Source organism: Balaenoptera musculus, chromosome 2 (assembly GCF_009873245.2).
Source record: "Balaenoptera musculus isolate JJ_BM4_2016_0621 chromosome 2, mBalMus1.pri.v3, whole genome shotgun sequence".
Classification (NCBI taxonomy): Eukaryota; Metazoa; Chordata; class Mammalia; order Artiodactyla; family Balaenopteridae; genus Balaenoptera; species Balaenoptera musculus.
Window position 1 is genome coordinate 165,804,407 of NC_045786.1, and position 70,984 is coordinate 165,875,390.

At 45.4% G+C, this 70,984-nt stretch overlaps 3 protein-coding genes across 4 annotated transcripts in view; all 3 read right to left on the bottom strand.

Moving 5' to 3' along the window:
- Positions 1–13,360: 13,360 nt before the first annotated feature.
- LOC118889231 (serpin A11-like) lies at positions 13,361–24,598 on the bottom strand. Of its 2 annotated transcripts, XM_036841041.1 has the most exons (6): positions 24,445–24,523; positions 20,527–21,172; positions 19,070–19,343; positions 16,146–16,293; positions 13,842–13,981; positions 13,618–13,705 (listed from the first exon to the last, which is right to left on the bottom strand). In XM_036841041.1, exons 2-5 carry the CDS (start codon positions 21,167–21,169, stop codon positions 13,844–13,846), a joined length of 1,203 nt encoding a protein of 400 aa, XP_036696936.1. In that variant the 5' UTR covers positions 21,170–21,172; positions 24,445–24,523; the 3' UTR covers positions 13,618–13,705; positions 13,842–13,843. The 2 variants fall into 2 exon arrangements, with proteins under 2 accessions (XP_036696927.1, XP_036696936.1); XM_036841032.1 differs by lacking the exon at positions 13,842–13,981 and having other exon boundaries at positions 13,361–13,705; positions 24,445–24,598.
- Positions 24,599–28,695: 4,097 nt separating this feature from the next.
- LOC118890788 (uteroferrin-associated basic protein 2-like) lies at positions 28,696–36,560 on the bottom strand. Its single transcript, XM_036844064.1, has 4 exons — positions 35,924–36,560; positions 32,846–33,113; positions 30,949–31,096; positions 28,696–28,902 (listed from the first exon to the last, which is right to left on the bottom strand). The coding sequence occupies exons 1-4, from the start codon at positions 36,558–36,560 to the stop codon at positions 28,696–28,698; spliced, it is 1,260 nt and encodes a 419-aa protein (XP_036699959.1).
- A 29,926-nt stretch (positions 36,561–66,486) lies between these two features.
- SERPINA12 (serpin family A member 12) overlaps positions 66,487–70,984 on the bottom strand; it is a 17,104-nt gene continuing 12,606 nt past the window's right edge. The window contains exons 4-5 of the mRNA XM_036844437.1: positions 68,191–68,338; positions 66,487–66,570 (exon numbers count right to left, since the gene is read on the bottom strand). Of these exons, the coding sequence (XP_036700332.1) occupies positions 66,487–66,570; positions 68,191–68,338 (232 nt within the window). The remainder of the gene's footprint in view (positions 66,571–68,190; positions 68,339–70,984) is intronic.

Consider the following 70,984-nt stretch of genomic DNA (forward strand, 5'->3'; position numbering starts at 1 on the left):
TTTGGAGCTAACGTGTAAGTTTTGATAGAAGTTTTGATTAGAATAAAAAGTTTGTGGAGGAAGTTGAGAGGGGCAGGTAGAAGGTTGTCTTGGAGGCTTATGGAAAATGTGTGACCATCAGCTTCAAAGAGGCAGAAAGGGGACCCAGGGAACAGATCTGTGCAAAGTCTTGTATGGGAATTGTATGAAAGAATGATAAAACACTGGAATTAAATAAAACACCCCAAGCAATTGTTTGGACTGCCATTCATAATGCAGAAAGGGAAAAGTCGAAACTATGTTCCTCCCAGAAGCTTTAATGGTTTTCAGAGTTATTTTTAACTACTGGCCAAATTCTTAGAACTGGAGGAAAAAGCTATTTGATGTTTGGCTCTTTACACAATTTGCACAATCCACAGGCGGTTTTATTTTTCCTTTTTCCACTCCGGGATAATGGAAATAGCAATTCTCTTTGTAAAGGATTCTCCTGAGCACCTCTGGTTGAGAGTAGAAGAAATATAAAATGAAAAGAAAAATGAATAGGAAGCCCTTGCTGTAGAATTGGGAACCAGCAGGAAACAGCAGGCAAAGAGACAACATTTAAAACATCGGTGTGTCAGTTGTCAACATCCACTCCTCTGGGCATTATTGTCCCCAAGACACTTCCTGTGGGCTGAGATCTCACTATTGGTTTGGGGCAGTGCAAGATCCAAGAGGGAATCTGTGAAAGCCTCCTGCTCTTTCACCTCTGCCTGCTCTGTCCTGGACCCCACAGACCACTTAAAGAAAGCAAACTTCACGTAGATGGAGCACGTGGGTGGAAACATCATTAGCTGCCCCAAGACACAGCCTAGAAACAGGAGAGGCTGGACAGTGCAATGGAGTGCAGATCGGCATCCTCCAGCTGGGAGAGAAGGACATTCTCTCAGGCTGAATCAGGGGGACTTAGAGACTACTAGAGTTCATGTGATAGGTAACAGAAAGGAACTTCTAAGCAGGAGCTGTCGTGTGTACCAAGTCACACTTGTCTACAGATGCAGGTGGATCATGGCCTCTACAGGTAAAGAATTAGAAGCTTTGGGCAGGGAGAGTAAAAATCCAGTTTTAGAGAACTTTCCACCCAAGGTCACCTTTGGCTAAGGATAAGTGCTAAACTGTCACCCCATCCTGCTTACAGATCCAAATTTCAAGATTCTCCCTTCCATCTCTGGCCCTGAGTGGAATAAATCATTTTGAGGAAACAGAATAATCATTTTATGCAAATGACCTGTGTTACAGTGCTAGAAAAGCCAAGAGAAAAAACCTGAAAATTATTAGACACGATTAACACATTCAAAATATTCATTAAGGTGGTCAGTTAAGACATGAGTCTGTAGTTTTCATATATATGGTAGAAAAGGCAGCCAGCAAATGGAAGGAAAAATCTTACGCACAAGAGTAACAAGATGTGTAATACACTCGTGAATGACAGTAACAAGAGATGTGCCGGATCTTTAGGAAAAAAGAAAAAAGAAAAAGGAAAACTTGGTAAGGGCCACATATAGATGAGTAAGAGAAGAGATTCATCTTGTTCTTTGATGGAAAGACTCTACAATTTATAAGACTCTACAATTTATAAGAGTCTTATAAAAGACTCTACAATTTATAAGACTCTGACAAAAGGATCCTAAAATTCATCTAGAAGACTCATTTTATTTAAAAAGTCCTGGAAAAATCTTAAAAAAAATAAGAATAATATGGAGAACTTGTTCCATACAATGATACTACAGTATTAACACACGAAGTACCAGGTACAAAAACGCAGACAGTTCACTCCAGCTGAGAGAGAATCAAGAAATAGATTCATGTGTATAGGAGAATTTGATTTACAAAAGATCACAATTCAGATCAACTCTGGCTACCCAGATACAACTATTTGGGGAAGATAATCTGAAAAAAAAGGCTTCAATATCCTATAATTTGTATCTCCTTTGAGTGAACAATTTTAATTGCACAGATATATTCCAAGGATATGCATCTTTTTGTTCTTAAAATTAAAAAAAAAATTTAAAACCTGTTAAAAGAGAATTTTAAACTAAAAACTTATGTATGGCACACCTAAAAATGCAATATTATGTAGTCATTAAAATAATATGTTGTTATGTCCAAATAAAATTTTAAAAGCAGTATGTATGGTAGGATCTCATTTTGGGGTGTGTGTGTGTGTGTGTGTGTGTGCCTATTTATTTTAGCAATGTATATATTATAAGAAAAGAATATGGCAAAGACTAATAGGACTCATTCTGGGTGGTGGGTGACTAAATTTTATTTTTCATACTACTTCTATGGATCTTATGAAGTGCACACAGTGATCATGTGTGGCTCAGGGAACTAAACATTAATAATAAAGGAAGCTCGTGCAGGGGAGACTCAAATCCCTCATTGCTAGAGTAGTTCTGTCTAGTTTGCTGAATCATGCAATTAATGACATCACCGTGTGTCCTACTTGTCCAGCCATGGGACGTATATCCTAAGGGGAAGCGCTCTCAGGGAGCAGCAGCGTCTTGGCAGACAGTGAAGAATCTGAACCCCCGTTTAATTTCCTATTTGTCTCACCTGAAAGCTGAGCTTCAACTTCAAAGCCCATTTGTTCAGATTGTCTTGTGCAGTTCAGCCAAGGCGGACATCGTGGCATCTTCTTGACCTTTCTTTCTGATTGCAGGCATCAGTCATTTGAACAATGCTTCTGTGCCTCTTAAAATCAGAGCAGGAAGAATTGCGCTAATACAAAGACCAACTGGAGCTGGATTCCAGGAAGAAAAAAAAAATAAGTGTTTTTATGCCCACAAACGTCTATGCTCTCCCTTGCCACTAAACGCTATGCAACTGATACATTTCCTTTTGCTTCAAAAGCCAAGAACTTATATCTAAATTCAGTGTACATGTATAGACAATATAAATGATAGACAACTTCTATTTCTGCATTTTTTCATACTTTTAAAATGGGCTTTTTTGCATCTTTTTAAAATCTTGAGTTATGTTCTTTCATATTATTTAGTTCCATAAATAGCTTGAAATCCTTTTGGAAGAAAGTTAGATTTGGGAGCCCTTCCCAGGGAGGCTGAGAACAGAAACTGACCTTCAGAGATTGTGTAGTCAGCCTGGCTTGTAAGGAGGCACAGTGACGGTTACAGAGCCAGTGCCGCAAGGTCGAAACTCAGTTCCACAGCAGTAGTAGGGGGTGTCCTCCTAGCGACAACACTGGCAGGTGCAGTGGGGTCTGTCTGACTGTCTCTCACTTGTAAGGCCATGAAAGGGAGCACTCTTAGCCCTGAATACTCAGGCCTCAGCCTCCAGGGGTGTTGAAGCCAGAGGACAGGGAGCCTGCAGTGGGTGCAGGCATCTGAGCCAAGGATGGTGTCTCTTCTAGCACATGGAGGGCTGCAGGCACGGACAGCGAGGACCAGTGGTGGTGGCTGTGGTTGCAGTGGGGATGTTCACTCCATCACTCAGTGACAGGGAGCCCTTTGTGTTATGAAGTTCCTAGTGCTCGCTGCTCAACAGGCCAATAAATTGAGCCACTACTTGTTGAGACAAGGAATAGCAACTTTATTTGGAAAGCCAGCAGACCGAGAAGATGGTGGACTCATGTCCCAAAGAACCATCTTCCTCAAGTTAGAATTCAGGCTTCTTTTATACTAAAAGGGGAGAGTGTGTGGCTGGTTGTTGCAATCTTCTTGGTGTAGGAATCCTTTGTGCTTGTAGCTGTGCATTTAGGTCTTGTCACAATGTTCCTATAAGCCTCCAGCAAGACAAATATTATTCTCTGTTCTGCAACTTTTTATCTCTATATGAATGGAAAAGGGTTATACCTTTAAGGATCAGAGCCTTGAGAATGGGGTATCATTGCCTATATTTCAGGCTGTAGGCAACATTCTTTTACAAAGATGCAGAGCCAGCATGACTAAGCACAGGCAACAAGAGTTAGAGCTAAGGAATAGATCCAGTATGGAGTCAGGTTTGTTCTTCTCTGTTACATTTGTTCTTCTCTGTTATATTTGTTCTTATCTGTTACAATCTCTGGCTCCAGGGCTTCTGATCCTTCATCAGTGCCCCAGACACTCATGGCCGATCTGCCAATTCATTCAGCCTACTCTGACTCGAGAGCCCCACACCCCTGTGGGCCAGCCTCTGCCAACCAGGTGCAGAGAGTTATCCAGGGGTGTATGCACAGGTGTCCAAGTGCAGAGATGAACAGCTGGGAACTCGTTGCTGAAACTTGGCCTCCATTCACCAGTGCCTAATAGAAACATGGAGACAGAGTTTTGGGTGAAGTAGAAAAGAGTAGCTCTTGTTATTTTGCCAGGCAAAGGGGACCACAGTGGGCTCATGCCCTCAAGACTGTGTCCTGCCCTGGAGGGGGTAGTGAGGAGTCACAGTGTTCAAGGAGCAGGGCATGATCAGCTTGTGGATGTTCTTCTGACTGTTTGGTGGTGAGGTAATGGGGAGTCAGCATCATCAACCTTCTGTTTCCAGCCAGTCTGGGGTCTATGTTCTTATGGTCAGCAGTTTTCATCTGGTGGGAATGTGTCTCAGGCCTTTATCTCTATCTTTCAGGGAACTGTGAGTTTGGTGATTCTATGTGGCGGACTTATAGTCTAAATTGTTACCAGTTCCCCAGCCCAACAGCTATTCTTCGTTTTTACATTTTCTCATTTCCCAGTCATTAACTCTTGAGTCAGCCTTTTACTTCAAAAGACAAGGACACAGGGACTTGTACACGGTTTCTAGTTCTCCTCCCAGGGAAGTCTCACTTTGGTCTTACCTGTCTTTCAGAGGGTTTATCTGTCGCCTGCCTCTCAACCCCCATAATATCTCACACCAGTGTCTGTCACTTAATGCCCAGTGGTGATAGTTGTTGTTCTTTTTTTTTTTTTTCTTTCTTTCTTGTATAAATAGTATAAATAATGTTGCCTAATAGTCTATGCTGGAAGGGCACCCTGGTCTTAGTCCAACTCTGCCCCTAAAAAACTGGGTGACCTTGGGCAGGACAACAACCTCTTTAGGCCTCAGGAGCTTCCTAAGAAAAGGAAAATAAAAAAGAAAGAAGAAAGAACAATAGATAACATAATGCAGACCACAGAGCACTTTTCCTTAAAGTGGGTCACACAGAACACCAAATCTGTGGGATGTTAGTAAGTGCTATGAGACAAAAATATTTCTGTGATCAAACGACCTTGATAAACACTGGATTAAATGAAGCAAGGTGATCTGGCATTGAGACAGAGCCCAAGCAGGAGAGAAGGTGAGAGAGAGGTTATCCTGTCTGATGACTCTGCAGTTTCCACTTTTCTGCAAATGCTTATATGGCTTGCAGAGGGTTCTTTGATGGCCCTATATCCTTACAATGGATACCTCTCTTCTCATACCAGCCTGAGTAGTTTTCTGCTCCCTAGGCCCAATCACCAGCAAATCCCTTCACCAGTGCTGAAAATGAGAAGAGCCATTCTCTCGCCTATCTCTCTGCCACTGTATCTCTCTGTGCATCTGCTCCCTTCACTTCTAAACAACATCCTCTGCTTCTCCATTTCACAAGTGGCCTTTAATGGCTGACCCACGACCTTTCAGCTCTGGCGTCACAGTACTTTCACAAATTGCCAGGAAAGGTCTTGATTGGCCCAGCTCATCTTTTTGAGCTCGGCCACAACTCATGGGCAGTCAACCAATGGATGGGTTACCCTTGAATCAAGTCCCATCCCTCACTCAGCTGGCCCTGTTCAAGGGTCTTCAGGGACGGCAGATTCCTTGAGATGGGGACATGAGCAGGTACCTCAAAACCTGCCACTTCAGCCCTTGGGGAGGGGGTGGGGAGGACCTAGAGAACTTGGGCACTCAAGCACCACAACCCATCATATTGTCTTCTTGGTCTGGAATTCCCAAGGTCCATCCCCACACTCATTCTCCCCTTTGTATCAGTTACCTATACTTCATAACAAACCAGTCCAGAAGTTAGCTCATAAATCTTTAGGTCAGCTGAGCAGTTCTGGCCTGGACCAGGCTTGGCTGATCTTGGCTGGGCTTGCTCAGCATCTGTGGTCAGCTGGCAGGTCAGCTGTGCCAATGGTTTAGGATGGCCTCACTCACAGTTTTGCAAGAGATTGGATGTCAGCCATGGTGATGGAGGATCCTGAGCCATGTGTCTCTTATCCTTCAGCAGGCCAGCCTGGATTTGCTCACATGCAAGGGTCTGGAGTTGGCTCTGCCTCACAGATGTCTCTTCTGAGTTCTCTTTTAACCCAATTCACTGCTCTTTCTACCCTGATGCCCAAGCCAGCCTGCCCTACAGCTTGATGGACTTTTCTTTTCTTCTGACCCCCCTCACAAATATTGACCATTTACACCCCTCCCTGGGTTGCCAGATTTAGCCAATAAAAATATGACAATATTAATTTGAATATTGTATAAACAACAACCACCTTTTTTTTTTTAAAGTATAAATATGTCACAAACATAGCATGGGATATACTTAAACTAAAAGGTTACTTGTTGAAATTTAAGTTTAATTGGGTGTTCTTATTTTGTCTGGCAACTCTTCCCTCCCACAAGTCCTCCTTGGCCCAGCCTCAAGGGAGAGGAGAGGGTGTTGGGCTGCTTCTAGGATGCATCAATGATCCTCTATAACCAGCAGGGGGCAGGGCTAGCCTTTGATAATAGGGCAGTGGGTATGGGATCAACATCTTTTCTTCTCATTCTCTCTCTCCTTGTAAATGGTGGGTGATAAAATGTAGGCTGAGGGTACCCATTATTTGAGAGATCCCAATTACTTTGAGAATCATTTCCCTCTCAAACATGAAGCTGATCAAGGCATCACCATAGATACACAAGATTCAGTGTTGCCTCATTAATCTTACTCTATTTGGTGCTGCAGTCCATGGACTTCTGGGCCCAGGCTATCCTGATATTGTTTAAACATTTAGCAACCTGGATGCTTTATAGGTATTTCAAACTGTTGGCCCACAAGCTGAATTCAGGATTTGGATTTGGGCCCATGGGTGCAGACTCAATCTTTCGTCCGGCGCTCTCTCCACATAGGAGAAGGCTCCGCTATGACACTCACTTTCTAACATCTCTTTATAACTACAGTAGTCAGTCTAGGCCAGAGCCCTTCAGGCAGGCTTTCAAGAGGGTCATCCTTTCCTCTAACTTCTGGGGGAGGGCTTTCTTTCTTGAATGGACCCCCTTCCCCATCACACTTGCAGCATGAGGCATTGGGGCAAACATATTCCCTCTCCGTCTGCTCTTTGAGTACATGCTCATCCCACACTCCCTCATCCTTCCATCTACCACAGGCTTTCTATCTTGAACCATCTTAATGTTAGGATTCCAGATTTGGGTTTGGGCTTTGGGGGAAACAGTTCTTGTGGGTCTGAGGCAGATGTCACTGGGTCCAGTTCAGCTGACCAGGGTTTTGTGGATGATATTGGTTCAAAGCCATTGCCAACAGTAAAACAAACCTTGGATTTCCATTTGACTTTTGCATCTTGTTCAAACATCACTATCAGGAAACTTTCGGAGAGGTGGGACTGTGAATTGGATTGGACCATGGGCGTTTCCAGATCCCTGCCCTTTTACAATTTTAATAGCACACTGGTTTCTAACACATTAGTGAACAAAATAAATACAAACCCTCTTCTACAATGTTGAGAGATCCAGAGAAGAGGTAACAAGATTTCTCATTACCAAGGGTCTTCTCACACAGTGGAGTTGCCATTGGATATTGCAGATGAGTGTGGGGTGGTGTGGTCAAGGTTCCCTAGAGACAAAAGAATTTGAAAAAGAATAGACACATGTATATGTATAACTGAATCACTTTGTTGTACACCTGAAATGAACACCATATTGTTAATAAACTATATGCCAATATAAAATAAAAAGTCAAAAAAATTTAAAACCAGTAAAAAAAAATGAAAAAAAAATGAAAAAAATGCCTAGATACAATTGGGTCTATTATATGTTTTATGTACTGGTTCATTGATCTGTCTCTTTTGGCATCAGCGCTATTTTGCTTTAATTAATAAAATAAGATCAAGTTAAAAATCAATCAGTCAATCAGTAAATAGTCTGTATATAACACTGCTACTGTGTTTTTGGCAAATACAAGTTTATTACTATTCTTTTCCATAAAGAATTGCATTTTATTCTTGTTTATTATTACACAATGGTTTTTTCTAAAAAAAAAAAAAATTTCCCTAGAGAGAACCAATAAGAGAGATTATCTCTATGTATGTATGTATGTATGTATGTATGTATCTATCTATCTATCTATCTATCTACCATCTTTATTTATTGGAATTGGCTCAAGTGACTATGGAGGCTGGCAAGTCCTAAATCTGCAGAGGTGATGTCCTAGTGTGAGGGCCATCAGGCAAGTGAATTCTCCCTTCCTCAGGGGAGGGTCAGTTTTTTGTTCTATTCAGGCCATCAATGAATTGAATGAGGCCCACTCACATTATGGAGGACAATCTGCTTTACTTAGTTTTTTGATTTAAATGTTAATCTCACCCAGAAAACACACAAACACTCAGAATAATGTCTGGACACCAAATGTCTGGGCACTCCACAGACAAGCCAAGTTGACACCTAATATGAGGTTAATGCAGTGGGCATGGAATCATAGCATGGGCTCCTCTTTGTAAGAATACATCTGGGGCTTCCCTGGTGGCTCAGTGGTTGAGAATCTGCCTGCCAATGCAGGGGACACGGGTTCGAGCCCTGGTCTGGGAAGATCCCACATGCCGCGGAGCAACTGGGCCCGTGAGCCACAATTACTGAGCCTGCGCGTCTGGAGCCTGTGCTCCGCAACAAGAGAGACCGCGATGGTGAGAGGCCCGCGCACCGCGATGAAGAGTGGTCCCCACTTGCCGCAACTAGAGAAAGCCCTCGCACAGAAACGAAGACCCAACACAGCCAAAAATAAATAAATAAATAAATTAATTAATTTTAAAAAAAATTAAGAATACATCTGGCTTCTGACTATGGGAGAGAGTCTAATGTCAGACTCATCCTTCCTCAAGAAAACTATAAATGCTGAATAAAATAAAAAATATAGATTGTTAAAGGTACTGGAGAACAATGGAGAAGGATGAGATAAGGATGGGGAGAAGATTCCAGAGAGAAAGGAAATGAGTTATAGTGAAGCTAACGTTTGCTGCTGCCTTTTCCTTCTGGGACTTTTGCTGATTTGCAATCTGGGGCACAGAGGTGGGCAGGACACAGTGGCCTAGAGTCACTAGGCTGGGGAAACAAAAATGGGAGTTCAGAAGCAACAAGAAGTTAGGACTCGAGGGACCAAGTTCCTAGAGAATAGAGAACCACAAGGAAGTGAATCCAATGTTCTGCATACAATTTCCCTTCAAAGAATTTTCTGACTCCTGAGTGGTGAATGTGTGGGATGAGATGCTGAATAATCATGAGAAAGTCACCAACTAAAATAACAGAGATTTTAATAGGCTCATAGTACTCAGGAAACAAAAATTGGTGTATGAACATGTGAAGGGGCCAGGACTCTGGAAAACAGCCCACACTTTCAGTGGATACCTCCTCACTGCTACATTATGAGGGAGGCCTAATAAACCAGACCTCAAAAGAGACTGAAACCCAGTCTGTACTCTATCTGCCTGAGAGAAGAAAATCAAATCTCCTCTTGAGGAAGAAAATAGTCACAGCTACATAATTTTTGATATACATTGTTTGGTATCTAATAAAAAATGACCAGGCATAACAAATAACAGAAAAAATAACCAAAAATGATAAGTAGAGAATAAATACTCACAGGTATCTAGATATTGGAGTCAAAACACAGACTTTAACCATGATTATTCTGTATAATAAAATAGATAGAAAATTTCACAGAGAAGTGGAATCCATAAAAAGAATCAAAATTCTAGTACTAAAAAATTAAAATATCTGCAATTAAGAATAAAATAGCAGAGGTATTTAATAGCAGATCAAACAGCAAAAGAGAGCAGAAGTGAGAGATGGGCAAGTAGAAAATATCCAGATTAAGCTCAGAGAGGAAAAAGAATAGAAAATGCAGAAAAGCACATAAGAGACATATGGGACATGACTGGAACATCTAATATATGCATAACTCTGGTCCCAGAAAAAGAAAAAAATTGGAATAGAAGCAATTTTTAAAGAGACAGTTTCTGAGAATTTTTCAAAACAGACATCAAATTGCATTTTCAAGAAGTTATATGAACCCCAAGCAGGATTAATACATGAAAAACTGTACCTAGGGACATCATTTTAAAACAGTTGAAAGACCAAAAAAAAAAATGAGAGGAGAGAGAGAATGTAAAGTAGCCAGAGGGGGAAAAATTCATTACCTTCAAAGGATTATAAAAATTATAGATAACTTTTCAACCAAAAATGTGAAAGTCAAATATAATGGAATGACATATTTCCAGCACTGAAAGAAAACATCTGCCTACTCAAAGTTCCATACCCAGTAAAATTATCCTTCAAGAATGAAGGCAAAACAAAGGTGTTTTTATCTGAATCCATCTGGTTCCTTGAACAGGAAAACAGAGGTACTGCAAGTAGTTTTTGTAATAAAGGGTTTTATTATAGGAACGGGGGATCCCATGAGTGTGGGTGGATTGGGGCAGGTATGAAGTTCTGGAAGGCTGCAGCTGGGGGGACAGAGAAAGTCACCAACTACTTTAGCCTGAACTACTGGAGTGGACAGGATGGCGAACAAACATTGAAAGCAAAACAAATTAAAACAAGCTAACAAGGACTTCTGAAAAACAAAGCTGGAGGGTTTGACTTAATATCAAGACTTACAGAGCTGCGATAATTAAGATGGTATAGTACTGACGCAAGAAAAGACAAATAGTTCAACAGAAGAGTAAATAGGAGTCTAGAAAACACCGTCTCATACTTGGACAACTGTAAAGCTCTCAGCTCTGTTCCTGGCTGGAAGGAAGGGAGAAGAACATTTATGCCCATTTTCGTGGACTCTGTGATACTCATGGAAACTTGAGGTAGGGTGACTGTGGCTTTAATGCTATTTTCCCCACAGGGTCCTGTGTATTCGTGTAGGTTGTACCTGGCCAGGGGCTTAGTTCCAACATTCAAAGCTTATTTACCTGCAACCCAGGGGCAAAATAAGTGTAGCTGGGACTCTATGGCATGGCACAAATGGTTCAAGACCCACCAAAGAGAACACCACAAGATGTTAAAAAATATACATTTTAGGTAGCTGTTGACTTACCTTGAAAATGATCAGGTTCTTCACGAACTTAGGTTACCAGGGAAGAAGTGTTGGTGGGGGGGATAGATTGGGAGTTTGGGATTGACATGTATATACTGCTATACCTAAAATAGATAACCAACAAGGACCTACTGTATAGCACAGGGAACTCTGCTCAATATTCTGTAATAACCAAAATGGGAAAAGAATTCGAAAAGGAATAGATACATGTATATGTATAACTGAATCACTTTGCTGTACACCTGAAACTAACACTACATTTTTAATCAATTATACTCCAATATAAAATGAAAATTAAAAAAAGAAAATGATCAGGTTCTTCTAGATGGTTAAAAGTTCAGTTCGAAGTATAAATACATATGGAATCTCCACTTGGGGAGAAATTTACTCAATTCACAGATGACTGAAAGCGACAGCTTAAGATGGGAAGGAAGAACCAACCCAGTGAATGATCACTAACAATAATGTTTCTAGAGAAAACCTGCAGGCTGTCATCCATGTGTGCCTCTGCAGTCTCAGCCCTGATCCCTGGGCCAGCGGCTCCCTCTGGGCGCCACAGTGATGTCACAGTGAATGTCCCTGTCACAGCAAATGTCCCTGCAGCAAGAGCAGTCTTGCCCTCCAGATGGAATCTTTCATGCCCGGGCAAAGTCCCTGAAGGCTCTCCATCTACACCTTTGGGTTCTGAGGATGTGCTACCTATATGGTTTCACTGGGAGGGTTCACATCTGGCACCTGGACCAGTGGCCACTTGGGGGATTTGGACATTCCCTAGAGCTGAGCTACGCTCCATGAGAATAAAGGACAGCCTTGAGGGCTGGGGCAGCCAAAAGAATAGGGGGAGATAAGCAAATGTTCATTGAACACCTACTGTTTACCAGGTGCTTAATGCTTCACACTCATGACCTCATTTGATTTTCACAATTCTGTAACTTAGGTTTTATGTTTTCCATTCTTCAGAAGAGACTGAGGCACAGAGGGATCAAGCGTCATGTCCAAGGTTGGCTGACCAGTGGGAGGTGGCAAGAATTCACTAGTGTCCGGAAGTCTGCCTCGACGCTGGCATCCAAAGCCTCCAACCCTTTACCTCCGAATCCCTCTCCAGCATGACCTTCCACTGTGACCCTACATGAACTTTCTGTTGCTGCAAAACTGGTTTTCTCTTCTTAGAACATACATTTTTCTTTCTTTTCCCCGGTGGCTTTTGCCCATAGTGTGTCTCTTCCACCCTCTCTGGGACTATCTTACCCTCTTTCCCTTTATTTAAGGCTTCCCTGGTTTTCAAGACCCAACTCGAGTCTTGCCTCCTTTGGGTGGGCGTGGGGGATTTCTACCACTTGCGACTTTTGGTACAGCTTCTTCCTAGACATGTACCACGCACAGTCACCCTCTAGGTCTCGACACTGACTTCATTGTGGGGACGTATTGTCACATGTATGGTACATACATGCAGCTAAGTTGGCATTTCTGAGTTTCCCCACCACTTCCAGATTGATGCCTTTTTAAGACTGGGGGACACACTTGTGGGAGTGGGACTTCTGACCTCTAAACAATGCATCATTGCCTCTGAATAGTGCCCCCGAATTCATCCCACTGACCAAGATTGTGCCTTAAGCCCACTGTCTCACCAGGCCATGTCAACCCTTCCACTTTCTTTGATCTTGGGGTTGTCCTTGGGCATTTGACCTCCGTTTCTGGATTGGCCCATTATTGTATTGGCTTATCCTCACATCCCCTTCTTTTCATAGAACATGTCTTAGAGCCCCTGCCCCGGCTTCAATCTCCCCTCAAGGTGAACTAACTCCTGACATCGAGGCAATGACGTTTCAGGACGACCTCACTTTGCTGCATAGCCAAGATCAGCCACCATGAAGTGAGAGACTCGCTTATTCCTCCTGATATCCTTTGTGCCTTTTCCTAGGACCCAAAAGACACTCAGGAAAGATCAGCAGTGGTGGCAGCAGTGGTGGAAGTCTCTGAGGAGGACATAATCGGAGGCTGTTCTCACCTCCAAATTTCTAACCACAGTTGACACTGGATTGGAGGAAGTTGTAGAGTGAATGACTGACCGCTGTTCTGCGTGCTCACCCCCCCCCCACCCCTTGTAAGCATTGCCCCTCACTGTTCACAAAACCCAAGGCCAACTTTATTAGCATCTTTGCACACTGATTAAATGGTCCTCAGAGCAGCCCTGAGATGCAGGCTGGTGCTGGCTTTCCTGTCTTTCAGGGAGGGGACAGGACACCCCCTGGCCTCCTACCACTGTCACCCCACAGCTGGGTTGACGACTTTTCCCAGGAAGAGTAGGCTTTGGGTGGTCACCTCCCAAAGGAGCACCAGGAAAGGTCGGTTGAAATGGGCGTGTGGGGCCAACGTTGCGTTCAGAGACTGGGGCTGGGAGAGGAGGCCGGAGGCCACACCTGCCTCTGTTCCTCTCTCACTCACGTCCACTGCCGCCTTGTGTGACACCTAGAAGGAGAGAAGAGGGGCAGAGACAGCACCGGGGCAGGGCGTTTCCAGGGGCCGATGCCACCTCGTGCGGCACGAGGGAGATGGAGGTGGAGTCACCCCGCTCAGGTCCCGCCTTCCCAGGCAGCACTCCAACCTTTATTTCATTTCCTGCCCTGTCCCAGTTTCTCCGCCTCCATCATTTCCTGGGGAGTCACCCTGACCGTGCTGTTTGTTCTTTGAAGGGGAGACAGATGGGCCTGAACAGGGCTGAGGGCTACCTGAGCATGCACCCGGCTGCAAAAACCCAACAGCGACTTTTAGGAGCACATCCCAAGCACCTGGGTGCACGTGGCACAGACCCAAGTGTCATTTTCTGCTACGAGCTGCATTTGCCCTCTCTCAGCCTCAGTTTTCTCATCTTTAAAATAGCTTGCTCATCTAATTGACTTTATTTATTTATTTATTTTTTATTGGAGTATAGTTGCTTTACAATATTGTGTTAGTTTATACCATACAGCAAAGTGAATCAGCCATATGTATACATATATCCCAATTAGATTAGAAGCTCCAAAACAAAAAGCACTCACATTTTAGAGACATGATGAAAGGTACTCCCATCTTAAAAAATATTTGCATTTTAGAATGATGAAATTGATGGATCAAGGTCCTGATTTGATAGGGCAAGTATGATTATAAATTAAAGAAACTTTTAAAAAATGGTTCTGAAGAGCCTAGGGGCAGGACAGGAATAAAGACACAGACGTAGAGAATGGACTTGAGGACACGGGGAGGGGGAAGGGTAAGCTGGGAAGAAGTAAGAGAGTGGCATGGACATATATACACTACCAAACGTGAAATAGATAGCTAGTGGGAAGCAGCTGCATAGCACAGGGAGATCAGCTCAGTGCCTTGTGACCATCTAGAGGGGTGGGATGGGGAGGGTGGGAGGGAGACACAAGAGGGAGGAGATATGGGGATGTATGTATATGTATAGCTGATTCACTTTGTTACACAGCAGAAACTAACACACCACTGTAAAGCAATTATACTCCAATAAAGATGTTAAAAAATAAAATTAAAAAAAAAAGGAACCTTTTTCTAAAAAACATGAAAAGAAAAATGGATTGCTCAGCCTGAGTCAACGGTTTTCAAGATGAGCTCAGTGAAACCAGGTTGTCTGATGTGCCGAGCCCTCCACTGGGCTCCGTGAAAAGAATTCTGTTTTTTTAAACCTCATTTTCACACCACTCCTTAGGAAGGATTCTGAGGCTTTAACTAAAAAAAGTTGAAAAACATTGGTGTTGACCATCTCTTTCATTTCCAAAAAAGTCTATGAAGAGATAAATCTGACATCTGAGGTCACAGTGGGAGAAATTCTGTAAAAAACTAAATTATTTCTTTTCCTTTTTGTTTACCTTCTCCACAGTGGGTGCACACGTGCACACACACACACACACACACACACACACACACACAAGACCACATCCCTGTTCCTTGGTTTCACATTTTAAATCTCAGCTGGTCTTTCCCAAATAAAAGAGAGTAGACTTTCCTTATGAAATTTCTAATAAAGACTCAACTGATAATGACTCTATCTTAGGAAGATGATGGAAGAACAGAGAAGGGTCTTTTTTTGCCTTCCCTCCTGTGGAAAATTGCATTTTTCTTCTCAAGTATGAACTCTCCCTTCCTGTAGGATGTCATCAGCCCTCGCCCATACCCTGTGGCTTACAGGACCTCCTGCAGGAGAACACTAGCCCACCCCATTGATGGTGGTCTTGACCGTGGGACTTGCTTTAGCCAATGACTTGTGAGTGGCCTTGACAGAGACCACACGTGAGGAGAAGTGTTAAGAGGCATAGCACATTATCTCTACTTTTTTCCCACTGCTATAAGAAGTGTATGTCCCAAATAGGAGCTTCTCCTTTGACCTACATTCTAGAAGGAAGAAAACATGAGAAGTAGATCTGTAGCCAGATGGTAGTGACACACCTCTGACACGTCATATGGCCAGGTAATAAATCTCTGTGATGATAAGGCACTGAGATTTGGGGATCATTTGTTATTGCAGCAAAACTGATGGATATACTTCCTGTTCATGCCCACTACTCTCTACAGCTAAAACAAAGGCAGATAGAGTCTCACCACCTGCCCTCGGAGGAAGTTTAAGGGATGAAAACAAGGCTAGTCCCACACCTGGGGAAACTCTGGCTCTGTGGATGACCCTGAATGTGTGTCTACTCTATTCAAGACTCTGTCCCTGCTTTGAAGAATATAAAGGTCTAGAAGAAGGGGGTGGGGATGGAAAGGGAGATGCTTGTGAAAAGAAGCCTTAAAGATTGTGATATTAAAAATCCAGAATAGAAAAAAGGGGGAAGTTGACTTTCAAATGCACCTCATGTCAGAGGAGAAAAGGCACCCCACCTCTGCCAACACACATCCACGCTCACCACCTTACCCTGGAGATAGTTCTGTTGAGCTGCCCAGCGATTCCTGAGAAATCAGCTTCTAAGTTGAATAAGCCGGTGAGACCAATATGGGGGAGTATCTCTTCCAGGTTATATGTTCCAGAAATGGAAAACCTTGGCAAATGCAAATCCAGCAAGCTGGGGAGAGAATCAGACGGAGAAGCGCTGCTGTCTCATTATCTGTGCTGCTTTTGCCCTGTCTGGGGGCAACCTGAGCTTTGGAAAGGAGATGTGCTTCTCAGAGTGTGGGAACCAGTCTTCTCATGACACTACCTGCTATGCCAGGACATTCCACAACCCAGAGCTTCCTTCTCTTCAGACCTCACAGAGAGTCTGTGTCTGGATCTGAGAAGACTCCTGGCATAGCCACAGGTCTTCATCTTTGTCATCTTTGGCTTTCTAGGTGCCAGACATTGGATTACAAGGCTTCACTGATTGAAGCCATGTAATAACCATGGAAGTTAAGTGCTGTTAACATTATCCCACCTCCATATCCAATTCACCAGCAAGCTCTGTTGGCTCAGATTCTGAACTGTATCCTAAATCCATCTACTGAAAACCCCCTAATAGAAGGTACACCATCTCTCACCTGTCTGAGCTTCATGGCCTTTTGAAGATCTGATGAGAGATCCTGCATGTACAGTGTGGGCACAAATCAATGGACTAACTCTCCCTCCTGTTATTGTCATGCCTTTGCCATCAGATTGCCATATTCCTTGTGTTACATTCACAAGTTTCTTGTGACCCATAGAAAAGCTGTCCCTTTCTTCCTGGGATTATTCTCCTCTGGAATTATTGTCTGACAGTTGCCATGACACCTGCAAGCTTGCTTAGTTAATAGCCAGCTTGGAAACTTCTGCCTCGAATGAATTCAGATTAGAGATGCTAATTCAGGTTGGAGTATCTTTACTGGTTTAACTCCTGGGCCAATATGAGGGTCCAGATGTCTAACTGAAGTGGGAGGTAGTTGGAAGTCAGGGGTTGAATGGTGAAAAAAAGGAAACAAATGTGGACAACAGAAAACAGGGCTTACTTGACATAATTTTTTCACAGGTAGAACTTGGAGAGTAGGCCCTACCATTGGGGGGCTTTTAGTACAGTCTAGCTGAGGGGTGTCTGTTAGAGAGCCCAACACAGCGTAGGTGTTCAATCAGTGTAAATGAAGAAATGGAGTTACCAAGAAGCATGATTCCTCTGAAAAAACTAACCCTTCTCACAGCTGAATGGAGGGAAACCTGGCAGCCTGAAGAAAGTCCATTCAAATGCTGCCATGATATTGTAACTCTCGGGCACAAGAAATGGTATCAGGGAGCATCTGAGGTTTAGAAAAATAACTTGGATTGGTTTTGATTTTTGAAGGTCTAAGTGGGAGGTCAAAAGAGACCCTTCCTAAGGGAAAACCTACTGGTCTAGAAGGTCCTATAGTATTTCCTCCTGTGATGGGGGAAGGGGCAGGTTCACTCCAAGGGAGCTTAGGAATATGGGGCTGGAATCAGAAACTGACCAGAGCTATGTAGATTCATAGACAACAGGAATAATACTTTAAATCCTGGCTTCTGCTCTTGACCTGTATCTCTTTCATTTGGTACTTGAATCTCTACCCCAAAACAAAACATCCTTTCTCTATCCTTGATACCTCAATGTCACTGGGGTGCTGAGAGAAGGCTCCCGTGGACATGCAGGCGACTGATGCCTACCAGTTGGTGATGGTGGATTAAAGATGGCCATCAAGATGTTTAGTCTATACGCCCCCCCATCCCTTGAATCTGGTGGGTTCTGTGAATGATCTGACCAATAGAATATGGCAGAAATGACACTGGCAAATTTCCGAGCCCAGGCCTTAAGAGAGCGGGAGCCTTCACTTCCTGCCTTTTAGAACGCTCCTCCTTGGAGCCCTGAGCTGTCATATAACAATATCAACTGTGCTGAGCTGCTGTGCAGAAGCCCAAGCTAGCCTCATGGACATGCTGCATGGAGAGAGAAAGAGGTGCCTGCTTGGCCCTTAGCTCAGCCAGCCGGCCAGCCCAGCCTCCCGACATCTGAGTGGAGGAGTCTTCAATGTTCCACCCCTGGCCACCATCTGACTCCATCCTTGAGAGCCCCGAGTTGAGAACCACCCAGCTGAGCCCAGTCCACCACAGAATTGAGAGAGATGCCAGATGGGTTTTTTTTCAAGCCATTCCATTTTGGGGTGGTTTGCTATCCAGCAAGAGGTAATTAGAACTTGAGGCCAGATTTCATCCCAGAGTGCCCCATAAAGGAAGATACACTTCAAGAATGGGTAGCTGGAGTATGGGGTCTAGGGAAACCAGAAAAGGCTAAAACCACTGTGAGAAAAACCACAGACCAAAAAGCAAGTGAGATGGAAGGGGGTAGGTAGAGACTCCCCCAAACTGGCAATCGGCATTCTGATTTTTACAATGTTCTTCTTGGTATTTAATTTTTTTAAGAAATGTTTTAATTAAAACAGAGGCACTCTTAAGAAATACCCACTGTTCTGTGGGGGTCATAATTATTCTTAATAATTGTCCTTGATCTGATTTGTTGCCTACACTTAACTACCTTCTGGTAGTAAATTATTATTTGGAGAAAAAGAGAAGAGCAAAGGCAGAAAGACGTCTGGGAGGGGATAAGAATGATTAATGCCGGGTGAGCACTTCTCCTGTACCAGGTACCACTTTCATATTCTATACATATTAACTCGATTAATCCTCCAACCAACCAATGTGGTGGTTATTATGGCCCCATTTTACATGTGAGGAAATTCAAGGCCCGAAGAGCAAGAATTGCCCAAGACCACACAGTTGGTTAACTGGTAGGGCAGTGAGCCAAGCCAGGGCTTAGGGTCTTGCAACTGGAGTTGATCAAGGCCTGCTCGAGTTCTTGAACAATGTCCTTGCACTCTGGCACTTACCTGGGGAGGAGCAGTTGATCCCATTTCCTCAGGGTCTCTGGCTGCAGGGCTTCCTCCACCTGAGCCATCTTTCCCGGGTCAGGGAGGATCAGCAGGGCCAGGGCGTTTCCGCTGTATTCCATCTGGAGGACGGTGCAGGCCACCTCCTGGTCGTAGAGGAACCTGTGCATTTCCTTTTGGTGCATCATGGGGATGCGGAGAGAGGTCCTCTCATCCACAAAGAAGTTCTCTTGCTTTTGGGTCTGGTAGCAATTAAAAGGATGCTTCCACTTGGCTTAGGACACAAAACCCATAAAACCATGAGAACACACTCTAAGAGAGCAAGTCTAGGCAGGCATGCACTAAGCCACACTGGTTAGAGATGCAGAATCTGTCACAGTCTTGTCCCCGTGTGTAGTATCTCATCTCTTTCTACTTATAATCTCCACTGACAACCACCTCCTGACTTGACCTCCTGAAAGCACCGATCTTGGTGACAGGGAGAGGGGACTGGCCCATCCTGTCCCTCATGCCCACTTCCAAGTGACCAAGTATTGCTGATTCTGTCTCCAAAGCCACACCTTTATTTGAGGCCACCGTCTTACTTTGAACCATCTCACTAACCTAACTTGTCTCTGTTCTTCCACCCTTATTCTCCTCCAACCATTTCCCAAATTGTAGCCAGACTGAACTTTCTACAACAGGTATGTCACTGCACTGCTTCGAACTTTTTGGTGATTTTGGAATCCTAAGATAAAGTCTGGGGCTCTCAACACAGCCCCTGATTACTTTTTTTATTACAACTCTCAGCACTCCCACCTAGGCGTTCCACTATTGTGGTCTATGCTCCAGTCCAACTAAATTTGTTTGTTTCTTGAAAGTCAATGGTAGCTCTTTTCCTTGGACCTTTCCTCACCTTTGGAGAATCAAAGATGATTCAGACTCAGACCCTAATGGTGGAACCCATGGATGTGAGGGATACACACCAACCCTAGGATAGCGGTTGCCTCTGGGGAGGGATGGAAGGAGGAAAATGGGACCAAGGAATGATTAAAAAGGAATTGAACTGTATCTGCAATATTACATTTAAAAAAAAAATAAAAATCTGAAGTAAATAGTAAAAATGTTAATATTTGCTAATTCTTGGTGGGGGGGAGTGCATGGTGGATTCTATATCGTTCTCTGCATATTTCTGTAGGTTTGAAATAGGCTATAATATAAAAAATAAAATATTTCTCTAAAAAATGAAATATTAATAGAAAAGTGAGATTGAGTGTCAGTGGTATTAAAAATCAGGATAAAAGTAGAATAGAAAAAACATGGCAAGAGAAATCAAATATTGATAAATTAAGAAGTAGTCCTATAAGAACACTATTTAAATATACAGAGGTAGCTTTCAGAAGAAACAGCTACAGGCTTCTAGACAGGTGCCTTTTAGGGGCAGGGCTGGAGATGGAGGAACCAGAGCCAGCCCTCACCTTTGAAGAACATGTAATTCAAGAGAACCATGAGCGTGTCTTGGGTGAACTCCTCCAGGCAGTCCACGACCTGCCCGTACGTTTGCTTCCTCACGTAGTCATTTATCTGCCTCCTAGTTGTATTGGAGTCCGTGAAATTGACCGAAAAAGCGAAAGCCCGGTACAGCTCCCTGATGTTGTCCAAAAAGTGCTGCTGAGGCTTCAGCTGTTTGTCCAGGAACAGGGAGTTGCCTACTTTCAGTTCAAGTTTGGGGCTGGGCAGGTCAAGGGTGTGGATGAGGCTCTGGAAGCCCCGGTGGATGTCAGCTTCTGGGGTCTCCGTGAGGTTGAAGCCGAGGCCTTCCAGGATCTGAGCTGGAGTGTCAGCTTGTGCCCCCAGAGAGAGCAGGGCCAGGGTGCTGGAGATGCTCACCGGGGAGAAGAAGATGTTTCCTGGGGTTTCTGCTGCCAGCTGCTTATATAGACGCAAAGCGAAGTTGGTAATGGTGGGTGTGATTTTGCGGTAGGCGGGGAGGGCTTCCGAGAGCTGACCACGGGGAGCTTCAGGCACCCCCAGGCTCTTATCTCCGCGGGCAGGAAAGGGCTGACAGTAGACAGAGGCCAGGATCCCCGCTCCCAGCAGCCACTGCCACGCTGGCCCCATCCTCTAAAAACAAGATGGTGAACACGTCATTCTCCTTCATAAATAGCTTCACAGTGCTTCACGTTTACACGGTAAACCTCCCATCCAAACTGGATCCCACAGAGGTGCGGGGCATTGTAGAGCAGGGATTCCCCAACCCCTGGGCCGCACAGCAAGAGGGGAGCGGCGGGCAAGCAAGCAAAGCTTCATCTGCCGCTCCCCGTTGCCTGCATTACCGCCTGGACCATTGCTCCGCAACTCCGTCCACGGAAAAATTGTCTTCCACGAAACCGGTACCTGGTGCCAAAAAGTTTGGGGACCGCTGCTATGGAGGGTGAGGCGGGCATGAGCCAGCGGGTTCCAGACGTTTTCCCCCAGGCTAGAGTCAGAGCAGCGGCCTCTTGTCTGCTTGACATATTGATTTGCCTATAGGATTTTGCTGAGAAAAGGACTCTGGGCTATTAAAAAAAGAACTTCCGTGGTCTTTTCTGCCTGCCTTCCTCCCTGCATCTATCTTTCCTCCCTCTCTTCCTTCCTTCCTTCCTTCCTTCCTTCCTTCCTTCTTTCCTTCCTTCCTTCCTTCTTTTTCTTTTATCTTTCTCCTTTCCAGTCATTCTTTCAATCACTCATTAACTTTCAAAGACTGGGGCAACCCTCAATACTATGGAACAAATGGTCAGGACACTGTGACACGAGTGATGTTGGGCTTCCCCTGCACCTAGGTGTTGCCAGGAACTAGAATCTTGCTGACTGGAGGGGAGAGGACGATGTGTGGAACTCCTGGGCCAGGCTCTCCCAGAAAAAGGAGTGCCCTCTACTTTTCTGGTCTCCATTCGCTGGAGTGTGGATGTGACGATCAGCCTTGGGGACCTTGCGGGTGGGCACAGCTCATGAGGATGAGGGGTGGCAAAGCCGCAGGATGGGTGGAGCCTGAGGGTGGGGGAGAGACAAGAAAGATCTACTCTGTCTCCATCAGACCTGCTATTTCGAGTACCTTTTGTCACATGCAAGGGCTGAAACCTGTATCTTAGTTGATGGAGAGTTTAAGGAAAGATATCTGTTAAATTGTATCCCCCGCCCCACAAATTCATATGTTGAAGTCCTAATCTCCAGCATGTCAGAATGTGATCTTGTTTGGAAATAGTGCCATTGAGATGTAACTAGTTAATATGAGGTTAATATGGGCCCTAATCTAATATGACTGGTGTTTTTATAAAAAGGGGAAATTGGACACAGACATACACACAGGCAGAAGGAGATGTAAAGATGAAGGCAGAAGTCAATCGGGGTGATGCTCTACAAGCCAAGAAACACCAAAGATTGCCAGCAAACCCCCAGAAGCAAAGAGAGAGGCCTGGAACAGACTGTCCCTCAGAGCCTCGGAAGGAACCAGCCCTGCCAATGCCTTGATCTTGGACTTCTAGTCCTCAGAACTGTGAGAATCAGTTTCTGTTGTTTAAGCTGGGTGGAAGTTTCTGGAAGTTTGTTATGGCAGCCCTAGGAAACAAATGCAATAACTCCTGTGCTTTAAGTTATAAAATGTCCCAGAAGAGCCTTCGTGTCACCTGAGCGGGTCAAAGTGCTTCAGGGTTGGGAGCGAAGCTCCAGCTCGAGGTGAAGCTGCAGTGTAGACAATGCGCTTGTCACACACACATCCCCACGTGCACACACTCGGACCCCCCCATCCCCCACCTTGCTGTCCCCCGTAAGGAGTCTCGTCCCCTCGCTCCCTTCAAAACTGACCCTTCTGTTGTCCCATGCCACAGCGGCTGCCCACAGCTTACCACCCCATCCTTGTTGTTCATCTGTCCTGATAAATTTTGTGTCTTAATCAGCACCTTTAATACCTTTTGCCCAAACCAATGATCTCTGGGTCGCTTACATATTTTTGTAGATGATTTATAGCGCCTGGTGCTCTAAATACCCAACCAAACCCCCAAGGCCAGTTGTCAGGAAGGATGAATCTAACCGCATTATCGATTACGTTAAAACACGTTTGCTGGTCAAAGTACTGCAGGCAGTTTCTCAATGCCACGTCCTAACCCCTCCAGCACAGCTTGCTGTAGGCCCGCTTAATTTCTGTTCATATTGGGAAGCAGAACAATTTAAAAATTGGTCTGCTCCTGGGGAAAATTAGAAGTACAGCTGTAATAAAACTATTTCCAGTTTATTCTTTTTATCCCAATGAACTCACCACCATTTTCTTCTTACTGAACCCCCAGGATACCCAAACTTGCAGAGGATCTATTTCCCAGAGGACTGAATTGTAAGTCAGGGGGTCCGGGTTTGAATCAAGACTCTGCAGTTAAATCACTGGGTGATACTATGTAAAGGAAGCTCTCTGAACTGCAGTGTGGTATTTGCAAAATGCAAATGACAATGCCTACCTCCTGGGGGTGGGGTTGCTTGTGGATTATAAGACGTAATATCATGTATATAGCACGTGGCACATAGGAAGTATGCAGTGTTAATTTTCACTCCTTTCTACTGAGGCTGGATATAGTTACATCCAATTTATTCCTTTATTCCTTTTCCAGAAAAATCCTAGAGGAAAATTAAGAACTCCATGAATTAATTATAATATCCCTATTTATTATTTCTTTTATGGTAGGGATATTAGCTATATTGTATCATTGGTTCCCAGCCAGATTTGTTCTCAAATGCAGGGGGAGGGATGTGTGTGAAGGGGGGATAGTATTTGGATCATCTCAAAGTCTGGAGAAGGAGGTGCTGTTATTGGAGTTTAATGGGAGAGAGAAAACTCTCGAAATGCTAAAATAGTCACAGGCAAAGAAGAAGGGTCCGTCCCAAATGCTAGCAGTGCCCCAGTGGAGAAAAACTTGCTTAATTTCTTTAAATTGAATCCTTATGAGAACCTTAAGACCTTGGTAATATTATCCCTGGAGAGAAACACCTATTAAGGAGAGAAACACCTATTAAGTGGCAGGGGCATGATTCAAATTCCAGACCAGGCCCCTGAATCATCACTCTTTCATATAACAGAGTTTCCAGTAAAGTTGCTGCAACAATTTTATCATTTTGTTTTGGGTTGTATTGTTCCGTTTTCTTGTCTAACTTCAAGGAATACTGGGAGTTTCTTTCTCAAAAAATTTAAAGGCCAAGTTATCCATAAAATGTTATTTAAAACCTGAAGTTCCTACTTCAAACCTTAGAAGGAGTACATCATCATGTTTTTCCTTTAGGGGACTCAGTTCTCCCATTTATTCTGCCAAAGTGAGAGAGAGAGAGAGAGCTGCCACCCCCGCCTTCATTTCAGACGCAAGCGTGGTACTCACAGCAAGGTCCCTGGGCTGGGGGCCCTGGTCTTCAGCACTGCATCACCTCCTACCCACAGGAGAATAGTGTTTGAAGATCATGGCAGCCTAGTCAATATTTGTCAGGTCAATTCTTGGAACCGGTATGAAAACAGGAAGTGACCTTTTCTTCAAAGTTTCTGCCCTGCCGGCCTGTCCTACAAAGTGAATTGTGATTCTGGACCCAGCTTGGTTTGAGGATATTCTCATGTTGGAGATGGCAGCAGGGGGTCGTGATGCATTGGCTGCTGGTCCATTACCTGCGTTTTGTGTGTTCCAGGCAGTTTTCTTTATGACTCATTCTCACAATAGTAATGTGAGATGTTAACTAAACCTACTGTGGTGATCGTTTCACAGTATCTGTAAATCGAACCATCATGCTGTATACCTTTAACTTATACAGTGATGGATGTCAATTATTTCTCAATAAAACTGGGAAAAAAAAGAATGAGAGAGCATGATTCTCTCTACTTTACAAATGGGAAGCTGAGGCCCAGTGAGGTCAATAACTCGTTCGCTCGCTAAGTGGGCGGTGGGACCATCCTCAGAAGACAGATCTGACCCCCCAGCTGAGGCCTTCACTACAACACTAAACCATTCCAGTATTTTACTGATGCTTTAAATAAATATGATCCATGTACAGGAGAAAAAAGACTGGAAGGAAATTCAGAGAACAGAGCAAAATTTTCTGTCCCGCCATATCAAAAGCTTTGTAAAGTGGGATCATTGATTTTTGTTTACCTAAGATCTAGAACCAAGCGTGGAACTAAATGAATTTTTTTTTAAATTAATTAATTAATTAGTTAATTTTTGGCTGTGTTGGGTCTTCGTTTCTGTGCGAGGGCTTTTCTCTAGTTGCGGCAAGCGGGGACCACTCTTCATCGCGGTGCGCGGGCCTCTCACTATCGCGGCCTCTCTTGTTGCGGAGCACAGGCTCCAGACGCGCAGGCTCAGTAGTTGTGGCTCACGGGCCTAGTTGCTCCGCGACATGTGGGATCTTCCTAGATCAGAGCTCGAACCCGTGTCCCCTGCATTGGCAGGCAGATTCTCAACCACTGCGCCACCAGGGAAGCCCATGAATAATTTTTTATGAGTGAGTCTTTTGGTGATGGAATTGGGTAACTTTTATGTTCTTTGTAGATTTTTGTCTTCTCTTAATTTCTCAAAAAAGAGCATGTATTTTATTTATAACAAAAAACAATAAAACATTGTTAAAAAGTAGAATTATTTAATTGTACACATAAAGCAAAATAAAAGCTCATTCGGGTTGGCACAGTGGTTCCAATCAAAAGCCACTTTTAAAACATAAAGGCTCCTAGGATACTGAACCTGATGCTATGATAGGGTGGGGCTGGAGGTGCCTCTGGCCTGTCGGGTGTGTTAAAGCCCCAGATGGAGAGCAGAAGGTACTCACAGTAGGACCCATCTGCTGTGTGCTGGAAAGGTGAAAGCCAAGGACACTGTGGCCAGGCACTGATGGGGTCTGCTACACCCACTGATGTTTGAGACCCTACCCCTGGGTCTAGAACAGTGCTGAGAACTTTCTGGGTGTTTTATAAAGGCACATTTGCAGTATGAATAAACAAAAAAATTGAAGTACACGGCCAGAGTTCCTTTCTCACCTAAGAGGAATCCAGTTCACTCTTGGCTTGCACGTAAATTACTTGGCTCTTTACAATCATGTGTCACATGCTAGGGAAGAAGAAACAATCCCGGGAGACTCACATTTTGGAATCTATTACAGACCCCGCCACAGTAGAGACCCTCACAGAGCTGTGGTGGGGATGAAATGTTTGTACATGGGCAACGTTTATGCAGTGCCTGGCGTAGAGCAAGGAGAGAGAGAGAGAGAGAGAGATTTTAAGGAATTGGTTCATGCACGTGATTATGGAGGATGGCAAGTCCAAAATCTGCAGAGTAGCCTATCAGCCTGGAGACCCAAGAAGAGTGGACATTGCAGGTCAAGTCCGAAGGCTGCCTGGTGGTAGAATTCCTTCTTGCTCAGGGGAGGTCAGTCTTTGTTCTATTAAGGCCTTCAACTTATGGAAGGCAGTCTGTTTTACCCAAAGTCCACCAATTTCAATGTTAATCATCCCCCAAAACACCTTCACCAAAATGTCCAGAAGAATGTTCGACCACGTATGTGGGCACTGTGGCCCAGGCAAGTTGACACATAAAATTAACTATCACACATGTCATGTGTTAGTAGGAAAGAGGATTGAGCACCATCTCCTTGTGTTGCTTGGTTTCCTTCCTGGAGTGCAAACCTTTGACCTTGGTGCACAGACACCTCACCTGTGTGTCCAATCTCAGAGTCAAAGGGCAGGAAAATGTGCCCTTACACACATGAAAGTAAACTCCTCTCACCATCAACCTTGGAATCACACCAGCTCACTGCTGCAGTCATAAAAAAAGCCTACCCTGGCCTCTAGTGAAGGCACCACATTTGTGGCACCAAAGTTTGTGAGATGACACAGCTCACCATGAGCTTGGGCAGATGGGCTTGGTTAAGTCTGCAGAGTTGGCCTGGGTGCCTACTGCTTCTCAGTCGTTTCCCGGGCTTTTTCCTATATGTGCCAATAATCTTCTTGTTTCACGTGTCACTGCCTACCTCCCTTTAGCATGTGGGACACTGGACCCTCAATATCCTCCATGGATACCCTCTACTAAATGGGTCCAGGCCCCCAACATCCTCACGAGAACCTTCCCCCTCTGCTTCTGCCATGGATCTGCTTGTAGATAAGCCATACACAAGCATGGATCTCTAGCCCTTCCTCCCTCTGGTTATGCTGTTGACTCACTTCCTGCACATTTTCTAGAACAATCCACTTTACTGTTCCTCTCTCGAGTTAGCTTCCTTATTGAGCTACTTCTCCAAGCTGCTCTTGCGGCCCATCCCCAGGCCTCTCCTCTCTTGGAGCTTGGGTTGTAAGTGGTGATGCAAGTGACAAGCTCTTTTCTTGGGCGTTTGAGCATCCTTGTTAAAGGAATGAAAGTTCTAGCCCTGAAGTGACTCCTTTGGTAGTGGACGGATTTCCTTCAGGGTCACACCGTTCCCAGAAGAGAACACTTGGGTTGTGTCCTAAACCCCACCACAGAGGGATTTCTGTGGTTTGGGGTGACCAGCCCTCTCTCATCCAGTCCAAGGCTCCTGGGTCTAATTGTGACCCCCAGGTAGCTCTGGCTTGGTCATGTCATCGCATGGCTCTGCAGTCAGTCCCCCCTCCCCCATTTTTGGCCTCCAATCTCATTCTTGGCCTTGTGTTTTCAGCACTGAGCCTGGGCTCTCTACCAGAAGAGTTTTATTTCACCCTCTGTCCTAGTCTGCTCCAGTTACTGCTCTGAACTAGCCCACCCAGGCAAGGTCCCACCTTTTGGGTATCACTCTTGGGTCAGCCTGTTTGGCCAATGTCTTTGCCAGCTGTGCCCATGGCCTCTGGATCTGACTTCCCTTGTCAAATGTCTGGTTTCCATCAGACTCCATGATCCCTCCCATATGTCCAAGGCAAGTCATGGCCAGCCAGCTAGTTCCCAAGTCCCAGTCTCTCAAACACACACACACACACACACACACACACACACACACACACACAATCCTGTTTTCCCCTCATCAATTTTACTTCCTTTCCAGTAGGGGGCAATAATAACTCCCTCATAGAAGGTTGTTGTAAAGATGAAAAGAGACTAGAGCATGGGGCAGAGAAGACGCTGCCAACGTATCTGGGATCCTCTGCTTCTCCGGGTATTCCCATTTCCCCTTGGAGCTGGGTGAACACATGGAAGCCCACCGAGGTATCTGTGGGTACCGACCCTCTTCCCAGCCTCCTCTCTGCTGTGGGACCTGCCTCTGCCCAGGGCTGTATGGGGGTAGTTAGTACAGCTCCTCTCTACAGATGAGACGACAGGCTCTGACTGCCAGCTGGACAGGAAGCAAGGCTGATGAGACCACCACCGACGGAAACAGCTCCCCCGCACCTGCTCACCCCCTTCAGAACTGCTTCCCTGCCTATGTCAGCCTTCTTCCAGGACAGAAGGTGCCCCAGCCAAATGTCTCTGTCAGGCCCCCAACCTGCTTCTTATCCTGCTCTGTTCTTGGACAGAAGACCAGCAATGACCCTCCCCACTCCATTCCCAGACCACACTTCTCAGTCTCAGCATTTTGACACAGGGTGGTGAGTTGTATTCATTTTATTCATGACCAGCTAAGTTCCTGCGCAGCACAGCCTGGCCCCTCTACTCAGTTTTGGGGTTTAAGACTTTGCCCACAAAGAGGTCTCTTTGAGTCATCTGATCCTCCACAAACAGCAAGAAGGGTCTATTGAACTTCACGACCACAGGGACCTCCTTCGTGTCCACGGGGACCTTCCACACGTCCGCGTCCTTGGCTGTATCCGTGATTAAGCCATGCTCGCTCACCTCTATCTCAGCTTGATGCACGGCCTGGGAGAGACAGTTTCCCTCTCAGCTCTGGGAGTGAACTCACCTGGCTGGCCGGAGAACAAGTCGGGGCGGTGTGCCCAACGATCTCCTGTGGTCAAGATCAGGGAGGCAGCTTCCCTCCGTGGCCGATGGCAGGTGGAGGAAAGCTGACTTCCATTCCTAGAAAACCACCCTCAGCTCCCAGCAGCTGGGTTCACCACTGAAGGCCAGATGTCCCCGAGTGGGGTTGATACTAGAGTTGGTAATTGTTGAGTTCAGACTTTTTCAGCGCGGGGCAGGCAACTCAAGGTGTTAACATGTTTAAAAGGGAGGAAAGGGGAATAAAACACAGAGGAAGGCTGGGTGGTCTGTAGGCTTAGAAAAAAATCCCATAGAACGACTGAGAGATAGTCATTTCCAGCACTTTCAAGAAGGATGTGATAAAAACTACTAGGGGGCTAGTTGTTCTTGTCTCCATCCATGCAAGGACAATTTAACCTCCGTGCGAAAGTGCTTGTGCCAGAACATGCATGTTGGCCTCCCTGATCTGCAAGAGGCCCTGCTGGGGGACATGGCCATGACATTGCTTGCATTACTGGTGATGGATTCAACATCTCTCAAACCCAGCCCAACAACCAGCACTCAATGCACACCTGCCGTGTGGGTTCTGTTTGAATTGGACACGGTAAGTAGTGCTTACACCCACTGGGCCACGGGAAGAACAGCATCCCCTCGGGGTCCCAACCCTGGGAATTCCATCCAATGTCTGTGAGTGACAGGTTCATGATCTCCCAATTAAAGAACAGGACCCCTGCCCTGTCCCGACCCCCAAGGTCATTGGGAGACTCGAGCAAGAGAAACCATGAAAAAGTGCTTTGTAATTTGTCAGGTGCTGTATGTATCACGGGGAGGGATTGTGTTTGCTATTTATGTCCTGGGCAAAGTCCTCAAAGTATCCTGGCCCCTATGGCGGTCACAAAGCAGCCAGCCAGTTAGTGACCTTGGTGGAGTCATTGGAGGGCAGCCCCTGTGCCCACCGGGATGGGTAAAATTATCTCATAAATAAATGTTCCCCGGCATCTGGATGTCTAACTGGCATCTGAAGTTTAGGGAGCCAGTCTCTGTCTGCTCCCCCAAACCACTCCTCCTCCATCTTTCCTGCCTCAGGCATTGGCTCCATCGTTTCCCAGGCTCCAGCTTACAAACCCGGCTCTTCCCTCCCTGCTCCCCTGCTCTGTCTTCAAAAGGCACACAGAGCCTTCTCACCACAGCTAACCCTCCCTCGGAGGCCCCGTCCATCCTCCATTACCTCTCACCTGGGTTACCCGCCAAACTTCCTAGTGGGTCCCCCTCTTCCTCCAGGGCCATTGCCTGTTCTCCGCACGGCAAGAAGTGGTCTTTTGTAAAACATATGTCAGCTCGTGTCAGCCTCGGTGGTCTCCCACGTCAGTCAGAATAAACCCCCGTCCTGTCCAGGGCCTGGGACACCTACATGACCTGCCCCTGCCTGACTTCTGCCCTCACCTCCTACCAGGCTCCGTCTTACTCAGCACTCTAACTGCCTGGGCCTTCTTGGGGTTCCTCAAAAATTTCAAGTTCACATTCCCTTAGGATACACTTGCTCTCTTGTCTGGAACACACGTCCCCAGGTATGTGCCCCATTCTCTCTCCTGCCCTTCATTCAGGCCTTGGCATAAAGGCCAACCCAGGCCTTCTCAAGCCTGCTCACTGCACCCCAGTGTGCTGTTCCCAGTTTCTCTGCTTTCCTTTCTTCACAGGAAGTATCACTGGTGGACATAATACATACCTGTCTGTTGGCGTGCTCACTGGCTACCCCGTCAATAGAATGGAACGGCTATGAGAGTAAGATGTTGTCTGGCTGGCTCACCACTTCACCCCCAGTGCCTCCAGTGTTTGATGCAATTACTTTTGAGTGAGTGAATGACGAAGGAAACCCCAAAGCCCAGGGACCCAGTCAGATAAGAGCTATAACTGCTGTATAAAAAAAAGCTTTTCAATCAGGACTGTGGTGGATAAAACAGAGACTCTAGAATTTGCCCCACTCACCTCCAAAATAGATAGAGAAGCCTTCTTTGTGATGCTCTGGGTGACTGCTGTTGTAGTAGGCATATCTTTGATGTCAATCTTGGGAAGCAGATGTTTTAAGTTTATCTTGGAGGAGATCTTGAACTTGGGCAAAACTAAGTGCACCAATCTGTTGAGAATGAAAATGACAAGGAAGCTGAACAATGTCCCTCTCCTGGGGTCTAGGGGAAGCACCTTGCCTTAGGCTGAAAGACCTCTTCCAAGTGAAAAGTTAACAGAAGTGTTTGTTCTGAAGTGCTGGCTTGGGGGGAGATTAAAGATGCTGGGTTATGAGCTGCAATGCTGAATTTCCAAGCAACCACTTACTCAAAATATAACTTGCTATTCAAATGATTCCCTTCACAGACTCTCTATGCAAGAGAAGAAGAGGGTCAGACCAAGAGCATCCAGCCCTGAGTCCCTCCAACCCTTCTTCTGGAAGCAGGGGTTTAAATTGGGCAGTGACCCTAAATGTGGTGAGGGAGATGGAGGGCATGAGGTCCCCGTGCTGCACGTAGAGCAGAGGGAGTTTTCACAGGAGAGGAAGCTCCAGCCTGGATGATAAGCTTTCGAACAGAGAGGAGGACTCTTCCCTCTATAGATCAGCAGCTCTATGACTAAGGGAGAGTATCAGAATGCGTAGTGCCAGCCCTCCCACCCAACATTTTTGGTTGCTCACCAACCAATCCATTTTAGACTATGTCAGTGCGGTGTTGAGCTTCTGATTGGCTAGCAACCCGTTCAGTTGGGTCTCTCTACTGCTGTACCCGCTCTGTCCCAACCAGGAACGCTGCGGTAGGCACAACCATGGCAGAAGATGGCAGACCCCCTCTGCTGTGGCCCTCAACTGTAGGAGTAAATGCTGTTGAGAGATTTCTTCCCAATCTACACATTTATTGCCTGAAGACTGTCCCCCCACCCCTGCTGCTCAGATCAGTGGGCCATTGAAAATCATGATTTCACTATTTAATTTATCCACATTTGATAGGACCTTGGTGAATATCGTACCCAAGCTGGGTTAGTTCAATGCTCCCTTCCAGGAATATGTAGTGGGAATCGAAAGATACTCAGTTTAGTGTGGGGTGGAGCACCTGATTGAATGAAAGAGAGCCATGCCTGTCTACAGTGGTCTCAGCTTGCAATTTACCTCCTTAGGCTCCTTCCCTGACCGTCATAACTAATTAAGAGCCCTAATTAATACTCCACAACTGAATTCGCTGATGTCATCCTACTCATTATGTCCTTAGCTTTTACTACAATTCGAAATTGTGTATTTGTTAGTTGACTTTCTACCTCTTCCACCAGACTGAAAATTCCTCGATAGTAGGGAAATGTTTGGCTAACCATTATATTCCCAGCACCAAGCAGTTTCTGGCATACAATAGGTGCTCAGAAAATATTTTTTGGGTGAGTGGATCATGGGGTTTACATGTGTGTGAAAAGCTGGTTTGCTGAGCTAGAGAGGTTAGAAGCAAGGACTAGTGACACCAAGAGAGATGGGGTTCTGGGTGCCCTTGCTGTCCCTTGTTCCAATCCCTCATGAGACCTGGCTGTGTTTATTCCCTGGGGTTCTGTGAAATTCCCATTTATCTTTCCAATAAATTCCTCTCTTTACCCATCCTGAGCTTGTATGAAGTGGGTTTCTGATACTGTACATGTGACAAAAAGAACCATAATTAACAGTTTAAGGGGCTTCTGGCTGGCAAGGGAACTCAGGCTGCTATTCTTTCTGTTTGGTTTGTTTCATTTTCTACAAATATGCTAGGAAATAACCAGATGCCAAACTCCCCCCCCCCCCCAATAAGGCTTTTACATAGAGGAAGTGAGGGCTGAACAAAAATGCAATGGGAATCTAGAATGTTCCTCCAGAATAGGATACCTGAAGTCACTGGCTTTCTGAAGTCTAGCTCGCTTAGCAGTTATCTCTCTTAGAGCAAAGTGGAATTGTCCTACATCTGGGAGCACAAGAATGATGGATACATTTCCTTTGTAAGGCATCTTAACCATCGTAGCAAGAAGCTCCTCTGAGTGGCTGTAAATCATCCGTTCTGTCTTCCTCATCATGTCAACCTGCACTTTGGTGTTTTCATTCACAAAGAAGTCCTCCTTCTGCGTGAGGTTGGTCTGAAAAGCTCTTTCCCAAATGCCTGGGGAAATCAGGAAGGAAAAAGTCAAAGAGTCATCTGGCGGAAAATCATCACCACCCCCAGGTTTGGGGACCCCAGAATTCATCAGCTTGGGAAGGAAGCAGTCTATTTTTGGTGATACCTTGACCATAGTGAACAGAATATTTAAAATTCTAGACTGGTGCAAAGGAAAGAAAAGCTAACACATGATTTTCAAAGATATTCACCATAGAATTTCTTTAAATCTGTATTGCTCAAAAGATGTTTACCAAAATACCTGCCTCTGGAACTATAACACCAAGAAAGGATTCTGTCATCAAATAATTTAGGAAACATTGACCACAGCAACACTTCTTTGAAAATTCCCACTGCATTTGAGTGTATTAAGAGTTCAAAGAAGTCCTATGGTAAAGAAATCTGTTTAAAATTTATGTAACTTATTCAAGGAGGGAAACTTTTCATCAGAAAGACACACACCTGCGCACACATGCACACCCCTGCGTGAAATCCTACTTTAAATAATGCACTTCCCCAGTGGATTTAAAAAAAGATTCAAGGTACATACCAGTTAAAAAATGCATCTGTCACCCAGAGGGACGGCCATCTAGTTTGGTCTGGAAAATCTCTGCAAGTGTTAGCCTTGCTTCTGATTCTATAGCCAGGCTTACAGTCCTCTCTGTTCTGTTTTTACTACTTGCCTTCTAAAGTGTGATCTAGGTAAAGCTTTTGGGAAGCTTTAAGAGGGAATCATGCCCGAGAGTTCTCTAAAGCATCCAGAGACATGATCCCTCCAAGATCATTTGTGGAGCACTTTCTGTGTCCTAGGCACCTAGTTTGGAACTGTGAGTCCAAATATGAATAATGGTCCCAGTAACCTGAGCAAGCATCCTGTGATGGGAAGCATTGTTTTATGAGCATTTCCTTCACTTGTCATGTAAAGAACAAACGATCTTCATGTCTTGGTAGGAACCCTGTTTAATCCACAACAGTTTATCCATTAATTGACTCCTTCAAATCTGAAATTTCTTGAGCTCAAAAAATGTGCCAGGTACCATACTAAGTACTGAGGTTATAGCAGTGAATAAAACAGAGGGCCTGTGTCCTCATGGAGTTTACTTTCTAAGGGGGATACAGAGAGAAAAGCAATCCACCACTGTAAATGGCTAAAAGTGTGAGGAGCATTAGGAAAGATGCAAGTAAGGAGCTGAGTGCTAGCATGGAAGCACTGCCTCTGGAAGGCCAGGGAAGGCCTTCTTGAGGAGGGAGCATTGAGGCTGAGGCTTAAAAGAAGAGGGTGCTCCATCTGGCAAAGAAGGGGAGGAAGAACATTCCTAGGGAAGGAACATCACGGACTAAGACGGGAAAAAGCAGGATGCATTTAAGGAGGAAGGGAAGGTCTTTGTGGGCAAAGCATGACAATGAGAGGGATAGGGATGGGGAGACACTGGAGGCATCAGCAGAGCTCAAAGCACGCACAGCTGGGTCTGGGTGGGATTGCATTCCAAGTGCAACAGGACGCTATGGAAGGGCTTTAGATGGGGGAATGATGTGATTTATGTTTTAAGAAAATTGTTCTGGTCTTTTAATGGAGAAGGGAGTGGAGGCAGGCACGAATGGAAACATAGTAATTAGACAACTGGGGCAAGTCATCTAGGCAGGAGATAGTGGTGGCCTTGGCTACAAATGTGGTAGACCAGATGGTGAGAGGCGAACACATTCCAGATCAGCTCTGCAGGCAGAATCCATAGGACTTACTGTGTTCTTGAATCTGGAGGCTGGAGGGGAGGTTTTGTCAGGAGAAGGTGGGTGAATGGCATTGTGATTCTCTGAGGCGAGCAGATGCTGGGCGTGGTTGGGGGGATTGTGTTCGAGGGTCTGTGAAACATCCCCAAAGAGATGTCAGTAGGCAGATGAGTATTAGAGTCTGGATCTCAGAAGAGGTGGTCCAGGCTGAATCTAGAGTGTGGGGAATAGTCAGAGTACAGATGGTGTTGGAGGTCGTGAGCTCAGGTGAGGCAGGAGACAGTTTTAGAAGTCAGAAGAGGAGAAACCAGCAAAGGAGACAAAAGAGGCATGAGCTATGGGGTAAGAGGAAAGTGGAGGGAGTCCTTGGGCAGGGAAGACGGAAGGGGACCTGCCTTGAAGAAGGGGAGGGGACAAGCGCTCCTTCACCGTGACCAGAGGGGAGAGTGAGAAGAGAGGTGTGTGAGCCTTGGGCAGCACATGGAGGACATCCTGTCAGAACTGCTTTCTTGTCCCCATTCGGGCAGGAGGCAAGGCCACTGGCTGAGAGTCCATGGAGGAAGGAGACTGGTAATGCTAAGTGGAGGAAGAGGGTATAAATAGATGCCAATGAGCAGTAACTCTGAGCCCACCTGAAGAAACAAGGGCAACATCAAGATCTGTGACCAGGAATTTAAACTGATATTTTAGACACCTGGTGTGTGATCCTGAATTCAACAATGGACACAACTTCGAAAAGCATCTCATCTCACGCTGATCTGACCTTACAAAACAAGTGAATTAGCCAATGCTCATGCCTCTGCAAAAAGATTTCTTTTTCCCTTTTTTACCAGCAAGAGTCATTGCCTTTTTACTCCAAAATATCTTAAGCACGGCAAACAAGATGATTGAGAGGATTAAGAGGAGAAATACTGAAAAATGCTAGACAACACAATGATATCAAAGTCAATTTAAAAAGTTTTATATCTACTGGTTTCTGGGAAAATGGGACATACTGACAAAATTTTTTTTTTCTGACTTAAATCTTTTAGGAAACACAAGGGCAAAGTTTACCCCAAATGGGAATTCATGCATTTAATAAACCTCACCTTTGAAGAAAACATAGTTGACAAGACATAGGACAGTCTGAGGGTCCAGGCGGGTGATTAAGTCTTTGATTTTCTTATGTACCTTTTCAGCCACATACTGGTTGATGGCCTTCTTGGTTTTTTCTGTATCTTTAAAGTCAATCGCCTGGATGTCCACTTCATGTACTCTGTCTATCTCCTGCAGAAACATCTGGTTGATCTTCCTGTTGTTATCGATAAAGAGAATGTCCTTGTGCTTCAGTTGCTCTTGCTTCACTAGCTCATGCCACGTCTGGACAAGATGCTGGTCCTTGTCCAACACTTGGATTTTTCTGAGGTCAAGTCCCAGGTCCTCAATGAGGTTGGTGCGCATTGTGGATTTGATCCCCAGGGAAAGGGTGGCCAGGGCGATGGAGATGGCCACAGGGGAGAAGATGATATTCTTTCTGGGATCCTCAATTATCAAAGACCTGAACAATTCTTGGGCAAACACCTTATAGCCAGCTTCCGTCTTCTGGGAGAGAGATGGAATTTTCTTTAATAAGACTAGGTTGATATTCTGTTGGGAGTCTTGTTGCTTTTCACAGAAGATGTTATTAAAAAGGCCACAGAGGATGAGGACCAGAGACAGTGCCAGATGTATTTTCCTGTGGGACATTTCTGCAACAATCCAGAGCTGTTATTGGAAGGAAGAGGTATACGGGTGAATATTCTATGGAACGTGTTCTCAATGCTGAGGGGATTGAAAAAGGCTCATTCTTATCTGGGTGCAGTTCACCTGGGTGGGGTTGCTATTTGTCCTTAATTGAAGGATGCTAGCTAAGTCTAACAAGGAAAGTCTAATGAGTATTCTGGAACATGACTTCAGACAAATTAAAGGTAAGTGACCTGATTAACAGGGATTCAATTCTGCCCCTAGCCTACGCTGCAAGTGGGTCTTCTCCATCCACACTGGGGTTTATTTTATCTTTTTCGCTTGCTCTTCTTTTTTTTTTTTTAATACAGGGCTCATGACAAAAATCCTGAAAAGTGTGGAAAGGAAAGAAACAAGAGGAGAGAGAGAGCACAGATTGCAGATTCAAACACCTGCAGAGATCTGGCCAGAAATACCCACGTGGAAAGACAGCAAGTGTAATGCAATAAAGTGTGCTGGGGACTGTGGAAAATGGGTCATCGTGGCCAGGCTGAAGAGGCAGGTGTCACTCAGCTCCAGCTGTGATTAGTGGCAGTGCTGGGTCAGTGGTGCCGGATTTTTTTTTGTGTCTGAAGCATCTAGAAATCCAGATTTTTACATGAAAATTCAATCTTGCCAAAAGCAACTTCCTAGCAGCAGCTGGCCCAGATGCAGCCCAGCCAGATCTGGCTTTAGAGCTGCCAGCGTGATTTCTAAAGTAAAGCCCAGGTGGTGCTCAGGCGACTTGGACATCAGCTGAATCAAGGGCCAGGCAAAGATCATCTCAGGAAATCCTGCACCTTGCTTAAGCACTCCCTGTGCTCACAGCTATGGTCCCTCATCCAGTGTCAGGGCAAAAACCCTCTCTGCCCCCATAAGTGCCCCCCATAATTGACTGAGACCAAAAGTCAGGCTTTGCATCTGAAGGGGGCACCAATGGTGGACTTCTGGCCCCACTGATGGGAAAGGAGAAGATGAGAACCATGACCTGAGTTTGCGTTCAAGTTTCACCTCTTTAGGGCAGGGCCATGTCCTCCCTTCCTTATTTTCCTACAGTAACCAGCTCAGCTCTGGGTACAGGGTCCACTTCTCTGCCTCATCACTGCCACCACTGGTGACCTTTTTCATGGCTACTGAAATAGCATCTGCTGTGAACTAAGGCAGATGCTACTTGAACCATAGCAAAAGAGCAATAAAATGCCTACCCATGTGGACCCTCAGTGTCCCCAAGAGGAGAAAGATGACTTACCCTCCAGGGGAGCCTGCTGTTGTCTACTGCTGTTGTTCTCTGCATCCATCAGTGACTTATTTATACTGCCACTGGTGTAATGAAATGGATAAACCTGAATTAATATTAACTTGGCCAAAAGATTGTGTTCAAATATTGTCCAGAACAAACAAGAGATGAATCATTTCAGTTCCCAGTGAAACAATAAACAAATTAATGGATTGTTGTGACGTTTGAGCTACTGTTCATTAAATTACTCCTGTGTTATTTCAACAAACACTGACTTAGCTCCTACTAAGAGCCATGCTCTGGGCTAGGGACTGGGGGAACACAAGGCTTAAGGCCTGACCTCCACCCTTGAGGAGACTTCACCCTTGAATTCAAGGAGATCTTGGTTTTGAGGAAGAAACAAACATGTAAAAGGACTGTGGGCTACATTTTGACTAGTTCATGGAGAGTCCGCATTACCAGTAAGGGGCTGTGCATGGAAAGAGAAGGGCACAGTTAATAATCTAGGACAATTAGGAGAGATTGAGTAACATTTCCTCTAAGTCTTAAAAAAATACACAAGAGTTAATGTATTGTCAAGGAAGCCTGAAGAGGGAATTCTGGATGCTGGGCTGGGGTGAAGTTCCCTGGGGGAGTGGTGGTCAAGGCTGTGTGTGCAGAATTTTTCCAAGTCTAGGAGCAATTCACTTCTGGCATGGTGGAGTGAGGTGAATGCCAAATCTTCTCTTCAATAGCAACTAAAGATGTGGACAAAATTGTCAGAAACAACTGTTTCGGTGCTATAGAAAATCCACCAAAGGCCCACAACAAACAGATAAGTGTTCATTCATGAAAAGTACTGAACTCTGTAAGAACAGAGTGAGCCTGTGCCATGCTTGTCTGGGGCTGCTTCCACCCTAATCCAGCTCTGCTGGTGGGTGGTCTAACCAGAGTGGGGTTGCTGCCGCCAGAGCAGACTCACTTGACTTGGAGCATTGTCAGTTAAAGTGATGACATCAGTGGCAAGCAAAGTGTGTGTGAGTGTGGGTGGGGGCAGTGGTTCTGTTAGCCTGGAGTTGTGTTTGGAGCAATAAAGGGACTAATGGATTAGCAGGGGATTAAACAGGGAGTCCCAAGAGGTGTGACAGCTATTGGGGTTTTGATAAGCTCTCTGCATATCCCAAGTTGAAAGGAGGTTCTGCACATGTGCAAACAGAGACTGGAGCAGACCCAAGCTACCCACGCCTCCCTGGCCCTTGGGGAAGCAAGAGAGAAAGGTGGAAAGTAAACTATGATCGTACTTGAGGTTTGAACAGGTTCATCAGCCTACACACACATCCATCAGCAGAAAGTAGAACCTTTATTGGCTCGAGGTGTTTGAAAAACAATTTCTGGCCAATATGAGGCTGAACAATAAGCAATACAGACAGAGGGGTGACCTCTAGGAGGCAGGTTTTAAAATAAAGAAAGACAGAGAAGAAACATCATTGGTCATAAATTGCAGGGGAAACACACTTCACAGATTCAGTCCAAGCAAATTACTAAACAAACAAACAAACAACTCTCAAGAGGGAAGAGTCAGAATCCAGTTACTGCTATATGTTATCTAAAATGTCCAGCATTCAACCAAAAAAATTGTGAGAAATGAAAAGAAATAAGAAAGTGTGACCCATACTCAGGAAAAAAGAAGTCAGTAGAAGTGGTCTCTGAGTGTCCCTAGATGTCGGATTTAGCTGCCAAAGACTTCATAGCAGCTGTAATAAACATGTCAAATGAACTAAAGGAAACCAGTTTAAAGAATGAAAGAAAAAAATGAAGACATTGATACAACAGATAGGGAAACTCAATAAAGAGATAGAAATTATTTTTTAACGGGAATTCCAGATTTGTAAGTACAGTAACTGAAATAAAAATTCACTAAAGGGCTCAACAGTAGATCTGAGATGGTGGAAGAGAGAATCAGTGAACTTGAAGCTAGACCAATAGAAATGCTCCAGTATGAACAGAGAAAGGAAAATTTAAAAATTGAAAAATAAATGAACAGAGCCTCATTGACCAGTGACACAACATCAAGCATACTAACATAACTGTAATGGGAGTCCCAGAGGAGAGGAGAAATAGAAAAGGGCAGAAAAAATATTTGAAGAAATACTGATGGAAAGCTCCTCAAATTTGGTGGAAAAACATTAATCTACAAATCCAAGAAGCTCAAAGAGATCCACACCTAGGCACCATAATTAAATTATTGAAAGGCAAAGACAAAGGGAAAATCATGAAAGCAGCAAGAGAAAAAATAACTTATCACATGCAAGGGAATAACAAAACAATTAGTGGCTGACTTCTAGTTAGAAACAATAGAGGGAGGAATGCAGTTGGATGACATAGTTAAAGTGCTGAATGAAAGAAAAACCTGTCAACAAAGAATTCTATCCAGCAAAACTGGATAGAAAAATGAAGGTGAAATAATAACATTTACAGGTAAACAAATACTCAGAGAATAGTTGCTAGAGAACCTCCTTTACAATAAATACTAAAGCAAGTCCTTCAGACTGAAAGGAAATGACACCAGATGGTAACTTGAATCTACAGGAAGAAATAAACAATGATAAAAATGGTAAATATGTAGGTAAATATAGAGACTCTAAATATGTTTTCTCATTATTCTCTTAACTTCTCTAAAATACATAAGATTGTGTAAAGCAATAAATACAACAATGTGTTGTTGCATTTATAACATATATACACACAATATATATACAATAATAGCAAAAAGGAGGAGGAGGACATGAAGCTATATTGGTCTCAAGTTTTTATATTTTACTGAAATTAATACTATTTTGAAGTAGCTTGTGATAAGTTAAGGTGTATATTGTAATCCCTAGAGCCAACAAAAAGAAAAAAATTTTCAGAGGAATTAAAGTGATACACTAAAATTTTTTATTTACCCCCAAAGAAGGCAATAAAGGAGGAACAGAAAAGCAAAAAAGGCAGGAGGCTGGCAAAATGTGAGACATAATTCAAATATATCAATAAATACATTAGATATGAATGCACTAAACGTTGCATTTAAGTGAAACAAACTGTCAGGCTGAATAAAAAAGCAAAACCCACCTATATGCTGTCTACAAGAGACACAGCTTATATTAAAAGACATAAATAGGTTAAAATGATGGGAAATGTTATTCAGGATAGTATATAGTCTGGTCAACAAAACAGGTCTAACAATAAATTGAAAAGGCAGAAATTATAAGAAGTATGGTGTCTGACTATGACACGTTTACAACAGAAAGAAATCTGAGAAAGCCATAAATATTTGGAAAACAAACAAAGCACTTCTACATAACTCATGGTTCAAAGAAAATATCACAGGGGAAAGTAAAAATATTTTAAACTGAATGAAACAAAAAAAATCAACGTTTCAGAATTTATGGAATGCAGCTAAAGCAGCTGTTAGAGGGAAAATTATAACTTTAAATACCTATATCAGAAAAGAAGGTGTCAAGATAATTAAATGGGGAGAGGATTAGTCTTTTCAACGAATGGTGCTTGGAAAATTGAGTATTCATCTGCAAAAGTAAAACCAAAAAGCTTATAGCCTTACCACTCAACAGATACCAAATTCAACTCAAATGGTCCATAGATTTAAGTTTATGTTAAAATCATTACATTTCTAGAAGAAAACAGAGGAAATTATCTTTGTGAACTTGGTTTAAGCAAAGTCTTCTTAGACCTGACACCAAAAGCATGAGTCATACAAGAATAAAAAAAATTGATAAATTAGACTTCATTAAAACTTTGGTGCTTTGGACATAATGAAAATGAAATATCTAGGCACAGACTGGGAGAAAATTTTTGCAAAACGTATATCTAATTAGGGACTTGTATCCTGAATATGCAAATAACTCTTATAACTCAATAATAAAAAGAATAACAACCCAATTTAAAAATGGGCTAAAGGGACTTCCCTGGTGGCACAGTGGTTAAGAATCCGCCTGCCAATTCAGGGGACACGGGTTCAATCCCTAGTCCGGGAAGATCCCACATGTCGCGGAGCAACTAAGCCCATGCACCACAGCTATTGAGTCTGTGCTCTAGAGCCCTAGAGCCACAACTACTGAAGCTCGCATGCCTAGAGCCTGTGCTCCGCAACAAGAGAAGCCACTGCAATGAGAAGCCTGTGCACCACAACAAAGAGTAGCCACCGCTCGCCGCAACTAGAGAAAGCCTGCGTGCATCAATGAAGATCCAACGCAGCCAAAAATAAATACATAAATAAATTTAAAAAATAAAAAAAATAAAAAATAAAAATGGGCAAAAGACTCTACAGACATTTTACCAAGGAAGACATATGAATAGCTAATAAGCACGTGAAAATGTGTTCAGCATCATTAGTCATTAGGGAAATGCAAATTTAACACATGGTGAGATAACATTACACTCCCATCAGAATAACTATTATAAAAAAGAAAATATCAATTGTTGATAAGGATGTGGAGAAACTGGAACCCTCATATTAATACATTATTGCAGGTTGGAATGTAAAATACTGATACCTGCTACAACATCAATGAAGTCTAAAAGCATTATAGTCTAGTGAAAGAGGCCAGACTCAAAAGACTGTGTAAGATACAACTTATATAAGAAATCCAGAAAAGGTAAATTTTTAGAAAGAGAAAGCAGATTAGTGGTGGCCTATAGCTGAGAATGAGTACTAGGATAGGCTGAAAATGGGCTTAAGGACATTTTTTGGTAGTTAAAATGTTCTAAAACTGGATAGAGGTGATGCTGCAGAATGTTATGAATGAATGAGAAATCATTGAATTATACATGTACAATGAGTGAATTTTTCTGTATGCAAATTATGAACTCAAAGCTATTTTAAAAAATAGAAAGATGGGCAGTGGCGGCAGGCTTTGTGGGAAAGATAATGGGCTGGGGTCACATGGGCCTGAAAGTGAATACCAGAGCCCTGACTGTCATCTGCGGGGCCACCTTGAGCAAGATATTCATCTCTCTGAGCCTTAGCTTCCTCCTCTGTAATGGAGGAAATATTATCTATTTTGTAGCTTGTTCTGAGAGCTTGATGACTTAATGTATGTACACAGTAGGCACCCAATACATGATGCTCTCCTGGCTGACACCTGACATTCTATGGGGTTCTGAGTGCCCTGAGAGCCAGGCACTGCTCCTCCTGCCTTGGAACCCTGTCTCCACTCCTCCTCCTTCTCAGGCTAACTCAGCTCCTACCCACTCTTCAGGATTCAGCTCAGATCTCTCCTTGAGAAAGCGTTTCCTGACAGCTACCCTTCTCTCCTTCCACCTGGGCCGAGTTAGGCTCTGTGAACTCCCATAATACTCCGTGCTCACCTCTCATCACGCTGGCTCACAAAATACTTGGATTCATTTCCTCGAGTCTGTGAAATCTTTGTTGGAACAATCTGTATGTAATTCATGATTCTCTCCTTTGTGCTGGCACACAGTAGGTGTACAAACATTCAGTAAATGAACAAATGAGTACATTATATTCCTCTGAGGGACCCTGTCTTCACAGAGAAGCCCCCATTCCCTCCCAAAGGCCATCCCTCTCTGCCCATATGAGGTGGGTCCCTTGGGGCATTTCTGAGCTAGAGGAGATGGGGCTGCCAGCCCTCATTCTGCCTAGACCACTGTGTACGTTGAATAGCAACAGTGGTCACCCCTGTGCCGAACGGCACCTAGTGTCACACCTGATCTGCAGTATCTCATTTAACTCTCACAACAATCGCACCAAGGCAGGTAGTATTATTACTGTTCCTGTTTTAGAGCTGTGGATCCAGGCTCAGAGAGGTTCAGTAACTCGCCCACAGTCACACAGCTAGCAGGGGACAAAGCTGGGATTCACACCCACGTCTACCTGACACCACAGCTGTGCTCCTAACCCAGTCATCTCCTCTTTTGGTAGCAGATCCTGGACTAAAGGGTAGCGAGCAAACTTTCAGAGATAAGGGCTTTTAAAAATTCTTTAAATGCTTCCTCTCGTCTTCAGTAATGACATCATTTATCAAGGACGGCAACATCAGCCTCCTTTCTTAAGTAAATTTTATGTAAGTTCCTTGGTACAGAGAGATTTTAATTTTTGGCTTCAACTAATAAATAAGCCCCATAGTATTTCATTTTAAAGCTGGGCCTCTGAACACATTTTCTGTGGGATCTGCTGAGCCGGGGGGAGTGAGGGTATATTAGTACCAGAGATCAGCCCCACACCGGGGAATGAAAAGGGGCCCTTTGGGTTGTAGATGGTCCTGAGGTCTGAGTGGGACAGAGGATGCTGGGCACACCGTGAGAAATGCTATGGGGCACAACATTCTGCACAAATGCTTGCCTTTTCTTCTCAACTCCCAGCTGGGAAAGGAGCAAGAAAGAAACGTCTTTGTTGTTTTAAAATGTTCCTGATATGGAAACAGTAAGAACAATGACATTAATGGGTAGCCTTCACTGGACGCGGACAGTTTGCAAGGCATTGTCCTGAGGACTTTCTGTGTTGACTCACATGACCACCCAGTGATGCAGGAGCCCTGGGTTTCCGACCGTGACTGGGAGCTGGAACTGGAGGCTTTTGAAATCCTTTTTCCTGAGCTTCGTTGTCCCTTTTGTGCCCGTGCTGTGTAACTGTCCTGCACAGGGGTGGAGCTGGGGGGGCGGTCACGGATGCCACATCCCCAGGCCCAGCTTCTGCCTGCCTCGGCACATGGGTGGCCGCCGTTCCCCAGGGAGCAGTGGTACCACTTGAGGTGACTGTGCTGCACTCGGGGGGCTTTCTCAGTGCTTGTGCCCGAGTGGATGCTTTCGAGTCACATCAGTAGCTCCAGATTCTTGTCCTAAAGTTTCGTGAAGGGCCGTATTGAACCATCACTTACGGTATCTCCCCCTCCTCCGCTCCGGATTGTAAACCCCACGAGGCAGGATTAGTTCCTTGCTGTAGCCTCAGCCTCAGTGCTGTGTCTGGTCCACAGAATGTGCTCAACTCACCTCAATGGCTGCACGTGGATCCACTGGGCAGGTGACTGAGCAGGTGGAGAAGCAACACCCACCTAGAAGAGCCAGATGTTCCAATGTCCTGAGTGAACGTGTTTCTATGATGCCCTTTAAAACACTCCAGCACAGACATGAGGGAGGTAGCAATTGTTTTTATTTGCATTCTAGGGATGGTTAGTGAACAACCGAGGAAGCCCACTAGCAATAGACACCGCAGGGGGGGTTAGCTTTCGAGAGCGGTGCTGCCACGCTCTGGCTAACCAGCATCAACACTAGGCTGATCTGGAACATTGGATCAATTAGAACGTAGATCTCAGTTCCCCCACCAGGGCTCAAACCCACGCCCCTGCAGTGGAAGCGTGGAGACTTAACCACTGGACCGCCAGGGAAGTCCCCGTCTCTTTCCGTGTAAAGACCTTGGCAAAGACAACGTGAGGCCCCCTAGCACATCTGAGGTGGTGTGGGACACTGGTGCCCTCAGAATCTGAAAAGGAAGGAGCCAGAAAAGCCTGTCTGCAGAGGGGTTTGGGGTGGGGGAGGAGGGAGGTTGATGGAGTGGTCGCTGCCTGACACCTGCGGCCCTTGCACCCTCTGCAACTCTGGTCCTGAGGAATCAGAGTAAGGCAGCCAGGCCAACGTCACTACCAACCCAGCAGGGAGAGGGACGAACGCAAGGGCTGTGTGTACGTGTGTGACAGCGTCAGAGCCAGGAAGGCAGCAGCCCTGATGATGGAAAACCATTGCACAGCCCATACCTTAACCCTTCATTTTCCGGTTTGAGAAACTCACCTGGTTTAATGCCCTCTCCCCACACACCCAGACTCCTTTCCCTAGCCAATAACACCCTACGTGGTCTGACCTCCCGTTACCTCTCTGACCTTGGTTCTACCATTCCAGCCACAAGGGCATCCTGCTGTCCCTCCAATGCACCTGCTCGCCCCGGACTCAGCTTTTGTGCTCAAAGAAACACCCCTCGCCATCTCGTTTCCTTCAAACCATCCTATTCCATACCTTCACAGCACTGATCGTAACCTGCAACAGTCACGTTTATTTATAGGTTTGGTTTTACAGTTGCGGTGGTGGCCGTCTGTTGCCCCCATGTAGGCCCAATTGGCCAGGGACTTGTCTGTCTGGTTGACTCCTAGCACATAGTAGGTGCTCAATAAGTTTTTGTTGAATGAATGGATGAATGAGTTCATGCAGCCCCTGAGATGTCACATATTAACAACCCAGCCACTGCCAGTTAGCGAGATGGACCATCTTCAGGTGAAGACCCTGGAGGCGTGTGGGAACACTGTTGCTGGCTGAATTCACATTTTGGGTTTATTGAACTTATTATTGTAATTCTGCAATAAAGGTGACCGACCTACATGTCACCCTTCCCAGGGGCTCCGAGGACTGGAAATACACCAACCCAGAATTGCTCCATGACGCTAGTCACCTGGGAGAATTTGTGGAAAAGAAACTGGAGGTTGATGGGCTTTGGCTTGTGCCTGGGGTCTCTGCTGCCTTTGATGACTGAGTTGAATGCGGCTCTGCCAGGGTCAGGTGGAACCTTAGAACAGAAGGCGGCACGCCTCCACATCAGGGGCGTCAGGCGGCGTGGGTGATCATTTTCTGTGCGTGTCAGTGTGTCTTCAGATGACAGGGCTTTTTCCACCTAGAACTTAGTGGGGTTCCCAAATTTCCCAAGGAAGAGCATGATCTGTGTGGCTTTGTTTATAATCAGCAGCATGAAGGACCTATTGAAACAGATGGTGGAGTAAGAAGGGCCATGGACTGGACTCTGAGTCTGGTGACAGTGGCTGCTGCAGCCTGGGTCCCCTCCTCTCTGACGTCCAGCACAGCCTCGTGAGCCACCTGCCAAGGGAAAACAAACAGCAGCAGTTCGCATGCGGACACCTTTATTTACTGAGTTTTGGTGTTTCGCCTAGGAAGGGGGACACCTCCCGAGAGGCTCCAAGGTGATACCTGGCATTAGGTTTGCTCAACTAACTACAGCTCTTGTGGTTACTGGTCAGTTGGCCCTTAAGCACAGAGTTCAATGAGTCCCAGTTCTGCCACTTACTGTTGCAAAACTTACTTATTTGGGTGCTGTGTGCTTCACTTTTCAATTCTGTAAAAGGGTGATCATAACTGCATGCCTCCCACAAGTTTATCCAGTGAGTTAAAGATCCTACAGAGCAAGTGCTCATGAACTTGCTAGCAATTGTAATTGCTACAATTGTTGCACAGGAGACCTAGGTTAGGGATTACTAAATGGTGGATCCCTGCTTGGTCTTCTAGGGAAGTAATTAATGAACTCCCAAACTGCAGGGGGCTGGAGAACTACCGACAATTACAATCATTGTTTTTCTTTTTCTTTTTTAAATTTTAATTTCAGTCACTGTTTTTCATATGTGCAGAAAAGCATCTCATGGGAAAGGTTCATTATGGTCATCATATTCCAGTGGGACCTGTCTGCATTCTTTCCCTGAACACCAGTGACGAAAGATCCCCTTCTGTGGCCCAGGACCACTTCTGACCATTATAATCTGTTATAAAAATAAATTTTTAGGTTGGGGATCAGAAACTCATATGTGGACAGGGGTTGGGCAGGTAATCCCCATGAGATGATGGGATGTCTTGTAAGAGCAGGGGGCACATGGGGAACCTGGAGGGCTCCCTTGGGCTGACTGTTTGGGCTCACTGTTGCCATGTGGGAATTGGGCTTGGCACATAGTAAATGCTCAATAAAGAGAATCAGAATCTAAATTTTTAGGTCTAGTATGTTACATTTTAGAAGTCAGCTCCCTTTCCTCCCTTCTTCCCTCCTTCCCTCCTTCTTTTCTTTCCTTCCTTCCTCCCTCCCTCCCTCTCTTTTTTTCTTTTTCTTCCTCCCTTTCTTCTTCTCCTTCTTCCTTTCTTTTGACTGCAGACCAAACACAGCACATCTACAGGGTACTCATGGCCTATGAGCAGCCACATTATGACCTTGGTGTGAGCACCTAGGCTTTAGGGAGGTGAGGTTAAACGCCAGGGGACATCTACTCATCTGCAGTGGGTTTGGGGCAGCAGAGCTGCCTGCCAAGTAGAGGTCTGATTCTCAGAGCACTGTAGTTGGACCTTAGGAACATTTATTTGAAGAGGGATAAAAGATGCCTGTGTATCAGTGGTATGACGGCCATAAAGCCACAGGCCTGGCAGCCGTGAGATCCAGCCCTCCTGTTACAGAGACGTCACTTTGCCTCTTGGGGCCTCTGGCTGCTAATCAGCGAGATGAGGGTGCCCCGCAAGCCAGTCTCTACAGGCCCTTCCAACTCACGCCTTCATGCAAATACGCTAATCAACCAACTCACTTTAGAAACTTGAAGGAAGTCTTTCTTTGTGATTCCAGAAAAATCAGCATTTTTGTCAAGGGCATCCCAGATGCCCATCTTTGGGAGGATGTTTCCAGGTTATAGGAGGAGGAAATGGAAAATTTTGGAATGAACACCTCTAAGCGCCTGTGGAAAAGAAGAAAGAACAAGATGTGATCACGAGCCCATGGTGACCATTCTAGGTGACATTTCAGGAGACTCCGCTCTTCCTCCAGGCACTGGTTGCTGCTAGAGGGATCAATACGTCCCAGACCACCAACCCAGCTTGCTCTGGAAGTAAGCCTCCTGGATGAGCAAGTCCAGCTTTGGAGATATACGAGATGAAAAATGGGCCCCCTAATGAAGTAGGGGGCAGAGCTGAGAAGGGGGACAAGCAAAGGTGACTATAGCAGAGGCCCAGGAGAGGCACTGGGCAGCAATGGAAGTGTGTCTGCCATCCCTGGCCCAGAGTGTGCCACTCACCACCCTTCCCGAGACAAACCCTGCTAATCCCTGAGAGCAGCAAAGTCCAGTAGAACTTTCTGCAAAGTTAGAAATATTCTGCACCTGTGCTGTTCAATATGGTAGTCACTAGCCAGCCCCATGTGCCTATTAAGCAACTTAAACGTGGATAGTGCCAAGAAGTAAATTTAAAATTTTACTTAATTTTAAGTAATTTAAATTTAGATTATAACATGTGGCTGGTGGCTCCTATATTGAACAGCATAGGCCTAGAGTTTGGTCCACTTTTTTCTTTCTCTGTGATGGTTTTTTCTGAACCAAGAGTGAATAGCTCACGTTTATTGAGCATTTATTATGTGCCAGGCATTGTCCCAGACACATTCATCAACATTATCTCCATTTTAAAGATGGTAAATCTTAGTTTTAGTGCTTTTCCCAAGGCCATGTACTCAGTCACAGAAGTGAAAGCACAAAAGTGTTGGATGAACACTTAAATTCCTCATTGGGGGACTTCTTGGGACATCTAGCACAATGGACAGCTCTCTCGTCTCTGTTACTGTCTCCTGCACTGGCTTGGCCATCTCCATCTTCTTCCTGTTCTGTCTGCTGCTCTTTAGAGACCCCTCCCCCACCCCAGTCTCCGTGCTGCTTCCCCTTTCTCTATCCATCCCTGGTTGCAGTCTGAGAAAATAAGGAAGCTCTGAAACATCCGACAGTGTCCCTTGATCCCCACTTTGCCTTTGTGAGTGCTGTCTCCTTTACCAAAATGCCCTTCCCAAGCCCCTATGTCCTTTCCATACCTGTGGCTCAAATGTGCCACCTCACTGAGGCCTTCCCGCAATCCCAGCTTCAGCTGTGATCTCTCTTTGCTCAGAAGTGCCTCAGAACTCTGCCCACCCATTGACCTGTGTCTTTCTTGAATTACAGTTATCCCTAAAACTATCTTTTCTCTCCTCCTAGACTATGAGCACCTGGGAATGATGCTAATGATGCCAAGAAAATATTGCTAAGAGACTGTGCATAAGACTTTGACATGCCTTTTTATCTTATGATTAACATCCTTTTGATACTCTCCATAATAACTACAGAACTAGTAAGAATATTACTACTGACTAACATTTATTGAACACTTACCATCCCTCAGACATTCTTCTAAGTGCTTTAAAAATAGTAACTTATTCTATCCTTTCAACAACCTGTGAGTTTGATAATATTATTATCCTCATAGGTGAATAGCAATGTTTTGTGTGTGTGTGTTTATGCAATAATTCTACAGAATTCAATATCGAATTGGCTGATACAGTGAGCTCTGCTAGCACAGAATAGCTACTGTGACATAATACTTTTGCAGTGATCTATTAGCTACATGACCTGGGGCAATTCACTTCTCCTTTTGGAGCCTCTATTTCCTTATCTGTGAAGGGGGGTGGTAACACTTCTCATCTGTCAGGTATTCGTGAAGTTCAAGGGAGAACATGTCTGCAGTCCCAAGCTCACTGTCCAGCATGTAGTTGGTGCTCAATTTGCAGGAGTGATTATTCAACAGCTGTTATCATGACCTTTTCCTCATCCTTGGGTGTGCACCATCACCTGCCTCAGGCCACAGCAAATTGGCATACATACCCACCTCTTCTGGAGTGAGCGGCTCCACTTCCTCAGTGTCCTGGCTGACAAGGCGTGTTCCAGCTGCCTCATCTTGCCCTCACCAGGGAGGACAAAGAAGGCCACAGTGTCTCTGCTGTAGCCCATCTGCAGCACAGAGTAGTTCAGCTCTGGATCCACCCCAAAAGCAAATTGTTCCACCTGGTGCATCATTGGAACACAGTGGTCCTCTTGCTCACCAGGAATGGGAAGCTTTTACTTGTATATGCAGGGTTAAAGGGCTTCTCCTACTTGGCTAGCACAAAGAGAGAAGAGACGTCTTTATGTCAAAGTACAATTAGTGAGGTGAAGACAGCAAGAATGGTGAAGTAAGGACCTCTGAAAACTCTTTCCTCCATAAAAACAATGAGAAAACTGCCAACAGTGGTCAGAATTAACTTTTTTAGAGCTCTGGAAATTAACCAAATGCTTTCAGAAAATCAGGGAACAATTTATTAAAGAAAACAACTAAATCTTGGTAAGAACAGTGAGTTTTGTGGTATTTTAACTTGTCCTATTTCCATTCTCCACTTCCCAGCTCTTTTGTAGCATGAAAAAATAATGGCCTGAATTTGCAGTGAGATATAGCAGCCTGGCAGTCACTGAAGGGAAAAAATAGGGCTGGAATCCTAGAACAAAGTGAGAGGACTGACACTAGCCAACTTCAATACTTACTATAAAACTGCAGTAATCAAGACAGTGTGTTATTGATAAAAGAACAGACAAATAGATCAATGGAACAGAATAGGGAGTCCCCAGATTGACCCACATAAATACAGTCAACTGATCTTTGACAAAGGAGCAAAGGTAATACAATGGAGCAAAAAGTCTTTTTGACAAATGGTGCTGGAACAACAGACATCGATATGCAAAAAAAAAAAAAAAGAATCTAGACATAGACACAGACCTTATACCCTTCACAAAAATTAACTTGAAAAGAATCACAGACCCAAATTTAAAAACTATAAAACACCTAGAAGATAATATAGAAGAAAACCTAGATGACCTCGGGTACGGCAATAACTTTTTAGATACAACACCAAAAGCATTATACATGAAAGAAATAATTGATAAGCTGAACTTCATTAAAATTAAAAACTTCTGCTCTGTGAAACACAATGACAAATGAATGAGAAGACAAGCTAGACTGGGAGAAAATATTTCCAAAAGACACATCTGATAAAGGACTGTTATCCAAAATACACAAAGAACTCCTAAAACTTAACAATAGGAAAACAAACAACTGGATTAAAAAAATGGACCAAAGACCCTGACAGATACTGCATCAGAGAAGATATACAGATGGCAAATAAACATATGAAAAGATGCTTCACATCATATGTCATCATGGAAATGCAAATTAAAACAACAGTGAGATACCATTACACACCTATTTAAATGGCCAAAATCTGAAACGCTGACCACTCCAAATGCTAGCTAGGATGTGGAGCTATGAACTCTAATACATTGCTGGTAGAAATGTAAAATGGTACAGCCACTTGGGGAGACAGTTTGGTGGATTCTTTCAAAAACAAATATACTCTTGCCATATGATCCCACAACCATGTTCTTTGATATTTATTCAAAGAAATAAAAAATTATGTCCACACAAAAACCTGCACATGTATTTTTATAGCATTTATTCATAATTGCCAAAACTTGGAAACAACAAAGTTGTCCTTTAGTAGGTGAATGGATGAAAAAACTATGGTACAAGCAGGCAATGGAATATTATTCAGAGATAAAAATAAATGAGCTATCAAGCCATGAAAAGACAAATAGGAACCTTAAATGCATATTACTAAGTGAAAGAAGCCAATCTGAAAAGGCTACATACAGTATGATTCCAACAGTATGATATTCTGGAAAAACCAAAACTTTGGAGACAGTAAAAAGATCAGTGGTGGGAGGCAGAGCACAGAGGTTTTTAGGGCAGTGAAAACACTCTGTATGATACCATGATAATGGATACATATTATTATACATTTGTTCAAATCCGTAGAATGTAAAACTCTAAGAGTGAAAATAAACTACGGACTTTGGGTGATTATGATGTGTAGGGTCATCAGCTGCTACAAACAGACTTCTCTGGTGGTGGATGTTTGTAATGGAGGGGGCTCTGCATGTTGGGGGGTAGATGGGAAATCTGCACTTTCCCTCAATGTTTCTGTGAAACTAAAACTGCTCTTAAAAAATAAAGTCAACTTAAAAAGGCAATCAGGGCTTCCCTGGTGGCACAGTGGTTAAGAATCCGCCTGCCAATTCAGGGGACACGGGTTCCAGCCCTGGTCCGGGAAGATCCCACATGCTGTGGAGCAACTAAGCCCGTGCACCACAGCTACCGAGCCTGCACTCTGGAGCCCACGAGCCACAACTACTGAGCCGGTGAGCCACAACTATGGAGTCTGCATGCTTAGAGCCCGTGCTCCACAATAAGAGAAGCCACTGCAATGAGAAGCCCGTGCACTGCAATGAAGTGTAGCCCCTGCTCGCTGCAACTAGAGAAAGCCCGTGCGCAGCAGTGAAGACCCAATGCAGCCAAAAAAAAAAAAAAGACAATCAATAGAAATTTTCCTGAGGAAGTTCAGACAAAGACTTTAAATCAGCTATTTTAAACATGTTCAAACAACTAAAAGAAACCATGTTTAAACAACTAAAGGCAAGTATGAGAATGATGTCTCACCCAATAAAGAGCATGAATAATAAGATAGAAATTATTTTTGAAAAGAAACAAATAGAAATCCTGGAGTTGAAAAGCACAGTAACTGAAATAAAAAATTCTCTAGAGGACTTACCTGGTGGTCCAGTGGCTAAGACTCCGCGTTCCCAATGCAGGGGACCCGGGTTCAATCCCTGGTCAGGGAACTAGGTCCTGCATGCCGCAGCTAAAGATCCCACGTGCCGCAACTAAGACCCAGTGCAGCCAAATAAATAAATAAATAAATATTTTAAAAAATTCTCTAGAGAAGCTCAATGGCAGATTAGACCAGGCAGAAGGGAAAAAAAACCCCAAAAACTGGTGAACCAGAAGATAGAGCAATTGAGATTGCATAGTCAGAGGAACAGAGAGAAAAAAGAATGAAGACAAATGAATAGAGCCTCAGTGACCTGTGACAGTTTGTAACGCATACCAATATAGACATAAGGGGATCCCAAAAAGAGAAGAGAGAAAAAAGGGAGAAAGATTATGGGAAGAAATAATGTCCAAAAACTTCTGAAATTTGATGAAAAACATTCATGTACAGCATTCAAAAATCTCAACAGTATCTGATCCACAACCTAGACACATCATAATCAAACACATCATAATCACACATCATAATCAAACTGTCAAAAGCAAAGGCTAATGAAAGAATCTTGAAAACAGCAAGAGAAAAGTGATTCATCATGTACAAGATATCTTCAGTAAGATTCACGGCTGATTTCTCATCAGAAACCAGGGAGGCCAGAATGTAGTTGGAATGCATCTTCAAAGCACCAAAAAAAAAAAAACCCTGTCAACCAGGGGAATTCTACATTTGGCAAAACTACCCTTCAAAAGTTAAGGAGAAATCAGGACATTTTCCAATAATAAACAAAAACAGAGATTTTGTCACTAGCACACCTGCCCTATAAGAATACTAAAATTCCTACTCCCTCCACAGGCCTCATCCAACAAGACTGGCACCAGGAGGGTTTTAGACTAAGTGACCCGACAGCAGTTGGAAACTCCAGCAGTTTTGGAGTAAGTCAGTGTTGGGCTTGTATCAACTCTAACATTCACGATGGGCAAGTTTTTAACCTCTCTGGACTTCAGTTTTCTTTCTCCGCTCTGTGACATGGGGATAATTACCTGTACCCTGTAGAGTTGTTCAGAGGATGGAGAGCAACAGGGTGCTTGCCTATGTCAGGCCAGTCCTAATGTGATAGCCACGTTCCCAACAGCCTCTTTGTTGAAACTAAATTTATGTAAATTGGATAACACTTTATCGTACCAAATATGACTAAAATTAGAGGAAAGTATATGAGGAATCTTTTTGCTGAATGAGTAATTCCTTTAGGAAACTGCAAATTTCTCACCATTTCCATTTATTTGATTCACCAATTTTTTGTTTTGTAGCTTTGTGTCTGTTTGACTAGAGTTGAGTTTTCTCTCTAAGCTGGGCTCACATAGACCCGCCCACCTACTGGACTCTTTATCCACATGTTCCAAGCTGAGCCCCTAAGCCATCCCCACCCTGGGCCCGGTGGGCATAGATCAAAGCCGCTTCTCCTTCATGGCTTTGGTGCTTTTGCGTTCTTCACTTGGGAGTGGGCTGGAGAGACGGGCTTGTTGCTGGATCTTTGCGACTGTGAGAGGGGGAGAGGTTGTAGGCCGAGAGTGTCAGCCGGGCCCAGAGGGAAGGGAGTTGCTCCCAGGTTCAGGGATGAGGCACCAGGGAGCACCGGGCCATCCTACCAGGGGCCAGAGTCCCATCCTGGAGAGCTCTTGGTGGGGCGGGGCACCCGTTAACACCCTGTGCCTCCCTGGGAGCCCACATCCCCATCAGCAGACATGGCCTTGCTGGAGGACTTCGGACTCCATGCCCCCAATCCTGCTGAGTGGGGATCTGGGCTGAGCAGGGGGCACCCTCTGAACTAGTAGCCTCTCAGGGGTGTTGGCTGGTAGGAGTTCCGGCCCCGTCAATGGCGCTGGCCTCCACGTGACCTTAGGCAAGTTGCTGCTTCTCTCCGGGCCTCAGGGAGGAGGCCTCAAAGGGCTCCTTACTTGACAGCCTGGGGTCCACGTCCACAGGCCTCAAGAGGCAGGTCCTTATGCTCTTGGGGGAAAAGCTCCAGGAAAAAAGCTCATTCTGTCGGCTCTTAAAATCCAACCTCCTGGGACTTCCCTGGAGGTCCAGTGGTTAAGACTTGGCACTTCCACTGCAGGGGGCGTGGGTTCGATCCCTGGTCAGGGAACTAAGATCCCACATGCTTCATGGTGCAGCCAAAAAAAAAAAAAAAAAATCCAACCTCCTTCCCCGAGACCACTCCTTCTCCTCCCAGCCCCATGAAGACCCTCGCCCCTCTCCCTGTGGTGACGACTGTGGCCTGGAGGTATGTGTGCGTCCTGCCGGGGGCTCTGCCTGACGGGGTGACAGGCACACTCCATCCTCTCTGTGCTCGCCCCGTCTGGGGTCCTCCTTCCCAGACCCCACTGCCTTCATCTCACCCTTCACAGGCTCACACCCCCTCAGTCCCTCACAGTCTTCCAGCCCCGGTCACTAACCACACTGCAGACAGCCTGAGCTTCCCCCAGATACAAATCTCGGGGATCACCCACCGGCTCAGATCTCTCCATGGCTCCCCACCAACCTGGGGAGGGATGCCCAACTCCTGGCATTCAAGGTCCTTCTCCATTGTACCCCAACTTACCTGCCACCCCAGCTTTATCCTGGAGCACACAGCTGGTCCTGTTTCCTGGAAAGCTGGTCCCATTTCCCTTAGTCCACACACCCTCTCCTGTCTTCGTTTGCCTCCTTATCTAGCTTGGCTGTCAAAGAGCTTCATTTCATTCCCAAACTCTATGCCCCCCGGGGCCGCTGTGTCTGTGACAATCACTTTTGGTGAGTCCCCAAACCTGGAATGAGCCACGTCTCTGCTCTTTCTCTGCCAGTGCTGCGGGGAAGGAGGCTCAGCAAGGCAGGCTGGTCCACTGTGAATTCCCAACCAGCCACCTCTATCTGCCTGGCAACAGAGCTCTTATCAACCCACTCGCGCACGGACTTTGGGGAATCTCTCAACCTTTTCCTTTTCCTTGAGATGGACTCCTCACCCTGCCACAAACGCATGTACCCACGCATGCGTGCACACACATACACACACCAGACAACCTTGCCTCCAACCTCCCATTAAAGAGAGACCCTCAGAAAAGGAACTGCCTCCCCTCCCCCATCAGACATACCCCTGCTTTCCCCAGCACTCCTCCCCTCCCCCATTACTTCTAAGGTCCACCTCCCTCCCCAAACTCTAGAAACCTTCCTTTATCTCCATCGCAGGACCCTTATACCTCTCTCTTCTGTGTTTAAACACTACTCAACTGGATTCTTGCCACTGTCTTTTTAAAATAATTAATTAATTATCTTTTATTGAAGTATAGTTAATTTACAACTAAACTTGAGTTAGTTTCAGGTGTACAGCAAAGTGATTCAGTTATACATACATATTTATCTATTCTTTTCCCTTACAGGTTATTACAAGATATTGAGTATAGTTCCTGTGCTATACAGTAGGTCCTTGCTGGTTATCTATTTTATGTATGGTAGTGTGTATATGTTAATCCCAAACTCTTGATTTATCCCCCCCTTTCCCCTTTGGTACTCATAAGTTTGTTTTTATTTATTTAGAAATACATTCAAGTCTTGTCCATTAAGACAAACCACCACCACCAACAACACATTCCCTTCTAGCTATTGCTCTATCTCCATCCTCCCCATCACGGCCCAAATCTGAAAGAGCTGTGTATTCATGGACTCACCTTCCACTCACCCCCTGGCCCACTCTAGCCTGGCTTCTGGGTCCACAGAACCAGGACCAGCCCATGAACATATCTAAGTTCTCATCTCACCTGACTTCTCAGGAGCCTCTGACACTGGAGACCACACTCAGCCCTTAAGCATTCCCTCCCCTTGGCTCTGGGACACCGCATTCTCCTAGATTTATCCTATCTCTCTGCTCCTCCTCCTTGTCTCCTCTGCTGGTTCCTCTTCTCCTCCCAGTCCTCACGTGTTGGCGAGCCCGCCAGCATCTGTACTTGGCTGTGTTGCCCTCTTCACTTCAGTCTCTCCTTTCTCTCCAGTTGACCTCATCACGCCCACGGTTTCATTACTAAGAGATGCAAATCATTCATTATTTTCAAGCTCCAGCCCAGACCTTTCTTCTGAACTTCGTGTATTTAACCACCTACTTGATATCACCTTCTGATGTCGCAAATGAACCTTGAGCTCAATGTGACCCAAATAGGACTGAGACTCTTACCAAGCACCATCTCCCAACCAAAGTTACAACCAAAACTTCCTTTCAACATCTCCATCCACGGCACCACCACTCACCTAGTTATTCAAACCTAGGACTCATTCTTGCGCCTCCTTCTTCCTCATTCCCCTTGTCAACGTATCACTTACGTAGTTTAAATGTTCCAACAGCCTCCTATTTCCCAGAGTGGGCACTGATCTTTAATCCAACCCACAGAGCCTGTGCTCTGCTGGCCCCTCTAACTTCATCACACATCTCAAAGCCAATGCTCAGTCTGCTATGTCCAGCCATTCTGCCCATTTTCATGATCCTCACAGGTGATGCTTGTTGGACCTACTCCTAGAGTGTTACCCACACTCCCCTCACTGACCTTCCCCCTAATTAATTCATATTCATTGTTTAGATCTTAGCTCATGTTGCTTCCTCAAGAAAGATCTCTTTGACTACCCAGATAAGAAAAATTCCTCCTATTAAATCTTTTCATAGCACCTTTAACCTCTTAGTGAAATACCTATCATTGTCATAATTTTGCTTTTATTTGTGTGGCTGAAAATTTAATGAATCAGGGAAGTTGTCTATATTGTTCTCCCTGTACAACACTGTTTGGCCAATAATAAGTGCTCAATAATTGAAATAAAATTAAATGAGCAATTTATCTCTGAGGGGTGATACTGACTGGAAACGAGCAAAAGAGACTTTTTTAGGGTCTTAATTAGGATGATCATTCCACAGGTATATACGTATATAAAATTTGAATTGACTTACACTTCTGGCCAAGATAAGCCTGACATTGGACTTGCAGTTAGAAAACTGGACAAAATATATGAAACAATTGAGACACAAAAAATATGAAACAATTCAGACACTGAACAGCAGGCAGAGAAGGGAAACAAATGAGGTAAGTCCTATGATTGTTTCAATTTTCTGCCTATTGGCACTTTCTGTACACAGGGAGGGGAGCCCAAGGAGAACATGGTAGGTTTGCTTAGAAGACAGGCATCAGAGTTTGGGAAAGCTGAAGAAGCTACAATTTGTGCAGCAAAAATGTACATTAGCTTAAATCCAAAGCTAAGGGCTCAGCTCTGCATGCACAAAGTGAAATTCCACAAAGTTGGTCAAAAATAAAAACAAACAAACAAAAACACCCTGCTGTTAAGATGTAAGAAGAACAATTCCTAGGATTCACATAGCATGGGGAGATATTTAGGTTATAACCAGCCAGAGTGAAGAGACCTCATGGAACACCTGGGGCATTCAGTAGAGACCCTGGAAGTTTTGCATCTTGACATTATGCTAAACTAACTTTGGTTTAAAGCTGCTCTAGGCACCCTAACAAAACCTGAAAATATGCATTGACAGAATAAAGCAGTTTTGTAGGTAATTTAGTTCACTGTCAAGACCAATGTCAACACACCATAGAGGAAGACAACAAAACCCAGATCAAAAAATTGTAATGCCACAATGTCCAGCATCCAATCAAAAATTGTTAAATATTCTAAGAAATGGGAACATGTGATCCATGTCCAGAAGAAAAAAATCTGTCAGTGGAAACAGACACGGACACAGACTGAAATTATGGAATTAACAGACAAGGACTTTAAAATAGCTATTTAAATATGCTTAAACAATAAAACATTGCTATAATGTGAGAAAAATCAAATGTATAAAAAAGAATCAAATTGACATTTTAGAGATGAAAAATTCAGTATCCAAAATGAAAAATTCATTGGCTAGGCTTATGAGAAAATGTAAATTGTAGAAGAGGTCAGTAAGCTTGAAAATAGAGCAATAGGAGCTATTCAAACTGAAGAGAGCAAACTGGGGGAAAAAAATAACAGTGTCCCAGTGACCTGTGGGACAAAATCAAGTGGCCTAACATATATATAATTGTAGTCTAGGCAAAAAGTGGGTAGGGGAGGATAGAAGAAGATTTGGAGAAAAAATGGCCGGAAATATTTGTGTAATTTACACTATATAGACTATACCTAAGTAAAATAGACTAACTAAAATAAAATGAAATGAATGTAGCCCTGCCATTTCTTTCCCTATGTGGTATGATCACACATGATTTTCAGTCTGTCTAGATTGCCCTCGTCACTCTCTCACCTGACAAACTCCTTTCCATCTGCCAGCTCCAGTTCCAAATCACCCACTCACCAAGTATTCCTGGATTCCATAAAAAGTCTGTCCCTCCCTTTACAAACACCTGGAGCAAACCAGAGCAATTTACATTCCACGTGTCTGTCTTCCTGTTCAGACAGTCTGGACCTTGTGTGGCTTCCTCCAGGACAGGGACTATGGTCAGGGAGTGATGGGGAGAAGAATAAAGGGAAATATAAAGATGGTGGAGGCAGTGGGAGGGCGGTGGGAGGAAAGATGGGAGCCCCGAGGGCCAGGCTTTGCTGATTCACCCATGCCCAGGGACTTTTGTAAAGACCTACAGTTGGCAAAACACAAGTTGGCAACCTAAAGGAGTATGGGGTTTTCCAAGCTTGGCTAGTTGTCAGGAGAGCCTGTAGTCTTGTAAAAATTCAGATTCCCAGGCCCAACCTAGAACTGCAGAGTCAGACTTTCCAGGGAAATATGAGAAGGCTTGGGAGTGCAGAAAGCTGGGCGCTCCCTCCCCACACAGCTTGTGCCCTGGCCCCAGAGAGAAGCTCTCCAAGATTACTTTTGGCTCTGAGCTCCTCAGCTGCTGAGGTCTTGGACCTCCTGGAAAGCAAAGGCCTGTTTCCCCCCAGATCATAAGACCAGTCTGCCTGGGTCAGCAACAAAGCAGGAGCGGACCCCCATCCACGGTCCCATCAAGATGGAATCTTTCTCCCAAGTCCATCCTCCAACATGGAGCCTCTCCTGCTGTGTCCGGGCCACTCTAGACTCTTCCTTTCTGGGCTATAGGATCTCCTGCCTGCCTCACATATCTTTATGCTTTGGTCCCATTCCTGGTTTACGAAGATCTTCATATCACTTCATATACTTTTCTCTTTATATGTATATATTTAATGTATTTTTGCTATTAACTGTGGAGCAGATTGGGTGCCTCAAGGCTGACCTTGCAATGCCATCTTAACCAGAAGTGACCCTTCAGAGCCTCCCAACAAGGACTCAACATTACCCACTGTGGACCTGTGCACCTGTCTCAAGGGGAAGGGCTCCCCAGAGCTCCTGGCAACCTCTTTTGCTGCAACATTGCTCATTTCTTAGCCTGCCTGGATGATCACCTGACTTTTAGGAATCTGAGTCAAGCTGAGGGTGGAGATGTGGAAGGGGGGTAGATCTAGACAGATGCCCGAGCCCTGAGGAGTTTTTTTTTTTTTTTTCTGACTGTTCATCTGTTTCTGGTTGGTTTTGGAAAGGAGGTCTCTATTTCAACATTATGAAACACACAGGTTTCCCTCTCCAGAAGGGATCTTTCTCCTGGGGGGCCCCTTTCCCCAGCCTATTCCAGGAATCTGTGAGTCTTTTGTTTACATCATGCCAAGAAAAACAACAGCCAAAATGTTACCTGTGCTGGAAGGACAAGCGGCTTTCATGGAAGCACACACAGTACACTTCCCTCCCCAGCCTGGATGCCTTTAACAGGCATCACAGATACGGATGGACGTTTACCAGGTGCAAAGTAGATTCACATGCATTACATCATGTAAGCCCCCTCAAATACTCTGTGAGACGTCTCTGACGATCCCCACTTCACAGAGAGGAAAAACTAAGGATTGGGCCCAACTGAGTGCCTCGCCTAATGTCACAAACCAAACGCAAGACAGAGCTGGAATTTGAAGTTCAGCCTATCTGACGCCAGGGCCTCCTGCCAACCTCCAGCGCCTTGAAGCCCCTGCCAAAGTCCTTAAAGTGAAAGGCCATTAAATGCAACACAGTATCTTGGGTTTGAGCCTGGAACAGACAAAAGGATATTAGTGAAAAAAAACCTTGAAATCCAAATAAAGTTCAGTTAATAGTAATGTACCAACATTAGTTCCTTGATTGTGTCGGATGCCTCATGGTTATGTAAGATGCCAACACTGAGGAAACTGGGGCCAGGGGAAGCAGGAACTCTGCACTACCTTCACAACTTTTCTGTAAATCTAAAGTTATTCAAAAGTTTAAAATTTATTTTAAGAAAGAAGAATGGCCAATCAGGCACATAAGTCATGAACACTTTCCAACCTTGGCCTGAGACTCCGGGGCAGGGGATGGGGGAGGTGACTTCCATGAAACAACCTCAAGTGCTTTCTGCCTGTGACATGGACCCATGCAGTAGCAATATCCTTCCTTTACCAGCTCTCCTTCCTGATCTCCTCAAGGAGAAAATCTCTCCTTGGTGCCGGCATGTCTTTACAGCTGCTGACTTTCCTTTTTAACAAAGTAGAGCAGGCTTCAGGTTCGGAGGCTGCAGGAGAAGACGGTCTCGGTGGAATATAATCACCACCTTGGTTGTGTTGTATATTTTTACAATTAATTTTTATTTGTGTCAAGTTTTTATTTTTCGTTTTACATATTTGGTTGTGATATTAATTTTTCTGCTTAAACTTTTTTTTGTTTTTTAAACGTGCATTGATTTAAAGATCAATCTAGGTAAATAATGGAATGAAGAGATGGGGGTTCAGCCACAATCATAAAAGTGGTTCAGGAGTGGATGAAAGTTGGGAAATTAAGTGGAAATGGAAAGCACGTTTCACAAAGAAAAAGGGTGCCTTGGCCTTGGACTCTTACTGTCACACCTGATCACTGACGTGGTGACCCAGGAGGGTGGGAAACACTCTCTTGGCTGGGCCTGAGCCAGAGGAAGCTGGCCACGGGACCCTAAGCTCTCGCCTGGCTTTCCCACACTGGCACCCTGTCTGGCACAGACTCAAATGCTCAAAAAATATTTGTTGACTCAATGAATGCGTGGAAGAATGAACATGCAGATAAAACTCTGGAGTCAGTTCTGCCATTTCCAATATGAGTGTCAAAGTATTGTCTGAGATAGAAGGACCTTGGGCGACCATCCAGGGCCACCCCATCACGGCACAAATGGGAAATGGAGGCCTGGGAAGAAGAAGGTGTTTGCCCAAGCCACACAGTTTGCAGGAAAAGCAGGGCCAGGGAGGAGGGCTTCTCACCTGTGATTATCCTCGCCAGCATACCAGCCTGTCACTTCTGGTGTGTGACCACACGAGTGACCTCAGCCCAGGCAGACAGGAAACCAGCCTCCTGGCACCCCGCGTGTGCTTGAAAAGTCATCTGCTCGGAAGCCACATAAAGGCTTTCTGCGTTACTGGAAGGTCAAGTTGGATCACATCCCAGGGGCCTTCCTACCCTGGGATTGTGATGTTGGGCACTTCGTCCTTGGCTGAGGCTAGCCTCTCTCCTCTCATCAAGTACACCCATTCGTGGGCACCTCCTGGGCCAGAAGTCTCCAGACACTGATCATACCTCAGAGACCATGGAAAGCAGAATCTCAGGGATGCCACCTTCCCAAAGAGGTCGACCTGACCACCACCAGTCCCTCCAATCACCCTGACCTGCTCTATGCAATGTTCTTATTTATTTATCACTCCTGTTGTTTGTTATCTGCCTCTGTCTCCCAGCCTGGAAGCCCCACAAGGGCAAGGAGTTTGATATATTTTGTTTACTGATGTGTCTCAGCCCCTGGAACAGTCCCTGGCACAGAGTGGACACTCGGCAAATATTTGTTGGATGGATGGATAAATGTTCCAGAGTCCTAGCTCTGTGGCTTTCTAGCTGTGGGGATTTGGGCAAATTAAGCGATCTTCTTGAGCCTCAGTTTTCTCATCTGTAGAATGGCATGGCCACACTAACTTGAAGGGTTGGGGTGTCAGAGGTTTGGGGAATGGCCCTATGAAGTGCTGGGCTCCTGAGAGGCATATAGTCAGTGTTGGTTACATCAAAGTCAAAACACATTCATTCACTCATGAGGTCTGTCAGTCCCCAGACATGTGGCCTGGTAAGGTTTCTTAGAAGAAGTAGGAGTCAGCCTTTTCTGGACGGATGAGTAACACGTTGAAAAGAACTGGTGGGAGGGGGAGAGTATGGGGAACAAGGGGAGCATCCGGGGCGGGGGGGTGGGACGGCAGGAGCAGAGACAGGGAGGTGGCGATGCAGAGGGTGTGTTGAAGAAGCAGGCATGGCTGAGCCCCATGGCAGGTCTGCCAGGCAAAGGCACGTGGCCTTCCCTCCCTGAGGAGAGGAGAGCTCTGGATGGGGCTGGCTGTGTCCGGAACATGGGTGATTTCTGGGACAGTCTTTCTTTTCAGCAAACACGTACTGAGCGTGTTCTGCATGAGGTGCCCTGGCTCTGGGCCCTGGGGACACAGGGACACCCAGTCTGCAGCCATTGGGACACTTAACACACGAGTTTGTCTGGGTCACCCTCCAGCTAAACGCCTGCTAAAGCTGTCCACAGTCCTTCAGTTAAAGACCAGCATTCTCCCTGTGGCCTACGAGGCCCCAGCCTACCTCTCCAGCCTCACCGCCCACTTCTTCCTGCCTTATTTTGTTGCTCTGGTATGTTCATCTCATTTCAGTTTTTTGTCCACACCAGCAGCCCACCTAAGGGCCTTTGCACATACTGTTCCCTCTGCTTGGTACAGTTTCCCTCTGCTCCTCATCCCAGCTGCTTCCCCCACTTTTTTGCTCAGGTAGAATTTATTTCTGTAGTGAAGAATGAAAATATGGCTGTGAAAGCAGGAAATCGTATAGAAAAATATTGAAGAGGTGCAACAGTCCTTTTTAGAATAAAGTTAGTTAAAAGAAAGATGAATAAAGCACCAGATATTAAGCTTCATTTCCATTTGAAAGACCAACCAGGGTTTTACATATTATTAACTACATGAGGAAAAATACACCCATATGCAGTTTTAATTAATAGTTATGGTTCAAAAACAGATATGCTCCCAGCATTCAGAGCGTTTCCCAATTGTCATGTTCCCAGGGCCTGATCCCCCAGACTGGGTCAGACCCTCCTATTACAAACTCTCAAAGCACCCCATGACCGCCTTTCATCGTGTTCACTAGAGCTCATGATCATACATTTATGTGTTGTTACTCGATTCATGGCTGTTTCTTTCACTGGATAGTAACTCCATGAAGGCAGGGGCCAGGTCTGTTTGTATCGGCTTCTAGCCCAGGGATTGCTGCCTCATAAGTCATTGTTTCATGCAGGGTTTGATTGTAGCCCACATGGGGGTGGAGGGAAAATTCAGACCCAGGAGCCATCACAATGCGTGGAGGTGAGTACTTTACTGAAGGGCTTCTTGGTAGAGAAAATTCCATAAAGAGATCATAATGGTTTGGGCACTGAAGGATGAGTAGGAGCTCATTAGGCAGGAGGTGAGCATGCCCAGTAGAGGGGATAGCACCTTTCAACAAAGGAGGGGGTGTTGAGTCTCAGAGGCTTTAAATGACATGCCCAAGTCACCCAGCTACTAAGTGGCTTACCCTCCTGTCCCATGTCCCCAGTGGCATACGTCATGGACCTGAGACGACTCCTGAGGGTTCTGGTGTTCATCTGGTGTCCTCCTACCTCCATCCCCAGGCTGGTGCCAGGGAAATGGTGACTGTCAGCAAAGTACTCCACGGGGGTCCTTTTGCTCCCACATCTGTGTCCTGGGTGCAGGATCTCAACCTTCTTGCCCTCCCCACCCTCTCAAAGAGAGGTGCTTACTCTGGTGCTCCCCAATCTTGGCACTTAACACCCTAAACCAGCTCTATCCCTCTCCAGGCTGCCTTCCTTACCATCTTTTGTGGGGGGTGGATCTCCAGGACCCTGCAGGTACCCAGGACAGAGGAGAAGGTGCTTATTGAATACACACACTTGTACGCGCGCGCGCACACACACACACACACAGACACAGACATACACACACACACGTGCTAACCGGGACGGGGCAGCTCTCTTACCTTGGACTGGAGCTGAGGAATGACTAGCCGGACCCCCAGGTCTATGGGGAACCCCTCCCTTCCTGCCCAAACCAGATGTCACAGATGTTTGCTGCCTGTGGCTAACCACAAGGACAAAGGGAAGTCACTTCACCTCTCTGAGCCTCACTTTCCACACCTGGCCTATGAATGTCCATTCTGACTGCTGGAGGGGTAGCTGAGACCAGAACACAAAAGGCACTGCGAGCTGTGAATTGCTAGGGGTTGGCAACTGCTGCCAGCTCAGGCTCCTTAGTGTCAAGCCAGTGAGGATCCCCTCCTCCCAAAACACCTTCAGCTTTGGCTTTGGGAATTCATAGCAGGAAACAAAGGAATCAAGTGCTTAAAGAAACCTCATACTCATATTCTTAGCCCTGTGAACACTGGTGCCTCCTAGTGGTCATATGCAGACACTGCAGGGGTATGCTTTCCAGGGGCGGTGCATGGACCCCATTCATTCTTCAGCTGAGCTTGCTGACAGGTTCAAACCCCAGGGCTCTTCACTTTGTGCTGAAATAGTGGCTCTGGAGTCAGACAAACCTGGCATTGAGTCCTGACTGCTGCTACTCTAGGTTGCATGTACTCTAATGCTGGACCAGCCCCACTCCTGTTTTGCTGGGCTGAATCCAGAGCTCCCATGTGGACCCTGTTGGGGAGATATCTGTGTAGCTCACATGCCAAACACTCAAAGCCAAGGGCTCTCAAAGGGGAATTAACTTCTCTGAAGCAGTGTGCTAGTTTCCTCAGAGCCCTAGAGCGGATTATCATTGGTCCTCAATCATTGTCTATTTCTATAGGGAAACAGGGGCACAGAGAGGGTATGGCTTTCCCAAAGACACTTTGTTTCTAAGATCAGAACCCGGGTCTCGCTCATTCCGAACCCCAGGTACTCGTCTTGGCTCACAGCTTCCCCATATTATCCACCAACAGTCAGCAGACCTTGGGGGTGTTGTTTATTAAATCACAAAACCCCTCCACCTGCCAGGGGGGGAGAAGATCACTGTCAAGTGGATGTGGGTGGGGCGTCTAATCCTGACATTTGAAGGGGGAGAAAACTGATGGCCAGAAGTCAACGGTGCTGCCTGTTTGGACAGTGGTTTGGGGAGCTCATGATAGTGTGAGATTAGGTGAGAAAGTCCCTGTGGTCTCAATCCCAGGGAGACAAAACGTATTCAACCCCAGAACATAGTTGGGGTCTGTAGCAAGTCGGATTTCCCCCTTATCTCCCAGAAGGATTAACAATCTTTCCAAGGAAGAGCAGGTTATTCATTCCATTCTCCCTAATCATCAGCAGAAAGCATTTGTTTATCTTGACCTTAAACGGTGTCTACATGGGCAGTGTCTGTGCTCCGGGGCCCGCGGCCCCCTCTGTGCCCTTCTCATCCATCTTCAGGGTAGCCTTGTGCACCGCCTGAGGGAAACAGGAGCGAAGTCAGTGCTTGCGAAGCCACTTGAAGGTCCTGGATGGGCAAAGGCCAGCAAGAGGCCCAGAGAGGGAGAGGCCTCTGCCAGAGTCACCCAGCACAGCAGTAACTTGGCCGGTGCCAGCTGCCCCAGGGCTCCTGGCTTTTCTGCTGTCGTCACTTAAGGATGCTCAACAAGTAGATGCAGCATGAAGGAAAAAAATGATGCAGCGGGAGCATCAGCTACAGGGAGGGGGACAGAGTGGGGTTGGCTACGTTTCCCATGACTTACAGGGAAGCATCAGTGGTACTAATGGCAGAAAGGCTATCCTGAACTTTAGCTAGATGGAAGGGAGATGGTGGCATCCCTGGCCCAAAGCCTCCAGCCCGCTTCACACTCCTTTCATCCTCCTGGTGGAACGTTAAGAAGGAGTCAGATTCCAGGGTCTGATGAGTCAGACCCCAGATCCACCTAAAAGGCATCAACATCTGTGACTAAGTAATTGACACTGGGAAATTGATGGGCTTCTGTGAAATACTGATACATTTCATTCCATTCTACAAAATGCTAACAATTTTACTGGCAAGCCAAGAGCTGATGTTTACATATAGAATCGCAGCTATCAACACATCTGACTGCGGGAAAGAAAAGGGCCATTGAACTCAATAAAGGCCTATAGGAAAGGGGCAGGTGGCATTGAATGTTTATGCAAAGTCTGCAGCAGGAAAACTTGTAAAAGCAATAAAATTTTATTAACTGTCTTTCTTCCTGTTGCAAGCTAGAAAATACAGCTGAGTGAGCCACCTACTGTCAGCTCATCTCGGCAACTCAGATCCTTCCTAGACTGGCTTGAATTTAGCCCCAGCCAATCCCCACCCACTTGGGCTCCATACCTTCCCACTTCCTATCCTTAGGCCATGTTGCTCCCCCTACAGGAAGATGTTGCCCGCACCCTTCTCTGCTTGCTGAAATCTTCCCCCTTCTCAGTGCCCTTTAAGCCTAAAAGTAGGGTTGCCACATAAAATACAGGATGTCCAGTTAAATTTGAATTTCAGATAAACGATGAAATTTTTATCACGAGTATATCCCATGCAATATTCAGGATATACTTATACTAAAAACAATCATTCATCACTTATCTGAAATTTGAATTTCACTGGTGTCCTGTGTTCTATCTGCTAAATCTGGGCACCCTACCCTGAGTGGTCCTCTCTGACTGCCGCCGATAGGCAGGTGCTCAGCCTTGCTGGAGACCACGGAGTCCTTTGCTTGCTTATCTCTACACTACGTAGAACATGTTCACGACTTAATCCTTACAAGCCTGGGTCAGTTCTAGGCCTGATGAATGTTCCAAGCCTCCATCCATTGTTTGTTGCCTTGAATCAACTTCCAAAGTAGAACCAGGAGATTGATGGTTCAGATTTTAAAGACTAGACACACGAGGCTTGGGAGGTTATGTGATTTGGTCAGGATCAAACGGCTGGTTAGAGGCAGAGCTGGATTCGAGCCCTGCCTGACTGGTGGGTGAACTCTTGGCTCGTACAGCTGCTGTGACAGTGGCTCTGGCCTGGGGTTGTATGAAGGCTCCCTGTGCTGGAGGGGGCAGCGTTGGGCCAGGCAGGCTTACCTCACCCACTTTCAGGCTTCGATGAGGGGAGATTCTGGTGAGATCACCGTGTTCCTCAAAGATTTTGGTGATACCCAGGTAGGAAAGAGTCTTCTTCAGGTCGTGGTTTCCGGTGATGAACAACCGGGGCACAAACACATCTGTGACCCTAGGGAGTAGAAAGTGACACAGATGAGCAGCAGGACCCTGCCGTGTTTCCAGACAGGCTTTAGGAGAGATGATGATGAGGCATTTGTCCTCCCAGCCCCTGAGGTCTCAGAACTGCTCTCTATCCACAGAATGAGGAGAGGCTCCTTAAGCCTGGGAGGGGGTTTTCAAACATCCATGCTGTCTGAACTGTGTTCCTATTTCCTATCAAGAGTGCCCGTGCCCTCATCCACGGAAATGTCCTCGAGTCCCCATGTCTCAGGACGCCTTCAGCGCAGCCATTGAGGGTCTCCCCACTGCAGCCTCAGCCACGCCCAAGCCCTGAGCCAATCGTGACCCCAGCAATCTGGTGCTGGAAGCAGCAGGGCCCTGAGATCGGAAGCCAGGCAGAACTGAGTTCAAATCCACTCTGCCTTCCATGAGCTCTGTGACTTGGAGCAAATGATTTCACCTCTCTAAGCCACTTGTATGAAAGTGATGATGGTAGCACCCACGGGACCAGAAGAGGGCTAAAGGGAATATGTGGAAGGTTCTCAGCAGTGTCGGTGATCGGCAAGTGTTCTCCCTTTGGCCTTGAAGGAGCAGCTTCACATCCTCCGTGGGTGGGACCTGGGTTGGCCTCCCTGCCCTGGGCCTGGGGTCAGATGTCCTGAGGCACCTGTGGACCCTGGATTCCTGTCCACCTGGTCGTGGACCCCATTTCTTCTTGCCTCTCCAAGGATCTCATTCCTGCCTTCGTTTCCTTTTTCTCCTGCACCGGCCATAAATGACATCCACTGGATCACCCTCCGGGGCAGACTGCAGGCTCTAACAACCCCCATCCTCAAATCAAAAGCAAAAACATGTCCCTTGGCCCCTAGTCATGCCTCCAGCTTCCGGCCCATGTCTTTTCTTTCTTTCAGGGCGGAAGCTGTCTCTACCTCTATCTCCACGTTCTCCCATTATTGCCTCAACCCGTTTCTCCAGAGTTGCCGCTGACCTTGCCTTGCTAGAGCCAGCAGCCAAATCTCAGAAAGCGGCACTAGACAGTCAATCCTTTGTTCCATTTCGAAGCGTTCCCACCCAAGTCCATGCACTCTGCTCTCCCCTCCTTCACCGGCCACCCCCTCTCTCGTCCTCTGCGGCTCCGCCTCCTTGCCTATCTCTCATCACCATAGTGCTCTAGCCTCCCCACTGCTTCTCTTCTCTTTTATATCTTTTCTTCCTCCTGAGGGATCTCATTCTGTGCCGTGGATTTAAACACCAACAATAGGCCCGGTGACTCTCAAACTTACCTTTCCACTCATCCATTCATTCAACACATATTTATTAAGTGCCTACTGAGTACCAGGCTCTGTTCTACATGCTTAGATGCATCTAGAACAGGCAAAAATCCATGCTCTTGAACTTGTGCTCTACTAGGGAGAGGGGCAATAAAACCATCACAACAAAAGTGAGACATAGGCCTAGATACATGGAGTGGTAGTCTCAGTAAGTGCTATGGAAGAAAAATACAGATTGATTTAGGGGGATCAGGAATGCTGGAGTAAAGGGAAGATTTGAGCAAGCTTTCAAGGGGGCAAAGGAGTTCCACAAGTTATATTTTTTTCTTTTTTTTTTTTGGTGGATTTTTTTTTTTTATGAGTGAAATGGGGAGCCATAGTAAGGTTTTGAACCGATGAGTGACATGGTCTTGATGTGGGTTTAAAATGATCATTTTTTTTTTTTTTTTTTTTAAAGGTAAATCTTTATTTATTTATTTATTTATTTATTTTTGGCTGTGCTGGGTCTTCGGTTTCGTGCGAGGGCTTTCTCTAGTTGCAGCAAGCGGGGGCCACTCTTTCATCGCGGTGCGGGGACCGCTCTTCATCGCGGTGCGCGGGCCTTTCACTATCGCGGCCCCTCCCGTTGCGGGGCACAGGCTCCAGACGCGCAGGCTCAGCAGTTGTGGCTCACGGGACCAGCCGCTCCGCGGCATGTGGGATCTTCCCAGACCAGGGCTCGAACCCGTGTCCCCTGCATTAGCAGGCAGATTCTCAACCACTGTGCCACCAGGGAAGCCCTAAAATGATCATTTTGTCTGCTCTATTAATCATATACTCTTGGTGGTGGGGATGGGGATGGGCGTTGATGCCAGGAGACCATGTGGAAGCTAGTGAGTGCAGTGATCAGATGCTGGGAGCCATAGAGATGGCGGGCAGAGGTCAGACTCCAGCTATATCGTAAAGTAGGGCTACTGGGATTCCCTGGTGGACTGAATGAGGGGCTGAGAGAGTGATCAAGGAGGACCCCAGGGTTTTTAGCTTGAGCACCTGAAAGGATGGAGTGGTCATTGAATAAGATCAGAAGCTTGAGGGGTTTCCATGGGGGGAGATCAGGATGTTCATTCTGGACGTGTTGAGACTAAGATCTCATCAGGCATCGGGAGAGATCCTGGATGAGCAGATGGATATGCGACTCTGGAGTTTGGGAGAGAGAACTGAGGCTAGGGGTAGAATGATGTGGAAGTCGTGGTCGTACAGGTGGTGCTGAAAGATCTGAGGCTGATGCACACACTCAGGGGTGAGTATCAATGAAAGAGAGGCACTCAGTTCCGAGACCTGGAGGAGAACGGGGGCAGTGAGGGAGACTGAGCAGGAGAGAGGTGAGAGGAGCCAAGAGACTGTGG

What these genes read in the sequence shown, in the direction of transcription:
- LOC118889231 (XM_036841032.1), bottom strand. Translation starts at nt 21,169, where the DNA reads ATGGGGCCAGCGTGGCAGTGGCTGCTGGGAGCGGGGATCCTGGCCTCT. An exon ending in GAATTACATGTTCTTCAAAG is followed by an intron (nt 19,344 to 20,526) that starts GTGAGGGCTGGC and finishes TTGTGTCCTAAG; the next exon opens with CCAAGTGGAAGCATCCTTTT. An exon ending in TCAACAGAACTATCTCCAGG is followed by an intron (nt 13,706 to 16,145) that starts GTAAGGTGGTGA and finishes CTCTCCTTCTAG; the next exon opens with GTGTCACACAAGGCGGCAGT.
- LOC118890788 (XM_036844064.1), bottom strand. Translation starts at nt 36,560, where the DNA reads ATGTCCCACAGGAAAATACATCTGGCACTGTCTCTGGTCCTCATCCTC. An exon ending in CAGAAAGCCAGTGACTTCAG is followed by an intron (nt 31,097 to 32,845) that starts GTATCCTATTCT and finishes CATTCTCAACAG; the next exon opens with ATTGGTGCACTTAGTTTTGC. An exon ending in CTTCTCTATCTATTTTGGAG is followed by an intron (nt 28,903 to 30,948) that starts GTGAGTGGGGCA and finishes TGTCTCTCCCAG; the next exon opens with GCCGTGCATCAAGCTGAGAT.